Genomic DNA, 66,845 nt, shown 5'->3' with positions numbered 1-66,845 from the left:
AATGCAACCTACAGTTCTACCGCATCTACAAGCTGGATCATCAAAAGAAACAGGTAGTTGCACGGAAAGTAGAAAGAAGAAAATGTTAAATTTGTTTTAAAACATGTGTTACCAAACAAATACTTATAATAGAACTGTGAGTACAGGATAGGGTTTGCCTACTGGAATCGTGGTTTCGACATAGACATTTTAAGAATGGAGACTTTTAAGGCGATAAATATTTCTGTTCGGAGCATATACGCAATTTCAAGATGTAACGGACTTTTTATATATCTTCATCATATCATAACTTTACTTTTTATTGCTTAATCCAATACAACATGTCACATGTCATCTCAATCATTGTCAGTATTACTGGTTCGAATGTTACGTAAAGTTACAATCAATCAAATGTTGTCAATTGTATATGCTTTTCTGAATCTACATTTGTATTTACAAAATCTTGTCATATCCTCTCGTTTAGCAAACTCTACACGATTGTTACAACGTCTCATCGAAAACTAAAACTGTGTTCTTGTTTCTCACTTACTGTGTTACCAAGAATCAACGACGAAGATTTCATCTGAGGAAGATGAAAGTGTATGCGTGGAACACAGGATATGTGCAGAGACAATCATTCACTAGACAAGAGATAATAAAAAAAGGAATTTCGTTGTATAAAACGCAAGTATTTAACAGTATATAGGAAATATTCATATTGACATAAACGTGTTCATGGCTAAATAGCTGTGAAATGTTACAAATGCAAGAAGTCATTTTCATATATGTACGACATTAGACAACACGCATGGTCAATTCATTAAGGTTTGAAAATGTTATGTGAAATTTGTAGCTAGCACTATAACAACAGATTTACTCTGATAAAATATGTATTAACAGAGCATTCAAAACTATAAATTTGAAATGTATCGACAAGTTTTATGGAAAGCTTAGTTATTGAAGGCACAAAGACAAATACCTAGATTCAAGACTTTATGGGTGTTATACATGTAGTAAAAGTTTCGGTTATAAAACGCACATTGAAGCATTGTAAGGAGAAAGAAACAACATTTAAGTATGACACATGCGAAACATATTTACTTTTAAACTGCTATACTAAATGGAAATGTGGTCCAAAGATGTTGCTAAGAAGTTGTGGCAAAGCGTATTGATGTCGACAGTCTTTGCCCCGCCATACCACATCCTTGATGAAGTTTTATTGTGGAAGCGTCTTTAATCGTATCATTCATGCAGTATCTGCATTTAAAATCCTTTATTTCGCATAAATGAGCCCTTTTTGCTTAGTTCAGACTCCGCACGTAAACAGGTCGATTTTGTAATTGTATCGCCTTCAAAGAATATTTAAAGCTTGGAATTGTTATATAACCTGAGCTAGAATCATCTATTTTTCTCCCCTTTGCCCATTCTACCTCGATTATCCGAAGAATAAAGATGCTGTTGTATTTGCCCTGCCGTCGCGTTGGCATCGATGTCGCCGCTTATCAGTTTCACTGTATCTTCTTAACCACTGCCCTTATTAATATAAAACTTCTTATATGGGTCTAGGAAAGGAGTAGATATCTAGTCATAGTCACATATCCTTAAGGTCAAGGTCACTAGGGTCAAATATTTTAATAGTTCCGGCTAAAGTTTTTTGGGAAGTTAAAATTAAAAGTTTGCCGTAAAACTTTAGCCAACATTATTACAATTTTTTACCACAGTGATCAAGACCTTAGCGGTACCTGACCCTAAACAGTCTGCCTCTCTGCCTCTTAACAAGACCATCATTTATTAATGATAGGTACAACACTTAAAAAGATGATAGTGAGAAGCTTTTTGTTCTTTTTTCGGGGGGGGGGGGCGGGGTAACGCCGTTTTTCGACTGAAATACTGTTAAAAACGGAGTTAACCTTCCCCCCCCCCCCGCCCCCACCAAAAAATAAATAAATAAAAGAGAAAAAAGCGGAGATGTTCCTTTCCTCCTATGTAGCCAATCTTTTCTTTCAATGATTTTCTACTTTTTATAGTTGGTAATTCCTTCCGGTAAACTAGGAATTCGTGCACTGTATCGGACGACAGCTCGGTCAAAGTCGTCAATGGTTACTTTGTCTGTTTTTGTTTAGCGTTGCTGTGTCGGCTCTGTCTTTTGTATCCTGTAAAGGGCGCGTTCAGATACACCAATGTACTTTGCCGCCCGTTCCAAAGCATTACCTACTGGTAGCTTCAGCTCTCCGGAAACTTTTTCCTCCTTACATATCTGCAAAATTAAAGAGAACATGAAATAAGACAGGTCATTTTTCAGGTCAGCAATAAACTGTGAAATAAACTATTTCATATTTCAACTTTATATCAATTTTTCAGTCTCAGTTTACCGATAACCTTTATAACATTCCGTATAAATGACTTTGTTTAAATCAGAATAATTTAAGTCATTTCTAGTTTCAGAAGTTTCAGAAGCAGAAGTATTATTTTCTGATGCCATATTTTAGTCAAAGCAACGACTGTCAACTAATACAATTTCATACATTTACATACAGTAGTGCACGTTTTTTTCGCAAGATACACCAAGTTACGTACCAATACAGAAACCGGTTATTGAATATACGTTTCCAAAGAAAAACAATCTGTAATGCACATAAAATGTAGTGCACGGCATTATTGCTGAAAAAAGATGCAATTAAAAATATTCAAGAAAAATATCTATAAAAGTCTCGAACCTACGAACTCTAGACTAGACAAGCGTGCTAGTCTTCTGTGCTGTCGAGTCTATTAATTATAGCAAATGTTAGATATTGTCCAATTTAGTTGACCTGTCAAAAAATGGACCCGGCTTTCATTATATTCTGTTCGAGCCTATATAAGATTAACATGAAAGCCGGGAACATGTTTTGACAGGTCAATTAAATAGTACAATAAATAACCCGATACCTCCTTGTTGATTTACCTGTATTGGAAAATAAACAGTGTCGACTGTATTGAGGTCAACTGCCACATTATCAAAGTTTTTTTTATAGAAGTTATTGTCAATACAACTCGTTTAAATGGGCCAACCGTGTTGTTGTACTTATAAAATAGACTGGTCCGGTTTATAGGTTGGTCAGGGCTACGGATATGTATTGTATAAAAATATGTTCTGTATTGAAACATTTGAATGAAGACTAAATACCCACGGGAAACATGTCGATCCCGCCCTTTGACCCATAACTGTTACCTTGACTTTTGAGATAAGAGTCAGTCTCATTGAGTTTAACATTCACGCAAAATAGAAACAAGATTCCTCAAGGCATGTCAAAGTTATGGGCCGGATAAGATTCTGACATGACATTTGACCTCCAACGGTGACCTTGACCTTTAACACAGGAACCTAGGGTTTGCGCATGACAATCCGTCTCACTAAGGTTAACATTCATGCCAAATATAAACAAGATTGATCTATGCATGTTAAAGTTATGGTCCGGACAATTAAATCCAGACGGACGCACACGCGCTCATATACCGAACAGTCATTTGGACATCCGCAAGCGGGCTCGACAAAAAAAATCATAATTATCAAACATGTTGTCATCTGACTTATCGTGCGGGATTCATATTCTTGCACGATAATTTAAACGAATTAATTCATTGCCTGCATGATAGCTGTGTAAAAAACATTCAGAACAATGTACCCATTAGTTTATAATATCATTTCTGATTCTAAATTTTCCAAATTTCTATAAGTTTAACTACAGTTCATATTTATATTGCTTGTAAAATAAATGTGTCCTGTCTGTCAATATGAGAATATCTTCTTTTAACAGTAAATCTCTATTAAGTTTGCCCATGTTGAACAATCATAAAGTTTGTCTATCTTATTATAGGTAGACCACGACTTTATGCAGGACAGATGATTCGCCAAAAAAGGGTAGGGACATATATGTAACACATGATAAAGTGGTATTATAAGTTCTCCTTTAATGTAAACGAATGCATGGCCCAAAGGATATGGCGTTGGCTTAGCAAACTTTCTTTTCGATGTTCGAGCCTTGGTAAGTTTTTAAAATATTATCGTTTGTTTTTACATTGCACGAGAAAATTTGTCGTTTAAGATGGCGCATGTGAAAGACCATATTACGGAGGGTTTATAAACAGTTTTTTTTTATCTTCAGATTGGTCTAAGTGTATTGACCATGTAATGCCAGTTGAGCAGAAATACTGGGAGTTACTGCTATAGGCGGTCTTTAAGCACCGGTGATCATCGAGCTTTACTCGGATTCCGATACATCATCTGACTCAGAGACTGACACAGCTGAAGGTACCCGCCCGCTTAGCTCAGTAGGTAGAGCGTCGGTCTACGGATCGCGGGGTTGTGAGTTCGATCCTCGGGCTGGGCGTATGTTCTCCGTGACTATTTGATAAACGACTGTGTCTGAAATCATTAGTCCTCCACCGCTGATCCATGTGGGGAAGTTGGCAGTTACTTGCGGAGAACAGGTTTGTACTAGTACAGAATCCAGGAACACTGGTTAGGTTAACTGCCCGCCGTTACTTGACTGAAATACTGTTGAAAAAACGGCGTTAAACCCAAAACAAACAAACAAACAAACAGCTGAAGGTCGTCAACAAACACAGCATGTGCAATTGAATTTATGTTTATGTTCAATTAAATTGAAATATAAGTAGGAAAATATATTAAAAATACAGAAACAATGAAAAAATAATAAGTCAAACATTATTATTAAAATATTTAAAATGGTTTTCAAAAAGAGTCTTCAAAGATTCTTGACTAAAATAGAATAGAAATAACGTATACTAGAGTAAAAACACGGTCGTAATCTGGGCTTGAACTCGCGCCTCACGGTTTGTAATCTACCAATTGTGCCAACGATATAATCAAGTTCGTTGTAAACAAAACATGCATATCAACTTATTCCATAGAGATTTTCAGCCAGGATCGATATAACCCAGTTGAAAAGGTGTATCATTTTGTCACGGCTCAAAACACACGAAGCATAAAGCATATTTGAATAACATATTCGTCCTTTATCGGGTATAGTGGTTTTTGCTTTTTTTTTTTTTAATTGTTACGATTTTTCATTAAAAGTAGGAAATGATTTTCCCAATCTGCGTAAAATTTGAACATTGTAATGCTCCTAGTTTCATAGAGAATCGCGGATGACGCCAGTGTGAGTGAAATCAATAACCACGCCTCTTATACAGCGCTTGTAAATCGTTTCTCTTAAAAGTATGTGACTTACCGGGTTAGTAAACGACTGGAAGTAAATGCTGATTTACCAAAATAAATTTCCCGATAATTTGAAAAATACTGCAATGCCATTGGAAAAAAATAATTTCAAACACTAAATCTTTTTAGCAATTTAACGATTATGTAATTCATAACATTTTTATTTATAGTGTACGCAACTTGACCCCGATGGTTGACCTTTTCATTATAATACATAATGAGGCACAACCTATTATTGAAAAGGTGTGTACGTAAAACACGAGCTGCACGAGAAAATGGAAATATAAATTTGTGCGAATATAAATTAGTGTATTGGAATGTTTAACTGATCAAATATAAGTAGACATACTTTGATACTGCACTGTGTACAAACTAATTCCATATTGATATACACAGCTAACCTACCCCCACCCCCTTATTTCTACAATGGAATAATCGATACGACTAATCAGCCTAAGGTCAACCATCGCGGTCAAGTTGCGATTACTATATATATATATATATATATATATATATATATATATATATATATATATATATATAAATATATTTGTTGATTTTTATCTCATCTTCAAAGTGAGCTATTGTGATCACCCTGTGTCCGTCGTCGTGCGTAGTCGACAGTTTGACGGTTAACACTCTGGAGGTCACAATTTTAGCCCAGTCTTACTGAAAGTTGGTTATAATATTACCCTAAATAAAACCTCGGAAGAATTTGTTACTGGGTCATCTGGGATCAAAAAGCAGGTTGCTATGTCAATTAATAGGGTAACCTTGTAAACACTCTAGAGGCCTCATTTTCTACCTCATCTTTATGAAACTTTGTCAGGATGTTTGTCGATAGGTATGAATCTACAAGTTCTAAACTCGGTTACCCTAGTCAAAAACTAGGCCACTAGGTCAAATCATAGACAAACATTGTTTACATTCTAGAGACCGCATTTTCTGCTTGATCTTCTTCAACGTTAGTCAGAATGTTTGTTGCTATAAAGTCTAATTCAGGTTTAAAACTTGATTACCATAGGTCAAAAACTAGGTTACTAGTTTCATCATATAGACAAAACTTGTAAACACTTAAGAGGCCAAATTTTCTGTTTGATTTCTTAAAGCTTTGTCAGAATTTAGGTCATTATATCAATCATAGAAAAACACTGCTAACATTCTTGAGGCCACATTTTCTTCTTAAAACTTTGTCAGAATTTTTGGCTCTATGAAAACTATGTTAAGTTCAAAAATGGGAAACATGATGCAAGAAACTAGGTCACTACGACAAATCATGGAAATACTTTGTTAACACTCTAGAGTCACATTTTTTACTTTGTCATCTTAAATCTAATTTTTGTCAGAATGCCGGGTTGTGTCTATGAAATCTAGGTCAAGTTTAAAACTTGGTTGCCTGATAACTTAAACTAGGTCACTGGGTGTAATCACAGAAAAACAATGCTCAGAGGCTATATTAATTACTTGATCTTCATATAACTCTGTCAGAATGGTTTTCTCTTCGAAAACTAAGTCAACTTCAATTATACTGGATTACCTGAGAACTAGGCCACTAGGTCAAATCATAGAAAAAACTTGTTAAAACCCTGGACAGATCTACCATATTTTCAACTTGATCACCTTTGTCAAAATGTTTGTCTCTATGAAATTTAGGTCAGGCAAGTTCAAAAATGGTTACCTTGTCAAAATCATTGAAAAACTTGGTTAATGATCTACTTGATTTACAAAACACATGGCCAAAAATGTTTGCCTGTATGAAATCTAGGCCAGATTAGATATTCACTGTAAAGACTTACCAGGAAAAGACATTTATTACACACAAGTGCATATTACTTTTCATAAAGTAAAATTCTGAAATATTCTGCTGAATAATCTATGTCAAAGAAAATAATTATAAGTAAATAAAAACATTATCTGTGTATGAAAATATGTATACATGTAATCTTGTTTTAACTCATGAAATTAAGGTCACACGTACATAATTAAATTGTTTTATTATTCAATTATGAATAAAGGCAGGTGCGCCCGGACTTAAATACAATATTCAATAACCTTCGCAAATTTCACCCAGAGAAATATATCCGATGAATTCTGCAAATAGCTTGCAGTTACATTCCCAATGCATACAATAACATGAATAGTTAAACATGATTATTTTAGGTTATTAGGTAATAATTATTAGGTTATTAGGTATTCATAGCCCAACAGTTGCTTAAAGGTGTTTGAAATGTTGCTGACACATTTTCCATTATGAACATAAAACATATTGATTTCTTAGTAAATCCTATTTCAAATACATTTGTTAATTGTTTCCCCGTATATTTGTCAATGGTTTGAATATTGATTAATGTAGTAGAAAGTTTTAATGAGTCCGCTGTTTTTATCACCTCCCTTTATATTTTTAACTGTAAAAGTTCATGTGCATTATAAAAAGTATTGTCGTTATGCATAACATCTGTTTTGAAAGCTATTCCTTCTGTTATAAACATAAAATTTAAAGCCTCATGGAACTTTAATCTTCATGGTTTGTTTCTCATCATCTAAATCATTACTTGTATTTTGATACTTATAAATACATGAAGGTAAGTTACTGATGAATGTAATATGTTTTACCATAGAAAGTTTTCCAGAATCTTTCCAGGTCCGATTTCTTATATTTTTGCTTTATAAGCAACATTGTATTGAAAAGAAAAGAAAACGTATTTTAAATCTACCGAAAAGTTTTTCTTCTACAAAAGGTAATACGCATCATGGGCTACATCATCAGCATATGTTATGAATATGAGATTGGCACAGAGTTCTAAGTAAACCAGTACGTGAAAAGTTAGCATGTAATTTATATAAAGGTTATCATGATAAACAACCAAAACTTTGTTGAAATAAGATGTGTGTCACTTTTAAATTTACACTACTTTCCATGTATTCCGTTTTCTGCATTAAATTATAGCATGTTTTCTAGCAGAATAATTCAAATGTTCTTGAACTGTTCATGCATTGACACTGAAGGCAATTTTACATTTCAGTGAGAAAAATCCTGTATAAGAATCCTTTCTGGTAATAAACTATTGAAAGTCAACAGGCCATTTTTAAAAGACTCGAGAATAAACAAAGCCAGAATAAAATTTTTATTCAGCATTTTAAAATCATTTTACTAATGTATCACAAAGGCTAAAATAAGACGAAAACTAGAGATGTCACAGGAGTGACGAATTATACCCCCACAATCTGGCCTTGTCACAGAATTAAGCCAATGTCAAAGCCAAACTTGCTTGACCTTTGACCTCAAAATCAATAGAGTTCATCAGCTGGTCATGATCAACCTCCCTATGAAGTTTCATGATCCTCGACCCAAGAGTTCTCAAGTTATTGTCCGGAAAAGGTTTAAATATTCCGGGTCCCTCTGACCTTTGACCTTTGGAACTCAAAATCAATACGGATCATCTACTTATCATGAACATCCTCCCTATTAAGTTTCGTGATCCTAGTGATTATTGTCCGAAAACCGTTTAAATGTTCCGGGTCACTGTAACCTTAACCTGTGATCTAGTGACTTCAAAATCATTAGGGGTCATCTATATGAATATTATATTGTCATATCCAACCTTCTTATTAATTTTCATGATCAAAGGCCCAAGCGTTCTCAAGTAATCATCCAGAAATCGTTTAACTGTTTCGTGTTATTGTGACCTTGCCCTTTGACGTACTAACCTAAATGTCAAACATGACCTGTATTTTATCATGTTTCACCTTTGTACAAAAATTTAGGATCCTAGACCCAAGCGTTTTCAAGTTATCATCCGGTAAATGTTTAACTGTTCCGAGTCACTGTGACCTTGACCTTTGACCTACTGACCTCAAAGTCGAATTTTACCTGTATTTTTTATGTTACACCTGTAAACCAAAATTTATGATCCTAGGCCCAAGCGTCCTCTCAAGTTATCATCCGGAAACCGTTTAATTGTTCAGGGTCACCGTGACCTTGACCTTTGACATACTGACTCCAAAGAGCTGAAACCAAGCCAGACTTGCCTTTCTTATTACTGTACATTTTAATTTTAGTGCGTTTCCCGTGTCTCCTCCAATGATGAAACGTTAGTCATAAAACTGAAATATGGCAACGAATGAGGAACTGTCTAGAACCCTGGCTGGATCTTCGGACGTAGTACATGACTTTATTTGTACACCCTGCTCCGAGGATGATCTAAACAAGGAAGCGATTACATACTGTACGGAATGCAAATCGTTCTTTTGCACAACGTGTATTGACCATCATAACAAATGCCTTAAGTCACACACAGTATTGGGCAAGGTCGCAATGATGTCAGGGCAAGTTAAGCAACAACCGATAGATCAGTGGGCGATGATGCTAGTCGACCGATGCGAAGAGCATCCTGGAAAGGCCATAGAAATGTATTGTCCAGTGCACGATGCTGTATGCTGTACAGTTTGTCTTGCCATGAAAGACAGGTATACATTTTATCAAATTTGTTAGGCCAAGCTGACACTTTACTCTAGGAGCTTCAGCCTCGTGTGAAATTCATATACTGGTATTTGGTTTTAGCGTTGATTAAGAATCTGTGCAATGTCTTCATATTCTAACAGGTGATTTAAAAGTATAATTTCAAGTTGGGTTTCTTTACAGTACATACTAACTGGCACTGTAGCTATAACGTATGTCACATAACTAAACGTAAGTACGTTAATCAACTGCGACTACAATAATGAAATATTATGTTACTGTCACGCGGTTTCTCGATCAATTTGTCAGCTATTTAATTTTGCTGCTCTACAGTCTCCAAGCTGTAATAACATTAATTGCTTCCGTATTTGATTTCATTGCCATATTTTGAAAATTAAATTGCATTTTACATGATTCGCTCCGAAGGATACTCACAATATATAAAAAGGAACCTACGAGGCCACATAGCATTTGAACCATTCGAAAAAAACGTCTCTGCACTCTTGCACTCTTGTATAATGACTTGCTCGAGATATAAATTATAAACGGACAGTTATTTACTAAAACATACATGATACACTCAAATCAAATTAAAACCTCAATATTCAAATTAAAAGCGAACAATCAATACCTTTTTTCCTTATCATCATCACTTATGAAATATCGCATTTAAAAACACTTTCAAATTAGGTGTTTATATTTGTTCAAATTATGTTTTAGATCCTGTACTGGAGTTGACTTTATTCCAAACGTTGCAAAGGGAATCATCAAAAGTCCAGAGAAAGACAAAGTAGTCCAGAGCCTTTATACCATTAAACAGGATCTTCAAAAGCTGAAGTCTAAAAAACAAACTGAGCTGGAAGATTTGGACAAGACACGAGACGAAATCTTCAAATACATTTTGGATTTCAAGAAACGGTTGCTTGAAAGAATCCAACGGATGGAAACAGAGTCCTTGAACAATGTTCAAGATAAATACAACGCGATGGCTGACAAGATAAAAGGGGAAGTAAGTCGTCTTGACGTCTTGCTTAAAGATGTTGAAAATTCTCTTAACGATTTGCAGTTTAAAAGCAAAAACGATGCACAAATGTTTGTCCATATAAAACACGGTTGTAAAATTCTCAGCATTGATGTTTTAAATCAATCTGTAAGTTTTGAAAAAGAAGAAATCAAATTCAATATTGATGATGACATAGAGTCACTTATAAAAGGCACTGGTTCTTTTGGAAATTGTATTGTAGAAAACAGAGTTGAATTTTGCCATAATGCTGTTTTAGAGGACGAAGTTGACGTCAAACTCCCTAATGACAAGCATCCCTGTAGAATATTTGACGCATGCGCAGTTGATAAAGATCAATTCATTATAGTTGATCAAGGCAACCAAAAGCTAAAAAGAATAGATAGGACGTACCACGTGACCGACGCATACAGACTATCTGGACGTCCGTGGGGTGTATGTAGGACTAGCTCTTCTGAAGTTGCAGTGACTTTGTTTGGGGCAAAAATGGTACAAATTATATCTCTCGGGAAACGCATTGCTGTGTCCAAATCAATCCAGGTCGGAGAATATTGTAGAGGGATTTGCTTTCATGAAGGGGACCTCTATGTCTGTTGCGGTGGTGGAGATGGTGGCAGCGCGGACGAAGGTCCTGGACAAATAAGAGTGTTTGATAAGTCCGGCATACAGAAACGTCTATTCCTAAGAAACCATTTTGGCGAAAATTTGTTCACATGTCCATTGCACATCACATTGTCTCCCGATGGCCTCATAATGTATGTATCAGACGATCAGAAGGGTCTTTTGACTCTTAACATACAAGGTGAGGAGGAAAAATTCATCCCTGATGGAAGACTGAAAGAGGTTACAAGCAGCTGTTCTCTAGAACAACAGCTTTTGATCGCATGTGGTTATCAATCCCATAACATTCTCCTGATTGACTATCAAAATAAAGTTGTTCAGGAATTACTGACACAGACAAGTGGAATAAAATATCCAACATCAGCAGTATATCTGCGACACACAAACCACCTGTTAGTTACATGTGACAGTTCAAACAAACTGAAAATTTTTAAACTTACCTGAAAGTTATTGGAGATGATAGTATTAATACATTGATCAAGTCGGACATTCGGGCACTTCAGCGTATCGCGTTGCCTAGCAACAAGCGGGGGTGACAGCAAATGGCAAATTGTAACTGGAAAGCGTTTCATGTTTCACTAGTGCTTAAAGTAACATTGTGTGTAATATTAATAAGTCAGTGATTTTTTTATGTTTCCATTAATCACTTCCGAGAAAGAAACCTTTCTTTTTTAGGTTTAAGACGTGTTATTCAACATTGACTGTCGGTATAAAAATAGATACGTGAATGCGGCAAGGTCACTGCAAAGTATTTTCACATTTGTGGCGAACTTGGAAAATTATCATTCGATAAATCCAAGTTCTTTTAAAAATTAATATTTGGGTTTCACCATTCGTATGTATTATTCACATTTTTCGTTCTATTTTGTAGCCTGTCATTAAAAATATGTAATCTAAGACTTGTGCAAGATTCTTTAATATAGAAATTTTAGAACTTGTAATCTATGCAACCAAAATATTTCATTATATTTTAAGTGTAATCCCTTTACAGTTCAAAGAATAAACTATTTAAAGATTACTGTTATAAAAATCCAAATGCTGTCAAATTTTCATAGCTAATGAACAGTACCAATAAAGTAGTATTGATAAAACTTTCAATCTTTTGTGAACATATATGTCCATATGCAATTTACTGCCGTAAGAAACTGTTATTTTCCGTTTATATTACTAATAAGTAAGTTACTATTATACATGTATATATAAAGTGGATATTTGTTTGTTTCGGTGTAGGACTGGGTTGTCTTTCGCAAGTGAGCACCAGGTGCGGTATTTTCACAAGTGGCATAGATAATACGAGTGGAGAATTGTGGGATGTGGTGTTCGCGAGTGGGGATATTTTGGTCGTGTGTTTGGAGCAAACAAATTTTCTTTCTTTTTATTGCATGTCTTGACTTAATTACCCATTTCATAATTTTGTACCAGTGAAAATATATTTTACATTTTTTTATTGCGAAAATTGCCGGTCATATCTCCTTCCATTATTCCAAAACTTCACTGAAAACATGCAATAACTAGTATTTCATGCTGTCACACTTGAATATCATGCCATCATTGTCGTTTTTGCCATTTTCCTTATTTTGTCACTGTTTATGTTGTTGTTTTCAGATGCCCTTCAAAGGGCATTGCCTTTATCAATGAAACTTGAAAGTTAAAATTATCAAAGTACATGTAGATATAAACTTCAGCTTCAATAGTTGCCTAATGTGTCCTTAATGGAAATTGTTATCATTATTATCTTAACCTTATCATAATTAGCAGCTTCATCAAAAAGTTCCGTGACAATTTGATGAAAAACAGTGTGTCTGAAATCATTCGTTCTCCACCTCTGATAATTCATGTGGGTAAGTTGGCAGTTACTTGCGGAGAACAGGTTTGTACTGATATCGTGAGTTCGATTCCCGGGCGGGGCGTTTGTTCTCCGTGACTATTTATTTGATAAACGACATTGTGTCTGAAATCAGTAGTCCTTCACCATTGATTCATGTGGGGAAGTTGGCAGTTACTTGCGGAGAACATGTTTGTACTGGTACAGAATCCAGGAACACTGGTTAGGTTAACTGCCCGCCGTTACGTGACTGAAATATTGTTGAAAAACGGCGTTAAACCCAAAACCCATAAAAAATCAACACTCATATCCGTGTAAAGAGAAGGCTCTGATCATATGAATCCGTTCCTTCTACAAAATTGCTGTCCTTCAATAATTATACAAAATTTAGTGATCAATAATAAAATGTTGCACAGCAGATATGTGTTTGATAATATTTAAAAACATATTTGTTTTCGCATGGTGTAATGAATACCTTTCAGTACAGCAGATATAAAGTTGAATGTATTTTTTCTCAGTATGTGGTATTATAAGCTCTTGTTGGTTCGTTGCTTTTGATCAAAGACACTTTAGATTTCTTTAATAAAGTTGATGTACATAACCTTTTTTTCTTATCAAAGTGTGTCCATTTAGCAAGTATGTCAAAATCTCAATATCAGGTTTTACTATATTAGATGAAAATGTCATACATACAAATTATTAGAATACATGTGCACAACATTGAAAACATTGTGTGTGATGATACCATTATCTTGCAATCGGATCTTTATTTATAATTTACAATGTATATACAATATCTTGATAGCTGTACTAGTAATCATAATTATGTTGTTGAAATAAAGAAACATTTTTGTGCCCTCACTATGAGCTGCGGGGGGCGGGGGCATATAGATTTGGTCTTGTCCATGTCTCCGTGCGTGCGTCCGTCCTTCCGAAGTTCGTGACGCGCCTACCTCAAAAAGTATTCGATATAAATTGATAAAACCTTGCATGAGTATTTATTATAATATGAACTTGCGCAAATCCTATTTTTTTGGTCTGGCTTTGCCCCACTATTTCCAGAGTTATGGCCCCTGAAATAGTAAAAATGAATATTTTCACCTTGTGACGTGCCTAGCTCCAAAAGTATTTGATATAGATTGATGAAACCTTGCAAGAGTCTTAATCATAATATGAACTTGCGCACCTCCTATTTTTCGTTTGGCTCCACTCCCTTTTTTTAGAGTTATTGCCCCTAAATTGGTAAAAATGCACATTTTTACATTGTTACGCGCCTAGTTCAAAAAGTATTTGATATAGATTGATGAAATCTTGCATGAGTCTTGATCATGATATGACTTGCGCACCTCCTATTTTCCGTCTGGCTCCGCCCCATTTTTCCAGAGTTATGGCCCCTGAAATAGTAAAAAATGCACATTTTACCTTTTGATGCGTCTAGCTCGAAAAGTATGTCATATAAATTGATGAAACTTTACATGATTCTTAATCGATATATGAACTCGCACATATTTCTCAACTGCTTCGACCTCTATTTCCAGTGTTACGAAATAGTCCTTTCACATTGCGGCGGGTCTAGTTCAAAAAGTAGTTAATATAAATGGATGAAAATTTGCATCGGTCTTTATCATGATATAAACTTGCGCATTTCTTATTTTTGGTCTGACTCCATCCCATAATTATAAAGTTATGACCCCTGAAATAGTCAAAAATGCACAATTTAACCTAACGACCGCCAACCTCAAAAAGTATTTGATGTAAATGAGTCTTTATCATGATGTGACCTTGCATGCTTGGCATTCTTCTTGGGAATCTTAGCGCTTATTACAGAGTTAAGGCCATGAAATAGCCAAAACAGTGGATTTTTGATCGTGATGGTTATAGCTAAAAAGTATATAGCCTAAAATAATAAATCTTTTATATAAAATGTTTGTTGTGGCTATACTCCCTTAAGACTACAAACATTTGAATTATTGCCCCTTATTTGTGACAAATGTACCAGTGGGGCACACCCTGTGTCCTACAGACACATTCTAGATGATTTTATTATATTTGTTTCTGATGTACAGAGCACCTGAAAATTTGCAACACTTTCCTTTCAGCAGCACAATCCACACTATGCTTGTAATATTTGGTTTCCTTATAACTCAGCCATATTTAGATTCCATAGACCTGTCAATCTTAAAAAGTGTCCTTAGAACTATGAAACATTTGGCTTACTTAGACGAATAAAATTTTACTGTCCATAAACGTATCTATACAAAGTATCCCTAATAACATTATGTGTTCATAAACATATCAACATTTAATATCCTTTCGCAATGTAATCTTCCCAGTCTGGCGACAAAAGTGTCTACCGACCAACAGACATGAGCAAAAATGATATATACTCGTGTTTTTTTTAAATTAAACATGGTACTGCTATATTATTTTCAAAGTATATACATGTATCTCGGAAATGAACCGACACATTCTTAACCTGCTATGATCATAGTTGGTAACAAGGAATTACGCCAGAGGACTCCCTGTACACGATACCTTAAATAGAAGTTCTTGTTGGTTTTAGCACCGTAAACAGTATTTCAGTTATGTAACAGCAGACAGTAAACCTAACCATTGTTCCTAGATTCTCTACCAGTAATAACCTGTTCTCTGCAAGTCATTGTCAACTTCTCAACATAAATCAGACATTAGACCAAAATTACTTCAGACACAATTTCTTTTATCAAATCGTCACGGACAACATGCACCTCATTTGTGGATCAAGCTCAAAATCTTCTGGTCAATAGATCAGTGCTCTCCATATTGGGCTAAATGGACGGGATGAAAAATTTCAAAAAGTTCAACTGTTGTCTTCATCTACAATTTGATCACAACAGTTCTTGTCTTTTAAGACCAAAACATAAAACAAATTCGTATCTATTTCAAAACTATTTAAATCATATTTATTTTTACTCTTTATATGTCGTGTAATAAAACAAACAAATAAAACTATAATACATTAGAAGTAAGGAATGTACTAGCTCACCAGAGTGTCCTGCAAACGTGTATGTTTTAATGTACAGCAAACAGTTTGCTGTTCTCCGTGTAGTCTCGTATATTAACCTGAACAAGATGCATATCCTATGTCACTGATGCCCCCGTTTCTTGTCACTGTACATGTTTTTTTCACTATTAAATTTAAAGTCAAGGAATATAAATCTGGTCTGGCTGAATGAAATCATAAATAGAACACAAGGTGCAAAACTTCACATGACAAATAACAATCCTGTAGTGTTTTATGACTCTTGGTCAAATATGTTTTGCCATACATGGGACATAAACCTTTATGCCCTTAATGCACATTTTGACTAAGTCAAGGACCATAACTCTGGTCTTGTAGATTGAAATCCAATACAAAATTAAGGTGCACAAATTCGCTTACTGAATAATATTATATTATATAATATCAATACGGTTTCACAAGTATTGGTAAAATATTTCTGAGATAGGGTTATGCAACACAATCTTCATGTGTATTTTGATCTGGCTAAGTAAAATACCATAACAATGTAAAAGAAGTTCAACTTCACGATCTATATAACAATCCTTTAATGTTTTATGACTTTTAAGTCTACTGCTTTTTGAGATATATGCCATACAACTTGTATGTCCTTTATGCATATTTTGACTAAATCAAGGGCTATAACTGATCTGACCAACACAAAGCCCAAAGGAGTTAAAAACACAAAATAATGTGACTGACAGATAGACATTTCAAATAGAATATGCCACTGGAGGCAAAACAAGAGCTGTCAAAGGAGAAAGCGCGCTCGACTATTTCGATGCTGGGTAGTGAAACTGGGCACATCTGAGAAAGCTGGGACTGTCACTAGTGTGTTTAATGACTCCAATGTGAGTGAATATATTGCACAATAGCTTGAATCTGTGTCAAAAATATTAATAAGAAAGATAAAGTGTATCAAAATGCTAAATAAGTATAATTCTAAGCAAAAAAGGGGTATAGTCCATAACATATTGATGCAAGAGATGTGTACCTTGTGTCATATGATGCGAATGATGATGCGGAGTTTGAATCAAATCCATTTAGTAATATATAACTGAGATATAGAGAAAATCCAACAAAAGTAACCTTAAATTCTAAGTAAAAGGGGGCATAATTCATGACACATTGGTGCCAGAGTTATGCACCTTGTGTAATATGATGTGGGTGATAACGTGGAATAATCATTTCAAGTTTGAATCAAATCCATTTAGTAATATCTGAGATAGAGTGAAAGTACATCGAAACTTTAACCTGAAACTCCTAAGTAATAATGGGGGATAATTCATGAAATAATGGTGCAATATTTATGGCCCTTGTGTCATATGATATGAGTGATGATGTTGAATAACTATTGTAAGTTTGAAACAATCCATTTAGTAATAACTGAGATAGAGCGAAAGTGCATCAAAACTTAAACCTGAAGTTCTAAGTAAACGGGGGATAATTCATTAAATGTTGGTACCAGAGTTATGGGCCTTGTGTCATATGATATGGGCGATGATGTGGAACAACTACTTTCAGTTAGAATCAAATCCATTAAGTAATAGCTGAGATAGAGTGAAAGTGCATCAAAACTTTAACCTGAAATTCTAAATAAAAGTGTGTGTGTGTGGGGTGGGGGGGGGGGGGGGGGAATTCATGAAATACTGGTGTGTGTTATAGCTCTTCCGCCATATGATGTGAGTGATGATGATGATAACTATTTTATGTTTGAAACAAAACCTTCCAGTAATTACAGAGATAAAGAGGAAGTGCATCAAAACTTTAACCAAGGTGCGGACGCAGAAGGAGGCCGACGCCGGGTCGAGTAGGACAGCTCTCCATACTTCGTATAGTCCAACTAAAAATGAACTATGCAATCAAAACAAAACTTCTAAAAGGAGAGCACAACTGTGGAGAATATTGTAAAACATGTCGGGACATCTTTGAAGAGGATCATCCCTGTAATAAGGCATCTATATAGATCCAGATGGAAACACATAGATACAATTTAATTGGAACGGAGTGTAACTGAAGTCTTTGAATATAAATGTACACCAAAAGAAGATCAAATAGGATGTGAGTGTGTATATATATATATATATATATATATATATATATATATATATATGATTGCAGATAATATTGTTGCATTATTATAGTTGTTTCATTTTTTATAATTGTATTAACGTATTTTCAGCCATCCTCCAGTATATCTATGGGATTTTTTTTAAAGAAAAGAGGACTGACAGTGGTAGATCAGGATCCTGTAATACTTTGCAAAAGTCTTGACCTTTCAATAAGCCTCCTCGTCTAAGTAAACACCTTAATAAATAATAAATTAGGCATAAAACTGTAACCAAGCAATCAAGGCAAAACTTCAGAAAAGAGAACACATCATACATTATACAAAGTTTGCTTGTATGCATTATTTGAGCCGCGCCAAGAGAAAACCAACATAGTAAACTGAATTTAATGGGAATGTCTAATGGCCTTTGTATCATCTGTAAGCAGAAAAGACAGTCTTTAACGCTTAGCGTGCTAAATTTCTAAAATGAACTGATCTATCATGCAATTTGGGCAGTACCATTTATTATTGGAGGGGGTGGTCACTGAAAATTTACTGACTGAATAGCGAACAGTGCAGACCATGATCAACCTGCATTATTTGCAAAGGCAGAATCACTTGCAACCAGCAGACTAAAGGTTAAAGCATCTGTTTTGGGAATGTTAACATGCTCAATCAATATGGGCAAAAATATTTCCAGTGATAAGCAACATCGTCGACCAATTATTTAAGAAGAAAATACAAAGTAACGAGATAACAGCTTTAATTGGGCTCTACCATTCACCAATGAAGTATAAATACTTAACACTATTATATTAGAAACTAAGTGGCATATCTGGAAAAGCAGAAATGCCACAAAACATGAAAAAATACTCTTGAACGAAAACTATGTATATTTGTCTATAAAAGATTCCGTATTAAGCCAGTTTTTATGGAAAACTGATAAATCATTTCTTTCTGTGTTGAAAAAACAATTTCATTGACTTTAATGCATATACTAGTCACTATATTATCACTTGCTTTTTCGTTTCGAGTAAGAGTTAAACTAATGTGACTAATAAAAGTAATTTACAATATCTTGTTTTTCTCAATTGCTGATGTAATTGTTATAGTATGTTATATTCTCAGAATTTATAAGAAACAAACGAGGTTAGCTCATTTTCTGTGCGTCTCAATGAAAACTAGAGTTGTCACAGGAGTGACGAATTATACCCCCACAATATAGCCTTGTCACAGAACTAATTCAATGTCAAAGCTGAACTTGCTTGACCTTTGACTTACTGACCTCAAAATCAATAAAGGTCATATGCTGGTCATTATCAACCTCCCTATGAAGTTTCATGATCCTCGACCCAAGCGTTCTCAAGTTACTGTCCGGAAAAGGTTTAAATGTTCCGGGTCACTCTGATCTTTGACCTTTGGAACTCAAAATCAATACAGGTCATGACCAACCTCCCTATTAAGTTTCTTGATCATAGTCCCAAGCGTTCTGAAGTTATTGTCTGAAAACCGTTTAAATCTTGTCACTGTGACCTTGACCTTTGACCTACAGACCTCAAAGTCGAACTTGACCTGTACTTCATAATGTTACACCTGTGTACCAAAATTTATGATCCTAGGCCCAAGCGTTCTCAAGTTATCATCCGGAAACCGTTTACCTGTTCTGAGTCACTGGTGACCCTGACCTTTGATCTACAGACCTCACAGTCGAATTTGGCCTGTATTTCATGATGTTACACCTGTGTACCAAAATTTATGATCCTAGGCCCACGTGTTCTCAAGTTATCATCCGGAAACCATTTAATTGTTCCATGTCACTGGTGACCTTGACCTTTGACCTACAGACCTCAAAGTCGAACTTGACCTGTATTTCATGATGTAACATCTGTGTACTAAAATTTATGATCCCAAGCACAAGTGGTCTCAAGTTATCATCCGGAAACCATACAAATACATTTCGTATGTTGGTTTGTTTTCTTTCCAGTCTTGTTATGGATCATGAAGATCGTCATTAACATGTTAATATTTGCCTGTATTTAATATGTTAATAGCTAAATATATATATAAGCTAAACTGGATTTTTATTCCAAAAAAAATGTCATATTTTTCTACATAGCATTAAATTATTTGCATTAAAAGACGAATATACATTTCCAAATAAGATATTTTAATTGCACATCTTATAATGTAACTTCAGTCTTAGAATTTTATATTCACTGATTTGAAACACATTCACACAAATCAATACACGCTGTGTCATTGCAAAAAAGTTAAAAAAAAAGTTCTAAAAGAACAAAAGGAACACTAGTCAGTAACAATCTTTCCTTTTTCAATAGAGTGCATAGAATACATCCATGTCAACAACGAGTCAGAAGAAGGCTCAAGCCACCCAACCACAGCAGTGTCGCCGGCACAATGGGGAGCCGATAACTGTTTTCTCCGACAAGTTTGAAAAATGTATGTGCTTAAAATGTGCTATGGAACAGCATGATCTGTTGAGTGACTTTATGCCAATATCAGAAGGGGTTGAGAGGATGAAGTCCGTTGGAAAGGTTCTTCAAGACGAAATATCACTGATGGTTGAAACTACAAAGACACAGAAGCGAGACAGAACAAAGTTCATGGAAAAGATACACGTCTCTGAAAAGAATATAAGAGGTCAGATAAGAAAAGAAAGGGATAAGTTAAACAGACATTTGGATTTGATAGAGCAAAAACTTACGAACAAACTAAAGCAGATCGTAGAAAAGAGTGAAAGAACTTTTTGGAAGGATCAGCTTAACATACAACATATAGAATCCGATCTTCAAAAGATGAAAGATAATCTCAAGGTCTGTTTAAAGACAGGTGGTGACACAGCTCTTATATCAGGGGTAGTTGCAGAGAAATCTGCATTCCAGAATAAGAAAGCAGAAGTCATAGCCCAACAAGAGAAATTGCCAACAAAGACACTGCAGTTTAGGATCGTAAATTCTTTTTGGATTTTACTGAAAATGTCCAGGACTTCGATGAAGTTTCATTGCAGATGCCTTTTGACGAGCATGACGAGAGTACCGACTCATCACCTCTGCCATTAGCACATAGATCACAAGCTAAATCATATCACGGCGCTATAACACCGTTACTTTCACACAACATGACTCTCCAAGGAGTCTTGTGCAACGGTATCCTGGCAACAGAGTAAAGAACAAATATGGGATACATAATATTATATCAAATCCGTATCATCCATTCAATGCACAGTTCAATAAAAAATCTAACGGAGTCGTTTCATACCGAAATGAATATGGCGATGAATTCACGAATGCTAATGGTGACTTTGAAGGTGTTCGAGATGATCCAATAATTCTCAGCTCTGACCATGAAGGCCCGTGTTATCTTAGTGGCATCGCAGCACTTACTAGTGGAAGAGTAGTTGTCTGCGATTCAAAGCACAAGTGTGTGCAGGTAATAAACAGGCGGAGCGAGATTCTCGACCAGTTGATCTTTCATTACAAGCCATGTGATATATCTTTCAGACTTCGTTGGAGGGAAAGTAAGCTGCATGAATGAGCTGGGGAAAACAAAATGGGAATACAGTCATGATGAGTTAGAGCCTTATAGCTTAGATGTGGACCTAAACCAGTTGTTTACAGCAGACATCAAAGGCAAAATTCTAATAATGTCGAGAACTTCAATGCTACGGGCGTTTACATGCAGTTTGTGTCCCGAATACCGGAACTCTGTTGGTAACGCAAGAAAACAATAAAGACAAAGTCAAATCCAGATCATTCAAAATAGTATCGATCTAACATTAGGGCTCGTTAACGGGACCCTTTTAAAAACACTTAACGAAATTTTTCACGTTCTTTTGATCGTTCATATCACAAAACAATATTTTTATGAAATCTTTTCAATGTTTAGAGCAATGTTTTAAACTATATCTTCAACTTTCATCGAACCAGAGAAAAATGCTATAATATATTTAAATGAATTGTGCAACCTCCAACCAATTTTGAGAAACTCACAAAAATGCACACGAAAGTCTGTCAATTACAAAGGAATGAACTTCGATATAAGACAGAAAACTCAATACAAAAGAAACATGACTTTTTACCCTGCCATATCTTAGAAATAAAATAGATGGCTTGATTTTTTAACTATCATAACAGCAGTTTTTAAGTGCCGTATGGCGGCTGTAAAATGTCTCACCATACTTGAAATCATTCAGTGTTTTTATATTTTTATAGGGCGTCCATGTAATAGATGTATAATAGAAAAAAGCCGGTGCTATGGGGCTAAGGGGTGTTGCACATTTCATTACCTCTCATGGACAGACTCAATCAAACCGAGTCTGCTATTATTCTGCTGGATTGTATTCCATGCTTCCAAAGGATCTTTTAACAGATTTTATTGATATTTGATCATAAATCAGGAAAAATGCAGTATCTACCATTTAGTATCCTAATAAATGATTTTGTACGTCTATTTAAAGCAAAAAACATATCAGGTAAACTTTTGTGACATTTTAAAAAATGAATTAAACTATATCAGCATTAAGCTCAACTTTGTTAAAAGTTCAATACGTTATTACGATAATTTTTTTTTAACAATAAGAAAGGTTAGATGTTTTCATTAGCATTGTAGAAATTTTTAAAAACAAACACATGTGAATATATTCCGTTAAACCGCGTTTATCGTTATTTTTTTGAGTTAATTGATAAAATATCTTCCCTTTAAGCCAATATCGGGTTTCGCCTTTAAAACGACAACGCGTAACATGAAGAAACACGAAACAATGGTGCCTGTCAAGCGGTAGAACGATTTAAAATAAAGAAAAAAAATGTAATCAATTTCAACAAAATCAATAGAAATTTATCATTGTTTATAACACTGTTACTAAAATCTACCACTAAAATGATTCAAATCGGTGTAAAATAATGTGACTTAGCTTTTTCTTCAGATGCAAATCTTTGCTTAGTTGGGAAGTATGTCTAGTATAGCAAAGATTCTATGCACTCCATGTGTAAGAGAAGATAAAAATGTGGACGCTGTTAAATACTGCGTGGAATGCAATGAAAATTTCTGTAGATCATGTTTAAGGCAGCACATTAAACATTTTTCGAGCGTTTCGCAACATCATAAACTTCTGAACAGAGATGAGATGCCAGAGTGGCTTTCAGCGCCGCCAAAGGAAGTGGAAAATAAATGTACAAGGCACCCAGAAAACCAGCTGGACTCGTATTGTGCAGACCACGATTTAGTATGTTGCGGGGCGTGCGTGGTGATCGAACACAGGTAAGAAAAATAAAATGTACTATTTATAAAAGATAGATTCTTAACAGAACACAAGTAAAAAGAAGGCGAAATAAAACGAGTTAAAAAGCGCAATGAAAAAAATCTTCAGGTTTATTTAACGCAAAGTATTTGTGTAGCGGAACTAATGTATTTGTGTAGCGAAACTGCCTATTAGTGGTATACTACCTTTTTTTAAATATAGGGAAACAAAACAAACCTAAACATTTATGAATGTCAATTTTGCATCACCGAATGTTTTCAAATAAAATATTATAATAAATCGCATTATCAACATTTAAGAAAGACTGAGTTACTGTGGTGATGTAGCGGGCCTAAATGATAACTAATAAAACTAAAAATGATAATTTCAGTTCATGTGAACATGTAAAAGACCTATTTTCAATTGGCGATGAAGATGAACCAAAGTCAGAAGTGGATGTTCTCCTGAAAGATCTACAATTCATGATCGACAGATTGAAATCTCTTAAAGAAAGCCGAAGAAAAGACCAGTCCAACTTGAGAAAGTCTACAGCCGAGTCTTTGCAACGTGTTCGTGATTTTCGTCAGAAAGTGAACGAAATATTTGACAAACTAGAAAAAAATGCTGTCGAAGAAATTGATACTGAATGTATTAGAGAAGATGATATCACTGAATCAGATATAAAACAGACTGAAGATTCGATAGTTTTATTAGGAATGGCTAGTAAGCAAATCAGAGATTCGGAAAAACAGGCTGACAAGCCAGAAATAGAATCTAGTTTAAATATCGTAAATGGAAAGAAACTGTTAAAAGATATGAAACATGTGTGTCAAGAGTTACAGGGTAAAAGAAATGTTCAAATGATCAATTTCAATGTCAATCAACAAATCGTGAAGTACATATCTGCTTTGACCAGTATTGGAACATGCAAAAGACAGTCTGGTAGAAAGAATGAACCTCGACCCAAGGTGACCAGTTATCGAGTGGATGCTGAAGCAGACGATGCAATATGCGATATCCAAGACGTTGTTCAGACCGACTCTGGGACATTTCTTATGTTAGATGCTGAAAATAAGAAAATGAAGCTCTTTGATGAAGCTCTCAATGCCATCAAATCGTTTGACTTGATAGGTGACAACAAAAATGGGACGACTAAACAGTACACATATGAACCATTCGCCATATGCTGCATCACTGATAATCAAATCGCCGTGTCAATGGTTCGGGATAAAATTATAAACCTGTACAACATCGGAGATGTGCTAGAAACGGCAAATGAAATTGATGTGGGTGAATACTGTCGTGGACTTGCATACAGCGCAGAGAAAGAAGAAATCTACGTTGCTTGTGGTGGCGGATCATACACCAGAGAAGGTCTTGGACATATACGCATCTATAGTATGAACGGTAACTGTAATCTTTGTGGTTATGAATTTACCACCTGGTAAAAAATACAATGGGCTGTTTAAAAGCTGTGGAAGCCGAATGTAGATCTAGTTTATATTTAGCTGGTAATTCACATAACAACATTTATAATTCTAGTTCCATTTTCTTTTACGCTTACATTGATTTATTTGGATCAATGTTGTATACTTTCAAAGTAATACAAATGTTGAGTCCAAAACCGCAACAAAACGACGGCTGTAGTATTACCAAACGAACTCCTTTTAATGGCAGCTTCTGTAATGTGTACAAATAAATGGTGTTATAGAATAATCAGTGAAGCAGCTCAACATCTACTTGAGTTACTGACTCGGGTGTTAATTTTATGGCATTGTTCTCAGTAGGGTATAAACTTTATAAAAATACTTCTTCTTCGTAATTCTCATAATCACATTAATATTAATCTACTTATAGGGGAGCTGCTGAGAGCAATTAAAAAAGCCCAAGATGGAAAAATACTTTCACCACAACCAATGCATCTTGCTTTCAATATTGACGAATCAAAGATATTCATAGCTGATAATTATAAAGGAGTCATTGCGGTCGATACAGACGGAAAGATGCTGTCAACTTTTACGGCACCGGAACTGGCAGAAGCACGTGGCATTTGCGTTGATGTCAATGATGACGTCATTGTATGTGGATATGTCTCAAACAACGTTCTCAGAGTACACGGCGATATGAAAACATATGACATACTAGTAACAGAATCGGATGGAATAAAAAATCCCCAGGCACTTGAATACATGGTGGTGTCATCAAAATGTTTAATTGCTTCAAACTGTATGAATACGGTTCATGTTTTTGATATTTAAATGCATAACGAAACGTTTAGAGAAGCTATATCTTAGTTTAAATCACTTGCCCCTCATCGGCGTGGGTTCGAAATCCCGCTTCTAGGTCTAGGTCTCCAGCAGGGGTTTGACTATATGGAAGACAGATAGATACGTGTGAGAAAGTCATCCAGCTGGCGAACAGAAGATCGGCGGTCTATCAGGTACTCGCCCATGCCTTAAACAATGTCTGTAGGGGCATCTTGTGTCTTCACTGCATTGTCAGAGATCTGTGACGTATGGCGACTTTATCTCAGTTGACTGCTCGTTTTAATCTAAGTCATGACGTTACGTGAAATCTGTGATAATCCTCTGAACACCGAAATCCTCTGAAAACCGGACTTCAGACTTGGCTCGGATAGGGTCCGGTTTTCAAAGATTCAACTGTACATGTTTCTCGTCTAGCGGACATGATGCTTCTGTATTATTTCTGTAGATTAAGTCTGTGGTATGAAATATCAAAAATTGAAACAAATGCTTAATGATCAAAATACATGTATTTGACATTATTTCATATTTGTTAGTAAAATATTCAAGTCCTTAGATAATGCAAAGGATCCGACAAATGTCCTTTAAACTACAATTCAAGCGCTCTTTCTTGAAACTTAATACCCATTTTAACTGAATAATTATTCACCTCAGTGTCCGGACATGTATTTCATACACTGTTTTGTGGCTATACTAAATTATTTCTAAAACAAAACAGTTTCAGTCCGGGATACAACAGTACGTAAGCATCAAGACATGTTAAAATTTCGTAGAGGGCTGAAAATCCGCCGGAAATTTAATGTGCATTTTAATTGCTCATATATACCAGCAATATATTCACATGATCCAATCCCGAACGCTGTGATTTACTGCATTACCAAGGATACGGGCCCATTTTCGAAAACCTGAAAAATGACCAACATTACGACTTTCAACAGGGTTCATCGTTCTTCGTCGGCGCATAATACATTGTTAATACTGATTTCATGTTGTTTCTCATAAAGACTCCGATGATGACCGTAGGTGACCAGATTTTGGCTCGAATTCATAGTTTCGGTACAGAAGACATACGATACTGAGCACCAAAAAGCAAGCTCAATTTTCGTAATTGGGTCTTTTTTTGGACGTATTCCGCCGACCTCTTAAAAATCCGTCGGCAATGTAATATGTTCTATTTTCTCGACATATTGGTTTTATATCTAGATGGTTTAATGCATCATCAAGCCCTCCTGAACGCTGTGAATGACAGTAGTAACAAAGATTCGAGCCCATATTTGAACACCTGAAAAATGCTCAAAATTACGATTTTCAACACATTTCAACGTTCTTCGCCTGCACATAATGAATAAATAGCTAAAAATATTTTTCATATTGTATCTCATAATGACTCCCACGATAACAGAAGATGACCAGATTTTGATTCGAGTCCATCGTTTCGGTATATAAAATAGCCGTATCTAAGCACCATAACATGTTCAAATTTCGTAATGTGACATTTTAACGCATGACAGAACAGAACAGAACAGAACAGGACAGAACTTTATTCCTACTAATGACTTGAACATAAGAAGTTCCTCGTCATCATAGCTATATACAGCATGCTGTAATAAACTATATACAGTGAGAATGAAATATGTACAGACATCAATGATAAAAGTATTTAAGATATACATGAACTAGGCGATCAAATGTATGCATTCGTAGTGAATATTTCATAGACAAACAGTACAGTGTAATATGCTGAAACATAAACCGTTTTCAATCATACAAATAAACTAAATTATCATGCATCATTTTAAACGATTATTACAAAATATAGCTAACCTATTTAAATTTATCAAACTAGTTGTGTTTAAAAGTTCTATGAAAATCCGTCGGCTGTGTAATATGTACTATATTTTTTAACAAACATACCTGCGAAATACTGACATAGTTCAACACATTCTCGAGCCGTCCAGAATACTGTGAATTACAGCAATAGCAAGGATTCGAGCCAGATAATCCGTCGGCGTTGTGACATCACCTATTCTTATAACAATAATACCAGCAATAAACCGACATATTTCAATACATCCCCAAGCCCACCTGAACGTTATGAATTACAACAGTAACAAGGGTTCGAGCTTATTTCCTGACATATAAAAAAGACCATATTAAATGGATTTAGACATTTTTCGACGGCACATACTGCATTTACTCGTGCAACTTCATTAAAGCAGTAATAAACGAAGTACGATAAATGGAACAAATAGGAAGAGGGTTTACGAAGCGCTTTGCTATTGTTTGCTGAGATAGCTTCTAATCAGGGTCTTTTATGGACCTTATGGTCCAGGAAAACAAAATTTATCACAGAATATTTACATGATCTATGCAAATTTTGGAATGTCGATAAAGATTTCAGCTATGGTTCGAAAAGCTGATGAACATGGCAGGGAAAAGTAACATTTTAACATAACATGGACCAGGAATACGTACAGGAAAACACGCGGCAAAAATGAAATCTGAAAACAGATACGGACCTAGATCAGTTACAGATAAATGTGCAGTGACTTTAAATAATGTCTTTGGTTTATTCGGTCGGAGCCGCTAAATAATGTCTTTTTATTTTGTCGATTGATATCTAGTAACTGACTGTGTGAAACCTATCCGGAAAAAACACTGATTCAAATGTATGGGTTTGTTCGAATAATGCTTTAAAATATTCGCATGCTTTATTGTAGAATGTTTGTGTTCACTTAGTGTTATTAATGCGCTATTATTTCTAAATGTATATGAGCCGCGCCATGAGAAAACCAACATAGTGGGTTTGCGACCAGCATGGATCCAGACCAGCCTGCGCATCCGCGCAGTCTGGTCAGGATCCATGCTGTTCGCTAACGGTTTCTCTAATTGCTATAGGCTTTGAAAGCGAACAGCATGGATCCTGACTAGACTGCGCGGATGCGCAGGCTGGTCTGGATCCATACTGGTCGCAAACCCACTATGTTGGTTTTTTCATGGCGCGGCTTAATATTATTGTAAATTAAATATTTTACAAAACAATCTAATGTTCATAAAACTTGAAGTAGCTCAATGTCTTTGCTGGTAAACTTTAAACAAATTCATTGTCGGCATGATAGCTGTGTAAATAAACCTTCAGAACAATGTATCAATTAGTTTAAAATATCATTTCTGATTCTAAATTATCTTTTTACAAACTAAAATATTTCCAATAATTTTAACTACAGTTCAGATTTATATTGTTTGTAAAATAAATGTGTCCTTGAGCATAATTTAGTCTGTCAATACAGGCATATCTTCTTTTAACGTTAAATTTCTATTAAAAACTTAAATGGCCTTATTCCATTATATTAAGTTTGCCCATGTTGAACAATCTTAAAGTTTGTCTACTTTATTATCTGTCATGCAATAGCATGCACGAAGCATAAAGCAAATTTGAATGACATAAATCGTCCTTTATCTGTATAGTGGTTAAGGACATTTTTTCAAAAACAGACTGGATATAAGTTGGGTAAGTTACATTTATGCGATTTAATAATTTGTAATCCAGGAGTATGTTTTTCACGAAGCCTACTTAGATTATGATGAAGTTAAAGAAAAATCAGGAAAACCACTTGCAGCAGATTTATTTTAACCACGCTCACTATTATGAATCGGCGCAACTTATGTATTTATGTATCGAGGCTGTTATATTTCGATCTTTTCAGATCGTTCAGCACGACTTTTATGTCGTGTTATTGGTACTGATTAGTTTATCAGCTTTCGGCCTGGGTGGTTCCAATACTCCCGCTTTCATAGCTTTGGGTATTGTATAATCACCCCTTGGATATGGTGCCTGCTTTTTAATTTTGTCTTTTAGCAGTTTCTGTGATAGGCAGGCTCTATAACCTCAGAACCCCTTTCTAAATCCCAGTTTGTTTAGTTCTGCTCATTGTTTTCTCGTTTAGGGCAATTGGGGACCATACGCCGCTTTTCGTGGAAATACACGCTAGTGTATCATTGAAGGTTCCATGTGCACCGCCGTATAAACACATCTGCGGATGTTTCTAAATTGATTTTTGTACTTGTAGCATGTGTAAATGTTGAGTTCTGCTCAACCCGGGGCTAGAGGGCGTGAACGGACGATAGCATGCATTTCCACTACCGTCCATGAGCAGGCTCAAACAAACCGAGCCTGCAACATTTTCGTTTTTGACGTGTTGAGCGACCTGTGAAGTTTCCACTTTTTCTATTTTATCAACTTCAAAAGATATAAATTTATATATTTTGATAATTAAATAATTATATGTTAGATCTATCCAGTTAAAACGAATTACTTTTTGCATAAAATGAATTAGATTTTTCTTCTTAATACCTGGTAAAAAATACATTATCTTTTGTGTTAAAATAGCTAACCTTAAACGTTTCTTCTACCTGTTAAATCACGTTATGACACTTCTTACTATTTTACCTGTTTAAACATGTCAGTAAAAAACTATGAGGATAGTCGTCCTTGACTGCTTAAACATATTCCGAAAGATAATGTGTTTTTACATTTTTTTTAGCAATTTAACGAATTTGCAATCAATAACATTTGTATTTATATGTACATGTAGATAAATATATTTCTTGTTTTTTTTTTATCTCACCTGAGCACAAAGAACTCAAGGCGAACTATTGTGATCACCCTGTGTCCGTCGTCGAGGTCACAATTTTAGCCCAATCTTACTGAAACTTGGTCAGAATATTACCCCAATAAAACCTCGGATGAGTTTGTTACTGGGTCATCTGGGATCAAAAAGTAGGTCGCTATGTCAAATAATAGGAAAACATTGTAAACACGCTAGAGGCCACATTTTCTATCTCATCTTTATGAAACTTTTACAGTTTGTTTGTCGGTATGAAATCTGGGTTACCTGAGTCAAAGACCACTAGGTCAAATCATAGAAAAACTTAACACTCTAGAGGCCACAATTTATGTTTGATCTTCTTAAACCTTTGTCAGCCTTTTCTTACCTTATAACGAAATTGGCTCGTTTTTAAATTGTACCCATTTGAATTAAGGCAGGTTCGCCCGGACTTTAAAAAATATATCTGCATAAAACATTCCTTAAATTCACGCAAATAACAATATTCAATAACATTCGGAAATCTCCTAGTCGCCGCGAGACAGTAACCAAAAGGGTTAGTGAAATCACAATGAATTATTTATCTCTAGAGAACTGAGTTTTCTTTCAAATATCACCTAAGCAAAAGCTATTATTTTCTTCGTTTGTCGTACTTTGCGCAATAGATTAATACAGTTTACACTAAAGTGTCAAAGTAGATAGCATAAATTTACAACTTTAAAATTTATTAATTTTTTTTTTCCCATAAAAGGCAAAATCAATATCTGAAACTGTTTACAAGATATAACAAATCAAGAAAGAATTTATCCTTGAGGTCAATATGTAAGTGTACAGTTGTTTACAAATGATGACCTTATACTTTTCATTTCTAGGAAGTTGTTCTCATGCTATATTTAGAGAAAATGAACTTATTGCACAGCGCGTTAAAAGTTAAAGTGCATTATAAAAAGTATTGATTATCTACCCTATTAATTATGCATACCGTCTATTTTGAAAGCTATTCCATCTGTTTTAAGCCTTATGGGACTTTGATCTTCGTGGTTTGTCCCTCAACATCTAAATCATTACTTGTGTTAGGTGTTCTGATACTTAAAATACATGTAGATAAGTTACTGATGAATGTACGTAGTATATTTTACCATTAAGAATTTTCTAGAATCTTTTCAGGTCCGATTTCCTATATTTTTGCTTTATAAGCAATGCTGTATTGAAAAGAATAGATAAAAATAGCCGTGTTTATTAAGGTATAGGTCCATGTTTCGGAGAAAAAAGTTCGAACGTCATCAAATCATAGAAAGAAAGCATTGTTTTATATGAAAATTTAACAGCGTATAAAACATTTATATTATTCTACAAAAACATTGTCAAATACTGAAATATGTATTGAATTCCGGAAAGGGACTGTATGAAGGTGCCACACTTCTGGACAGTTCAGTGCCTTTAAAAACTCACCATTTTTAAAAAGCTGCTACATGTTTTCGTTTTGATGCATTTGCAACATCGTGCGAGTGTTTAAACTTTACATAACTAGGTAAAACATCGTTTTTGACAATTGTTTACATTTATTTCTTTACAAATGGCATTCTTATTTAAAGGGTGCAACTCATTTAGAATATTTTAAGTATCCAACTCTGTGGGACAGAACAGTAAAACATGTATTGGACAGATAAGTTGTGTGTCAAGATGCTGTTCATTTACTAAAAAAATCTGTTGTTTTGTAATATACTGCTAAACCTTAAAGAGAAAACGTATTCTAAATCTACTTAAAAATGTTTTCTTCTTTTACAAAAAGTATTACGCATCATTATCTACGGAATCCTGTTCGTGCCACTTAAATTGTCGCCTCGCCAACACACGACAACGCGATAATTATCGCGTTGTCGCCTTGTCCGAAAACATACTTACATGCGACATTTAACAATCCTCGCGAGGTTAAGAGGGCGAAAAACATGTCTTAATTTTCGCTTGCCCTTTTTTTAAACCTCGCATGGGGGGGGAAAGGGGGGAAACCCAATAAAACATATTTGCGAGAAATAGAAAAAAAAGCTCGAAATTGTCGCATTTCGTTTTGGGTCGCCCGGTGAGGGGGTTTAATTTCTACTACACACCATTTGGGGAAAAAATTTTCTGCTACACCCGTTGAAAAAGGGAAACAAAACGAATCCTTTTTAGTGTCCCCATTGAATGCCACAAAATATTGACAAAAAAACGAGTTTTAAACATCAATTTCTACACCCATCAAAAAATTTGCGGAATTTTGCAATTTTGTTAAAATATTAGCCGTACAATAGGGAAAAAGTGCTTTAAAAATTTTTTATTTGGGGTAAATAACTCAAATAAAACTTTTTTTTATATAAAAAAATGACACTACTAAAAGCCCTTGTCAAAAACAAATTTTATCTTTTCCTTCGTCGAAGGGAATTTTGGGATACCAGCTGTTTTTTTCCGTATTTTTTCCTTGGGGAAAAAAGGTCCGGGGTTTTTCAATCCCCTTTTTAAAAACCTGCTGCCCCAAGATTGTTTTCCCCTTTCGATCAGTGAAATCATGATCAGCCGCAAAACCGTGCAGTTTAAACCCTGTCGAAATGTTCGCCTTTTCATAAGTATTTTTTTGGATACCCCCTTTTTTAAAACAGTTTTTGGGGAACTGTCCAAATTGAAGGTTTGGACAAGTTAAATTATAAAAAATTTAAAGCAGGGTAAGTGTTTAATTTTAAATAATTTAAAAATTTTCCAAACACGAAATTTTTTATGAAATAACTTCTAAAAATTTAAAATTGAAAAAAATTTGTTTTTAAAACGGGACTTTTAAATTTGTTTTTTTTACAAACTCCCCTTTTTGGGTCGGGGGACAGAAAAAAACATGCCCCATTTTTCGTAAAAATTTAATTCATACCCCCATATATTAAATATGGGGCCCTGGCCCCTTTGCCCGGGGAGTCATATTTTCAAAACCTGATGCCCCTTTTTTTTGATAAAAAAAATGATACCTTAATGCAAAGGGCAAGTCAGTACCTGAAAAAAGGGGGGCCAATTTTGGTTCAAATGGGCCCGGCTAGGGGTCAATGTCATGGGTTTAAAGTTCGGTAATATTCTTAAATATGAACTTTTTAAAGAGCATTCAAGCAGGCACAATCTTGATTTAGTCCAACGACCCCCCTTGGGAAAGAAATTCTCACCCCCCCCCCCGGTTTTCCCGCTTAGTTTTTTGCCACACCCAAAACCCCCAAATAACAATTTTGGTTCATTTACTAAAATCCCCTTTTCCCTGAGCCTGAGGGCAAAAAAAAAAAAGGGACTTGAATAGCTTAAATTTAAAGCCTAGATACCACCAACATATTCATAAAATTTTATATTTTAAAACCCCGGGGTTTAAAGGGTCCCGAACAGGGGTTCAAAAACTAACCTAGGGGTCTTTAAAAACCAATACCAAACCTCCATGTACTACCCCCCCTTTACACATAGGCCCCAACCAAGTATTTTAAAAACATGGTCCAATCAATGGTTTAAAAACTTGATTTCCTGAAAAAAATCGGAGAAAATTTTTTTTTATTTTAAGGAAACCTGTTGAAAAATTTTGGCCCAAAAAAAATTTTTTTTTTCCCCGATTTTTGTTTTTTGTTCTTTTTTTTTTGCAAGAAAATTTTTTTTAAACCTATTTCACCCGAGGGAACCCCCTTCAAAAAAAAAAATCAATTTTCCCCTTTTAACCCTAATTTTCCCGGGGGGAAGGGGGAGGGAATTATTTTGGGGTGGGTTTTTAAAAAAAACCTTAAAAAAAAATGCGAAAAAAAAAAATTTTTGGTGTAAAAAAAAAAATTATTACTGTTTGCAGGCAAAAAATTTAAAAAAACCAAAAAGGATGAAAAAATTTTGGACCCCAAAAAGGGGAACCTTTTACCTGATGAAAAAATAAAAAAAACCCAATTGGAAAAATCAAATTCTGGTGGGTTTTTATAATTTTTTAAGTCCATTCGGCAGACATATCTTTAAAATTTAAACAATTTTAATGTAGATAAATGTCGTATCAACAAAATAAAACAAACCAAAATGGGTCACAGAAATAAGTTGGGAAAGCTTAGCACCTTACAGCCTACCCTGCCTAAAAAGCGTGAATTTGGCGGCTAAAACCTATACATTATTTTTTACACTTTTGAAGTCATTGGCATCAGAGTTAAAATAAGCAAAACAAAGCCTTAAATAAACCCCCTGAAAGGGGCTTTTTAAATTCGCACAGCTTTTGCTCAACCTGTCATCAAATTTAACGCCATTTTCCGATGTTTAATGCAGAAATTAAATGTTCAAATGGGTTATAAATGAATAAAATTTTTAAAACCCTTTTCGCTCAAGCAATTTTGAATTCTAAAACCTTAGAAAACCCATACTGTAAAGAATTTCGGTAAAAGTGTATTTAAATTTTTATGTCAAATGATTTTCTTTTTGTTTTTTTTAATGTCAAAAAATGCAAAAAAAAAAGGGGGGAGGGGGGAAAATTTTGACAATACTCAAAAACGAATGGGTCCCCCCTTTTTTTTGTTTCCCTTCATTTTACAGAAAAAATAAATTTGTAAGATTTTAAATTAGTTTCGACTTCTTTTTCGTAAAAAGGGCATTTCCCTTTTTCAATAATAATTGTACATCGGGTGAAGTTTAAACTTTTCCCTTTTTTTTTTTACGTATTTTTATAAACAATGCAACTGTTTTTAAAAATCCCCCCCAAATTAAAACCCCTTCTTAAATCTTATTGAGTTTTTTTGGCAGTATCCAGAATTAAATTTTTCAAAATTTTTAGTACATCTTTAAAGGTACCAAATTTTATTTTTTTTATATTCAGCAAAACAATTTATCCCCCCCTTTTTTTAAATGGCAGGGTATCTGTTTCGCCTGTTCCAGTTTTGGCGTGAAACACAGATTTTTTGAAGGCTTTTTTTAAAACCGGGTTCATTTTGTTTCCCTGCAAACGTTTTTTTAAAGGGCCTTTCCGTTTTGTTTGTTTTTTTGGGACGTTCCCATCTTTGAATTTTTAAAAAATGAAATTTTTTTTTTTTTTGGGTGTTCATCGAAAGAACGCCCAGAAAAAGGATCGGAAAAATTCCATTTTTTTAAATTTGCCGATCTTATTCTGTCTTTCCCTTTCGTATGAACACCAAAAAAAAAATTTTCTTTTCTTATTTACAAATTTTTCATTTCCATTTGTAGACAAGAAAAATTTATAAATTGCACATATTTTGTGGAAATTAAACATTAAAACCCACCCCCCCCCTTGCCATTCTTTTTCACCCGACGGAAACAACCGCGACGTCATCAAAGGGAAAATTTTCCTCCCTGACTATACGCGGACACATAAAAAAAACCCGGGGACAACAGGGAAATGATAACGCGATACTACGAAAACCGGAAAGGGTTGAAAACGCGACAAAACGACGGGGGAAAACGCGATATCACCATCGTAGTATCGTATTATCGCTTTATATCATCGTTTTTGTCGCTTTTTTCCTTTTTACGTATTTTTTGGTGTTTGGGGGGGGGGCTTTTTTCAACACCCGGACTCCCAAAGTACCCGCATTTTCGGGATAAACCACATTCAAAGGCGAGGGCCCTAAGGGAAATTTCCATATTTTTTAAAGAAAACCAAAAACAAAAAAAAAAAAATAGAACCCAAAGGCTGTTTAAATAAAAAAATATTCGTTTCCCCCTTACAGGGGAAACAAAACCCAGTTACAGTTTTCGGCGCGAAAATTAAAAAAACCGTTTTGTCCCGGGCCCCGGGATCGGGGCCCCGACCCCACCCCCCCCCCACCCCCAACCCCCATCCTTTTTGGCTTAGTTGCCCTTTAAAACTCATCAAAAGTTGCACCCGATTTATTTTGGGGAAATAATTTTTTCCCCTCAAAATGAAAGACCCAAACCCCCCCCAGGGGCCGAACTTTTTTATACTTATTTTTAAAAATTTTCCCCGGGGGAAAAACCCCTTTAAAACCCCTTAAAATGAGGGGAGTCCCCCTTTCCCTTCCCTTAAAATTAAACAAAAAATGCACCAGGGGAACCCAAATTTAATACCTTTTTTTCAAACTTTTCCCGGGGAGGGGCCATTTTAGCCCTCGAAAAGGGCGGGATAACCCCCCCCAAAAAACCCGAAATTTTTGAAAAAAAAATTTGCAAAAAAAGGGCCACCCTTCCAAATCTGTATTTAAAAATTTGGGAAAGGGGAAAAAGCCCCCAAAACCCCTAAAATGGGGGGAGTCCCCCCTCTATACGTCCCTCAAAAAATAGCCCAAAAAGGCACCACAGGCCAGTATTGCAAACCTGTATTTTAAAAAAAAATTTTCCCCCCAAAAATACAAATAGGGGAAACCCCCCGTACCATCCGGGCACTCCTGATACGTTTTATTGGGGCCCTTAGTTTTTAAACCGGGGTTTTTTTCCCCCCCGCCCATCCACCCCCCTCCCTTTCCCTCCTTTAAAAACAATTTCGGGCCCCCCGGGGCTTTTTGTGTAACAAATTAAGGTCGCTAAAAACAGCATAAAACCCGCGCGACATACGGAGCGCGAGTTTTAAATCTCATGAAAAAAACGGGACTCCATAAAAAAAATTTACATATTTTCAGACCTGAAATAAATTTGGTACTTTTGGCGAGTACTACGTTAGTGCTAAAAAACCTTTAATATAGAATATAAACGTATGAAAGGTGGGGGGCCCCACTGAAAAGCAACCCGTCCCCAATTTAGGAAAAAGGCCATTTCAGCCCTTCCAAATCAACAAAATTTTTTTTTTTTTTTTTTTTGGCTTTACGATGCGGAAAAGCATGCAAAAACCCTTTTTACTTATCTCTAATTTTAAAGACTGTTTAACTCTTATTTTTTTTCACATTTAGCGTTGGAGTTGCGACATATAACGATGGGAAAAAATTTTTTGCGACTTTTAAACTTTAAAAGGTGCACTTTTTTAGCGGCGGGCGTTTTTGCAAAATTTTAGGGGTGGTTGCGACATTTAACTAAAACCTTGCGACATATAACGGTGGTTGCGACTTTTAGGGGCGTTGCGACATTTAACTTTTCCCAAAAAGCCCAAGGCGGCTTTGATTGCACCAGTTTTTTTAAACCTGATAATTTTTGAGTTTTACCCTTTTTGATTAAAAAATTGTACCATAAATCTTAGCATTTGTTGTTTCCAAATCTGAACTCTAGGGAATTTAACGTTTTTTTGGGTAAAAAATTTGGGAGCATGAAATTGATTTGGTCCTAGAGTTAAAAAAAAATCCCCCAATTTTACTTAAAAGGCTTTTTTTCAGCAAAATAACGAAAAACCCCTTTGACTACCGATTTTAAATTTTGCGGCAAACGAAGTCTCAAAAAAAAAAAATTTTAAAAAGGGTCTCAAAGGGCATAGGAGGGGCTTTTTGGGCGTTGGGGCTTTTTCCCGCTTTTTTCTGACTTTCCCAAACGTCTAATTAACTAAAAGGGCGAATGCTGTTTGAAAATAAAAATTTGGCCATATCGCTTTAAAAAAATCTAATACTTTCTGAAACATACTTTTCTTGTTTTTAAAAATCATTCATTTCATAGTTTTCTTTATCACGTGAATATATTTTGGATATTTTCAATTTATTTAAATTTAGAAAATTTTGGGCCTATTCCGCGGAAAAATTAGAAAGCCAAATTTTTAAATTCCCCCGCATGAAATTTTGGGCCATTTTTTAAAAAGAAGTTAAAATATTAAGTTTAATATAATTTTTTTGCAACGGCCCGGTAACATTTTTTTTTCATAGAGAATGTTACAATATGAAATGATTTTTTTTATTTTCACCCCCCCCCCTTCCCTCCACCCCTTTTTGGTTTTTGGGGTTGGGGCAATTAGTTTTTGCCCTACCCCCACCCCCCGGGTCTGCCGCCCAGTCTAAATTAAAGGTGTGGGGGCAAATCTCAGAAAGTATTGACCAAAAGTTAAAAACCTCCCGGGTTGAATCAGCACTTCCATTTGAGTATTTTAAAATTTTCCCCCCTCGGATGCCCTTTTTCCCCCTGGGGTTAAAAATATCAGCCCCGGTCACATGACCTGACAGCACTTCCGCTTGGTCACGATAAAAAAGGTTGAAAAGTTTTTTGAAAAGTCAAAATATGTTTTTTCTCGGGAAATTTGGGTTTTTTATCTTTGGGGTATACAAAAAAGGGGAAAGGTTGAAAATTTTTTTGATGTAAAAATATGCCCTTTCCCCGGAAAAATGGGATTTTATAAATTGTAACAAAAGAGGGGTATAAAAAACATGTTTTAATTTGATCTCACACAGTCAAAACCATTTTTTAAGGGGCCCTTGCCGTAGTCAAAAATTTAACATAAAACTTTGGTCAAAATGTATCTCATTAAGTGCTTCAAGATTTTTTTTTGCATAAAATTTTAAAAATAGTTTTCCCTGCATGTGAAATTGAAAAACATATTGGGGGTTTGATCAACCGCCAAATACTTGTTTTTGCTATAATTTATCTTTTAAACCCCCTACTGCTTTCTAAACAAACTCAAAACAGATGTATAGAAAGATTCAACCACCCAGACAAAAGTTTTCTTTTTTGAACTTTCGGAAAAACTGGAATACCCCTTTTGTTACTTGTTAAAGATGTTGTCATAACAAATGGGGGCAAGTTAATCCCGGGTGGGGATTTCCCCGAACACAATTGGGAAAAAAAAACAGTTAAATTGTAAAAAAATAAAATTACTACCTAAAATACAAAACGAACACAAAAAAAAAATTTTTTCAAAATTTTTCATGTTTATTTTTACAATGCCCCTTAAATAATTTTCAAAGGAATTAAGTAATCAGCAATGTTAAAAAATACCCGAAGGATAAAAAAAATTTAAAAACATCACAGCTGCTGTCTTCAAAATATATTTTGAATTTTGAAATGCCTTTAAAAAATTTTTAAAATTCCCCTTTTCCCTATAAAAAAGACTTGATAACATACACAGAAATATATATTCTTAACCACCAAGTTTTACCCCAGCCGGAGAATAAAAAAAAAATTTTCCCGGTGTATCCCCCTTTCCTGCATCCCCTTTTTCCAACAGCTTTATGGGAACGTAATGTCGCGTATTTGCGTTTCGTAAATTTTTGGGCTTTTCCCCCAGACGTCGCTAAAATTTCCCCCCTTTTTTAACCCTAACTCTCTAGTTTTTTTTATAAAAAGGGTGATTTTAAATCAAAACATAAATTTGGTCAAAAGGAAAGGGGAGATGAAAAAATTAAAGAAAACCCCTGAAACTTGGGAAAAACTGCCCTAAAATTTAAAAAAGAAGCAAAGCTTTTAGTGCACTAGAAGGGCAAAAAACATTGATAACTTTAAAAATTTAACAAACCCAATTTTTTACAATTTTTTTTGTAAAAGACTTTTAAATTGTTGTTGTATATTCTTTATTTTTTTTTAAAAGCTTGATATTCTTTTTGTAGGGTGCGATTTTCCCGCGAAAATAAAAGCACAGGGGACGCTATACAAATACAATCAAATAACATAAAAAAAAGAAAGACACGTTTTTTAAATAGAAACCAAAAATTGAACAACCCAAGATGACCTTTTTTTCAAAAAAATATCGAACATACAATAAGAATAACGACATATACAATAACAAAGGAATAAATTTTGAATATGAAAGACACGACAAAAAAATAACAAAATCAAGATACAATAAAATAACGAAAAAGAATACGGGGAACAATAATGGCCCTTTACCATAAGAATATCGAACAACAATAAGAATAACGACATATAGAAAAAAAAAGGTAAGACTTTGAAAAGGGAAAGACACGACATTGAATTTAAAAATTCCAAAAAAACAATAAGAATAACCCAAATATAGAAAAACAATAATTTCTTTTAGAATTTTGAAAAGACAAGCATTGAATAACAATAACAAACATACAAAAAATAATAAAAACCCTATTAATTTTAAAAACCCTTTTACATGCCAAAGCGGGGCTTTAAAAAGGGCAAAAGCTCACTGCTTCAACTTGTTGAACCGTAAGGGCAAACGCCATCTAAACATTTGACCGATTAAAAGAACAAATCGGTAGAAACTTCCACCGTTTTTATCAGTATGTTTATCTTTTTTTTTTTCAAATTCGGGAAAAACGTGAAAAATTTTTGCTGGATTTTAGATTCTAAATCTCTGGGCAAATTTTCAATTTTTTTGCTTGAAAAAAAATCCAAAATGAATGAAAAACTGAGGGAAAATATTTAAAGATTTGGTGCCCTTTCCAAACTTTTACGCAAAAATTTTGAATCCGGGTCTCCCGAAACGTGACCGGGTCAGAAATCGTTTTTAAAACAGCACTTTAAAAAAGCAATATAAAAAAGGAAAAATTTAGTAGAAAAAAACGGGGGGTAGTGATAACAATAACCCTTTTACGTTTTTAAAAAAGTTAACCCGCTAACTTAATTTTTTTTTATTTTTTTAATTTTAATCCAAAATCGATTGCCCTTTTTTTCATATTATAAGATTTTTTTCACTGGGATTGGTGCAGAAAAGGGGAAAATCCCGGGTCGAAAGGGGAAATGTTTCTGGCATAACCCCAGGTCTTGGGCCCAGTTTTTCCGCTTTAAAAACAGTTACCTAAGAGCCGGATAAATTTCCCCTCTTCACCTGCCCCCGTGATTGAATCTTTTTCTTGCATGCTAAAAATAACCAAAAAGTAGTAAAAATAAATTCAAACAATAAATTTTTAAAAGCCCCTTTTTTTCTTATAGTACGGATTAAAAAGCGTTGGAACTTTACCCTCAATAAACAAAGGGAAAAACGTCCCTGGGCGTTAAAAAACACAAAACAAAAGTAATATTTTCCCAAATTTTGTTTTTTAACATTTTGCAGTAAGGGCGTTAGCTTTTTTTTTCCCTAAAAAGGGGCATTTTTTTTAAATGGGGGGGGGGGAAATTTTGTTTAAAAAGGAACCCAAAAAAAAATATCAAGGTTTTGATTTTTACGTAAAACATTATTAAATTCTAAAACAAAAACTTCTTACATCCCAAAAAAAGAGTTCTAAAGAAATTTCACCATAAAATTTTTCCTTTCATTTTTTATATCACTTCAGTGTCATGTTTAAAAGCTTTTTTAAAATCATATTTTTCACCCGATAAGACAGAGAACTGCAATAAAACCCCGTAAAACCCACTGCAAGGGCCCTTTTCTTTTCTCTGTTATTCTACTGGACTACTATAAGTTTTTCCCCGGGGAAAAAAAATACAAAGGGCCTACTTTTTGGGGGGTGGGTTTTCAGAGAGGGTGCAATGTGACAGTTTTTTTTTTTGATGGCGGCGGTGACTGGGGTGTTTTTTTTGTTTTTTGTGGGGGGGAGGGGGCCCCAAAAATTTATATGTGGGGAGAGTGGGGGTGGGTTGGCATACTGGGGCAAAACGTCTTATTAATTTCCTATCTATATCCGAAGTTTAAAGTCAACCTTGAATAGTTTTTTAAATTTGATCCCGGAAAAAAAAATACAAAGGGCCTTTGGGGATTTTAACTAAGTTTGGACATTGAACTTTGACCTACCCAAACAAGTTCCTGGGCTTTATACATCTCCTCATCGCCTCCTTTCTTTTGGGCCCATTTTTAAGTCAATATTTTTTTAAAAGGTTTTGAAATTATGCTCTGGGCCGAAATGTAACAGATCTGACCTTTTTGGGGGTAACTCGGTACGCCCCCCGTTTTCTGCCCGATGCTACGTGCCCCGGGGCGGGGTATTTCTATCCATTAAATAAACACATTACCGAAATTATTATTTTGGGGATTATATTCAAACAAACAAATGGTTTAATTTCAAGGGAAAAATTTTTTTTAAAATCAAAAATTATAAACCCCAAAAATAACTTGAAAATAAAGCAAACCCCCGGGATCCTTTAGATATACCCCCTTTATATTAAAATGCAGGGAAAGCCATTTTTAAAATCCCCAATTTTGCAAATTTTGGTCAATTAAAATGATACAAAGCTATTTTTTTTATCCACTACAAATTTAAAGTTTGGCATTTCTAATAATTTGAAAATGTCTTTAAAAAATTTTCTAAAAATTTTAACATAAAGTAAAACTAGTAAATTTGAGGTTTTTTCCGCCCTTTCCCCATCAAAACTCTTTATTTTTAAAATGACCTTTAAATTTAAATTATTGAAATTTAATTTATATTTTGAAAAAATTTTAAATTTGGTTTTTGTATTCTTTAAATTGGGGATATGTTTTAAAAAAGCAAGTTTTTTCCAAATTTGCGTAAATTAAAAATTTTAAAAAAAGATATGCAGTTTTTGGGGGCTTTTAAAGATATTTTTCCAAAAATTTTAAAAAATAGCATAAGAAGATTTTTTAATATGTGTTTTTAACCGAAAACAAATGTGTAACTTTCAATTAATTTACACATTGTTTACTTTTGTTTTATTTTTTTTCTCCATCCTCTTCCCCTTACCAAAAACATGAAACCAGATGTAACTAACTGAGAGTTAAAAGTTAAAAGGACTTGAATTTTGTAAAACGAAAAAAAATAACTAACGCTATAAAAATTCTTTTAGTTTTTTTGGCAAGTCCCCTAAAATAAATTTAAAACAAAGATCAAAAAAGCACAAAATGCATTTGGGTAAAAGGAGGTAAAGGGACATGGTACAGCGGCGTTTTTGGCTGTTACCCCCATGAAGCACCCAAAATAAAAATTTTGTAAATATAGGAAAATTTAACCTGCTATTCATAAATTTATTTTTAGTTTTCCCCAAAAAATATTTCTTAAAAACATAAATTTTTTTACAAAAATCTTTCAAAAATCTATCACAATTTGGGAAATTTGAAAGTAACCCCTAACTGATAACATTATGAAGCCAAAAGTATTATGGCAGCTATTTAAGTTACTTTTTTTTTGGTGCAGTGGTTTTCCAGTTTATATTTGTTTTAAAAAGTTTTTTCAACCCGAACAGTGAAATGGACAAAAAAGCTTTAAAAAAAAGGTACAAGGGGCCCTTTGGTTTTTCAGACAGGGCTCGAGCGAGCGTACATGTCTGAGGAGGGCTTTCCGGATTTAGATTGTTCCCTTTTATAGAAGAATTTGAGAAGTACCAAAATTCTTAAATTTTGAATTCCCCAATTTAATTGGGTCAAGGACAAGGGTTTAATTTTTTTTGAAAAAAAAAGTTAAAGAGGGATATTTTTTAAAACATCATTTAACATTGGGAAAAACTAATTCATTTTGCAGACATACCGTGTAACCAATTTAAAAATTTTTCTAGGAAAGGGGCGGACAAAAGAATTTTTAAATTTTTCTCCTTATTTTTTTTTTGACTTTCTTTTAATGAAAGGGTATCAAAGCTTTTCCCCTTAAAATGTAAAGGTTATATAACGAAAAACCCCCACAAAGCGGCATCGGGAATTATTCAATTCTTTTGGGAATGCAAATTCATGTAATTTGAATTTGGTTTTCGTATATATATGGTTTTGTTACGGAGTAAAAACAGGGCCCAAAAAATGAGTTTCCCTGTTTTAAAAAAAAAGGGTTTTTTGTTAACTAACATATTCATATTTCGCTTGTCTTTTCATATTTTTTTTTATTTTTTAAATTTTGAAGTGTTTTTTTTGTTGTGGAGATTCTTTCTGTACCTACGTTTTTTACATTTTTAAATTTTTTTCTTTTCTCTAACTAATTTTATTTCAAGTGCTTTTTTATATACAAGAAAAGGAAAATTGCAAATACAAACACCTTTTATCAGTTAAAATAAAACAATCCCCCTGGGAAAAACAAAATGGGAAAAAAAAACCTGTCTTTGTGTTATATGGGTTTTGATGTTTCCCATAAATAGGAAAATGCCCAAGGGTCTCCGAGCGAAAGTAAGCCGGGTACTGTGATACGTGAATGGGCCCAAACTAATGAACAGCATAAAGCAACAAAATTTTAAAAACCCCACTGCAAAGATTTTTATAATTTTTTTTCAAAGGGAAATAGATTGACATTTTACGATGGCGGCCCTTTCGGTTTTTTTTAAATAAAAAGCTTTTTCCCCAAAGAGTCATCCGTGGATTCCCCATTTACAGAAGTCAAAAGAACAGGGAAAACCCGCAAAAATACCTTTAAATACCCTATTTTCAAGGTTCAGTTTTAAGTTCCCAAACCCGGGCTATAGGGGGGTTGTGATTATCGAAAATTTAAGCAGTGCCAAAAAAAAATGCACGTAACCCCAAAATAAAAAATTTTAAACCCCCCCACCTGACCAATTACCTTTTATTTCTTTTTCCTTGTCTTCCCTCAACCCCCGGGCCCTACAAAGCACCCCCAACCCCAACCAACCGAGACATAACACACCTTCCCCCCCACCCCCTCCAACCAAACCCCCTTTACAAAACCTCCCAAAAATTTTTTCTTTTTTAAAAATTTTCTTCCCTTCCTCCTTTAATCTAACTAAAAATTGCCCCGCTTTGCGGAGCTACTTTTTAAAAACAAAACATAAAAACCCCAAAAAAAATACTAGTATTATATTTTGCTTATTTTTCCCCTTTTCGTTCTGGGGGACGTTTTGAAAAGCAATAACATTTGTTTGCGGTTTTTCCCAGGGAACTTTTTATCATTTTTTTCCAAATTTTAAAAATTTAAACCCCTTAGCATCAAAGCGGAGCCCGGTTTTTCAGCGACTGAAAAAGTTAAACCCAATGACCTGCTTAAAAAGCCAACTTTACGGTAACGTGAATGTATTTTTTACACCGTGAAATTTTAATTTGAAAATTCGCCCGGGAAATTAGCAAGGGGCATTTTTGCGGCTAGGAAGTATTTTTCCAAAATTAGGGGAGAACGTCATTTCAAAACCGGGTCAAATTGTAAAATCGACGTTTATGGGACAATTTATATGGTAAAAAAAATGGGGGCGCTATGACTTAATTTCCCTAAATGCCTTGTCCCCCCCAATTTTAAAGAAAAAGATATTTCAGGGAAAAATGGTTTTCCCCTAAGATTTGGGAAAATGTGATGGCCCCCTGGGGCCTTTACTGCAAAACAAGTGTGTTTTTGGTAATATCTGTCGAGCGATGAAACTCCGGTTATCGAAACCCAGAGACCCCTCATGACCTAATTTTTTTTCAGAAAAATATATCTCAAACGCCATATGGCATTTACTCTGGCGCTCAAAATTTAAACTTTTAGTGCACAAACCCTTTTTTCGATCGCACACAAATTTATCTCCCAGACCGCTTTTTTTCTCGAGCGCCCCGAAAACTTATCTCGTGCCACGACTATTAAAGCGAATGCTCGAGATAACTTTATTTTAAAAAAGTGTCCTAAACCTACCACCAATAAAAGGGCATGGAAAGTAAATTTTTTAACTTTTACTAAGGGGTTTTGTTTTTTTTTCAGAAACCCCTCTTTAACAAAAACGAAAGGGGGTTTCAAGACACCGAATGTCCCAAATTAAACCCGAACCGAAAAACCCCTAGTAAGGACCTTTTAAAAAAATTCAAGTTTTGTCGCGCATACCCCCGTCGAAAGGGCCCAAACCCTTTTAAATATTCCCAAAAATAACGTATGTATAGTGTAGTAACCCTTGAAAAACAAACATGTAATTTCCCGAACATATGCCATTTTTAAAAGATTTAAAAACCCATTTTAAAGGTGGTGCAAAAAATTAACGGGGCCAAAACTTTTTACATGTCATATTTTTTTATAGAGGTTTTCCCCCAAAATTTGTTTTTCCCAGAATCCCCCAAATTTTGCAGGGGGCCCAAAATAAAAATTATTTTAAACATAAAATAAATTTAATCAAACCCAAATTTTTCTAACAAAATTCCCGGAATGGGAATTTTCTTGCACTATCCTCCCAGCAACATTTTGAACATCTTCTGGGGATTTTCCAGTGGCGACTATAAAAAAACTTGCAAACAAAAAAAAACAGATTTAAACCAAAAAACCCTAATTTTCATTTTTGAAATCACTAGAATTTAAAAAAATTTAAAAAAATTCCCCAAAAAAAACCCCCGTACCGGGAAAACCCCCCCCCCCCCCCACCCCCCAAAAACCCCTCCCCAGAAAAAATTTTCAACAATGCCAAAAAAAAAGGAAAAAACTTCAATTTAATAAACAAAGGACAAGAAAGTAAATGAAAAAAAGAAAAACCTAACCCTTTAAAATCTTTTTTAATTTCATTCTTTCCCCTTGAAATTTTCGAAATAATAGTGTGCGATATAACAGTATATTGAAATTTAAAAAAACAAAAGTAAAAAAAACAACAACAAAAAAAAAAAAACACCCAAGAAATTCTAATGGGCGGGCCCCTTATCAATTGGTTTCACAAAGCTAACCTATACATGGTTTTTAAAAAAATTATTATTTGAAAAAATTTGATAAAAAGTCGTTCAGCCTGACTAAATCCAGAAGATTTTTTTATACAACCCCTGATGCGCCCCGGACTTAATAAGTGGACAAGGGAAAAAGTATAGGCAACTAGGCCCCTAGACGCTAGCGCTAACTTCACGACGCACCCTTTGGGGGACAGGAAATGAAAAAAAAGGGATGTCCGGGAAAGGGAAAAATTCCCTAAAACGGGGCCCATTTTTTATGATATTTCATCTGATGAAAGGGAAAAAACCCCCTTTTACCATAAATGGTACTTAAAAATTGTACCTAAAAAACAAAAATACATTTTAAGGTAGGGTTTAAGGTGCAAGGTTTAAACCCCCGAGGTCCACGGAGAAAAAAAAATTGGAAAACAAAATTTCACAAAAAAATAAACCCCAGTTTTTTGGGCCTAACCTTTAAAAAAGTTTTGGACCCGGTTTTGAGGCCCCCGGTCATCACAAAAACCCTTACTACCTATGATCGACTTTTATGGGCATAGCTACTGGTTTAAAAACCAATTTGGGTATACGGGTACCACTGAGGTTCCCGGGCATATAATAAAATTTTTGGAGGAATGTTTTGGGGTCAAAACAGCTTTTTAAAATTTTTTAATATGGACGGTTTTCAACCCGGGTTTGGGTGCCCCCGTGACCCGGGGGTATATACTATTTTAAAATCAAAATAAAGGGAAAAGGGCCCCTTTTAAACGAATAATATCAATTTTTAGTATTTTCCCTACCCCCAAAAAAAAATTTTCATGGCCCGGGCCCCATAAGGTCCCGGGTTAAATTTTTTGAAAATTTGGAAAAACGTCCCCGATTTGATCATTTCGTACGGCTTTTAGACCCGGTTTTTAACCCCCCGTTACCATGACATATTTCATAAAATTATACATGGGTCGTGTAAGGGAAAGGTTCCCAAACTAAAGATTTTTAACCCAGCCAGGTTTTCATAGTGGTTTCCCGAAGAGGGCAGGGCAGGTTGGGAGAATTCACCAACCGGTTCGAAAAATTTTAAAATCGGGGTTATTTTTTACCCCTTTTGGAAAGGGTTTTTTATAAAGCCCCGGCTATCGATTGATTCCCCTGTTTAACGAGTACCTCGGGTAGCCGTTTGGGGCCCGGGTGAGTTCAGTCTCTACATCCTGGTTACCCCACCAAAACCAAAATATTGGGTATGTTGGTAGTGCTAAGCTACTTACAAGTCAAAATGATGCCTTTAGAGCTTTAGGGACAGGTATCAGAAAATTACCCCAAAACCTGTTATATGCAGTAGGGTGCAGACCAAGACTAAGCTGGCCCGGCCGGGGGAGCCGAGAGAATTGTTCCAATGGTGTTGTTGGACTTAGTGAAGATTGTATTTCGTTTTAAGGACTGCCTTGACTGCTGTGAAAACTTCATATTTTGAGAATATTACCGAACTTTGACCTATGACTTTGACCCCTAGCCGACCGGGTTCGAACCTGACTTGACCTGTTTCCTTGAGGTACTGGCTTGCTCTTTGCATTTATTAAAATCAAACATCAAGTTATGAAGATATAGCTTCTCTGACAAGGCCCAACCCTCTATTTAGTATATGAAGAAATATGCATATTTTCACCAAAAATGGTACACTTTTAGACGGTCCCCCGACGAAACCTTTGGCGGTAAAAAACTATAAATTACATATCTGTTTAGACCATGTTTAGATTTATTTTATAAAAGATATTCATTAAAATATCTTGTGCTTGGAACATTCGTCAATTATTTGAAGTTAATGAAAAACACGAACTTTTTCCGTACAGAAATACAGCTTTTACCCTAAATAACGTACATACGGACGAACAGATGTTGTCTTTTTGTCACAAACGTTCAGATATTATAATAGCGATAAGTCTCTGAAAATCTGATATGCTAGAAAATGTCGAAAACTTTATTTTATGTGAAATAAAGTACAGTCGGATTTAGTGGTGTTCAGCCAGCAGAGACTGTCATTAGAAATTTGTTTCGGTGTATTGATAAATAATACCCAAGAAGAATTATATCGATCAATTTGTCCAGAAATATAATCCCAAGCGACAGTGCGACAATGCGACAATGCGAGGTTTTACTAATTCTCGCAACTATGTCTATTGGATTTCAATTTCACGATGCGAGGTTTAAAAACGACAAGCGACAATTAAGACGATAATTGTCGCCCTCTTAACCTCGCGAGGATTGTTTAATCTCGCATGTAAGTATGTTTTCGGACAAGGCGACAACGCGATAATTATCGCGTTGTCGCGTGTTGGCGAGGCGACAATTTAAGTGGCACGAACAGGATTCCGTAATTATCAGCAAATGTTATGAGTATGAGATGAGTTTCTTCAAATTGGCACTGAGTAACTTACGCTGTAGATAGACTGTCTGCATATTCTTATAAATATAAACGATATATGAAAAAGTTAGTATGTAATTTATACAAAGATTATCATGATAAACAACCAAAACTTTGTTGAAATAAGCTTCCATATATTCCGTTTTCTGCAAATCCGTAAATTACAGCATGATTTCTGGCAAAATAATTGAAATATTCTTGAAATTTTCTTTCATTGACACTTAAATGCGATTTTACATTTTAATATTCCTGTATATGTTTTCTTTCGAGTAATATAAAGCATTAAAAGTCAACAGGTCATTTTCAAAATGACTCGACTGTGAACACATCCAGAATAAAATACATGTTCATATTCAGTCTTTCAAAATCATTCTACTAATGTATAACACAAACTAAGATGTGATGTTAGTTGCGCCGGAAATTAATTTAAAAAAAAAAGCAACTCGACTTATAATGAAGCTTAATAGCACGGAATACTAGAGCTTTCTTTCTGTGAGGAAAAAAGAGAGAGAGAAAAATGGTTATTGTAACCAGGTCAGACTTGACTGAATTCCCTTTCTTATGACTGTACATTTTTATTTTAGTATGTTTACCTTGTCTCCTCCAATGATGAAACGTTAGTCATAAAACTGAAACATGGCAACGAACGAGGAACTCTCTAGAACCCTGGCTGGATCATCGGACGTGGCTCATGATTTTATTTGTACACCCTGCTCAGATGATGATCTAAACAAGGAAGCGATTACTTACTGTACGGAATGCAGATCGTACTTTTGTACAACGTGTATTGACCATCATAATAAATGTCTTAAGTCACACACAGTTTTGGACAAGGTCGCAATGATGTCAGGGCAAGTTAAGCATCAACCAGTAGATCAGTCGGCGATGATGCTAGTTGGCAGATGTGAAGAACATCCTGGAAGGGCCATAGAAATGTATTGTCCAAAGCACGATATTGTGTGCTGTACAATTTGTCTTGCCATGAAACACAGGTATATTTTTTTATATCAAATTTATTAGGCCATACTAAAACTTTACTCTCTCATCTGCTACGTGAGATCGTGTGCATTTCCTTTATTGGTATTTGGTTTTATAGCGTTGATGCAGAATCTGTGCGATGTCTTCATATCCTAATAAATGCTTTCAAAGTATAATTTCTAAATCTCATTTGTCAGCTATTTGATTTTCCTGCTCTATAGTCTCCAAACTGCACTTCATCTCGACAATAACGTTAACTGCTTCCGTATTTCATTTCTTTGTCAACTTACATGTGTAACTGAAGGATACACATATTATAAAAAGGAACCTACGAGGCCACATAGCATTTGAACCGTCTGCTTTTTTTTTCTGGCATATAACCATGAGTATCTTCTTGCTGCATTTTGCTATCAAAGGAAATCTCTTCACTCATGTATAATGACTTGTTCTGGATATAAATTATAAACAGACAGTTATTTGCAAAAAAAAAAAAGAGAAAAAAAAAACATGCATGATACACTCAGATTAAAACCTCAAAATTCAACTTTAAAGTGAACAATCAATATCTTGTATTGTTTCTTACCTAACCTTCTCGTATTATCAACAGTTATATAAAATCGCATTCAAACACACTGAAATTAGAAGGAGTTTATATTATATTTCTTCAAATTCTGTTTTAGATCCTGTACTGGAGTTGACTTCATTCCAAACGTTGCAACGGGAAGTATCAAAAGTCCAGAGAAAGACAAAGTAGTCCAGAGCCTTAATACCATCAAACAGGATCTTCAGAAGCTGAAGTCTAAAAAACAAACTGAGCTGGAAGATTTGGACAAAGCACGAGACGAAATCTTCAAATACATTTTGGATTTCAAGAAACGGTTGCTTGAAAGAATTCAACAGATGGAAACAGAGTCCATGAACGATGTTCTAGATAAATACAACACGATTGCTGACAAGATAAAAGGAGAAGTAAGTCGTCTTGACGTCTTGCTTAAAGATGTTGAAAAATCTCTTAACGATTTGCAATTTAAAAGCAAAAACGATGCACAAATGTTTGTCTCCATAAAGCACGGCCAAACGTATAAAATTCGCAGCATTGATGTTTTAAAACAAGCTGTAAGTTTTGAAAAACAAGAAATCAAATTCAATACTGATGATGACATAGAGTCACTTATAAAAGGCACTGGTTCCTTTGGAAATTGTATTGTAGAAAAAAGAGTTGAATTTTGCCATAATGCTGTTTTAGAAGACAAAGTTGACGTCAAACTCCCTAATGACAAGCATCCCTGTAGAATATTTGACGCATGCGCAGTTGACAAAGATCAATTAATCATAGTTGATCAAGGCAACCAAAAGCTAAAAAGAATAGATAGGACGTACCACGTGACCGACGCATACAGACTATCTGGACGTCCGTGGGGTGTATGTAGGACTAGCTCTTCTGAAGTTGCAGTGACTTTGTTTGGGACAAAAATGATACAAATTATATCTCTCGGGAAACGCATTGCTGTGTCTAAGTCAATCCAGGTTGGAGAATATTGTAGAGGGGTTTGCTTTCATGAAGGGGACCTCTTTGTCTGTTGCGGTGGTGGTGATGGTGGCAGCGCGGACGAAGGTCCTGGACATATAAGAGTGTTTGATACGTCCGGCATACAAACACGTCTATTCCAAAGAAACCAGTTTGGTGAAAATTTGTTCACATGTCCATTGTACATCACATTGTCTCCGGATGGCCTTACACTGTATGTATCTGATGATAAAAAGGGTCTTTTGACTCTCAACATACAAGGTGAGGAGGAAGAACCCATCCCTGATGGAAGACTGAAAGAGGTTACAAGCAGCTGTTCTCTAGAACAACATCTCTTAATCGCATGTGGTTATCAATCCCATTACATTCTCCTGATTGATTATCAAAATAAAGTTGTTCAAGAATTACTGACACAGACATGTGGAATAAAATTTCCAACATCTGCAGTTTATCTGCGACACACGAATCACCTGTTAGTTACTTGTGACAGCTCAACCAAACTGAACATCTTTAAACTTACCTGAAAGTTAGTGCAGATCAAATAAAAACAGTATTAAAACATTAAATTGATTTGGAATCAGTCCTTTTATGTGCTCTATGTTGCATTCTACATATAAACGTAACGCCAAGATACGTAAATACTTAAATTTATATGAAATCATCTAAGACGAAAGTCAGAAACAAGTTTGCTTATATGTACTTACAACCATATGTTAATAGTTACTATTGAATATTGCAATTTATACTAAGGACCACTTAGAGTTATACAGTTTTCAAAAGGTGTTGTCATAATTTCGTATCTGCCCTTTTATCTAACTGTAATTTCAACCATGACAAAACCAACAGAGTGCAATTGCGGCCAGCATGGATCCAGATCAGCCTGCGTGTCCGCGCAGTCTGGTCAGGATCCATGTTGATCGCTAACGGTTTCTCTATTTGCAGTAGGTTTTGAAATCGAACAGTATGTATCCTGACCAGACTGTGCGGATGCGCAGGCTGGTCTGGATCGATGCTGGTCGCAAACGCACTATGTTGGTTTTTCATGGTGCGGCTCAAATGTTATATCCGTGTTTTATATTATGAGCAGTTTGACCCTTTGTCTTTACACTAAGCTGTCTAGTTGTACATAGCTTTAATGGCGTTTTTGTTTTTGAAAAATATTTCAACATTTTATCATTGCATAGATCTGGCCAATACTTTTTGTAAATTTAGGTGCATGAATCACAAATTACCTATTGAAAAGAGAAGCTTCTTTAATATTGATGGAAATCTTACAAACTTGTAATATATGCAACCGAAATACTTTAGGTAAAGAATTTCATTATCAAGAAGAAAATATTTAAAAGAGTACTATTATAAAAATCCAAATGCTGTAAAATTTTTACAGCTAATGAACAGTACCGACAAAGTAGTATTAATAAAACTTTCAATTTTTTTGTAAACATATCATGTCCATATAAAATTAACTGCCGTAAATACTCTCATTCTCCGTTTATATTACGATATATACAGATGATATTTGTTTGTTTCGGTGTGGGACTGGGTGAGCACAAAGTATTGGCATAGATACAAGTGGGGATGGGGGATTTGGTGTTGGGGATACTTTGGTAGTGTGTGTGGAGCAAACAAATTTTCTTTCTTTTTATGCCCCCGAAGGTGGGCATATTAAAATCGCACTGTCCGTCCGTGGATCCGTGCATGCATCCGTGTAAATTCTTGTCCGGGCTGTAACTATTCCATCCATAATTTTGATTTTGAAATAACTTTGCCTAAATGTTTACCATAATAAGACGACGTGTCAAGCGCAAGACCCAGACCCCTAGCTCCAAGGTCAAGGTCACACTTAGAGGTCAAAGGTTAACAGGGTCTGTTTCGTACCCGGTCCATAACTCTGTCATCCATGAAGGGATTTTGAAATAAATTGGCATAAATATTTACCATAATAAGACGATGTGTCATGAGCAAGTTCCCGACCCCTAGCTCTAAGGTCAATACATCACTTAGAAGTCAAAGGTTAACAGGGTCTGTTTCATGTCTGGTCCATTACTCTGCCATTGATGAAGGGATTTTGAAATTACTTGACATAAATTTCACCATACTCAGACGACGTGTCATGCACAAGATCCGAACCCCTAGCGCTCATGTCAAGGTCACACTTAGAGGTTAAAGGTTAACATGTTCTATTTCTTGTCTTGTTCTTTTAGAAGTCAAATGTATTTCTTGTCTGGTCCATAACTCTGCCATTTATCAAGGGATTTGAAAATAATTTGACACAAATGTTAACCATATTGATAAGGGTGTCACGCTTATGACTCGTGACTCTCGGGTCAAGGTCAAGGTCACGAAATGATATGTGATTTTTTTGCGCAGACAACTGTAGCATTCTTGGGCACGCTTCGGGGGCATTTGTCACCAAAAATGACAGCTCTTGGTATTGCATGTTTTGACTAATTTACCCATTTCATAGTTTTGTACCAGTGAAAATATATTTGACATTTTTCCGACTGCGAAAATTGCCGGTTATATCTCACTTTATTGTTCCAAAACTTCACTGAAAACAAAACAACATGCAATAACTAATATTTCATGCTGTCACACTTGAATATCATGCCATCATTATCGTTTTTGCCATTTTCATTATTTTATTACAGTTTATGTTGTTGCCTTCAGATGCCATTGGCCTTGACTTTATCAATAAAACTTGAAACTTGTTAAAATTATCACAGTACATGTAGATATCAACTTCAACTTAATAGCTGGCTTATGTGTCCTAAATGGAAATTGTTATCATTATTATCTTCTTATGATAATAATCAGCACCATTAAAAAGTTGTTTTTGAGTTCATAACAAACGACAGTATTTTAAAAAAATCAACATACGTATCATGTAAAGAGAAAGACTCTGATCATACGAATTCGTTCCTTCTACAAAGCTGCTGTCCTTCAATAATAATACAAAATTTTAGTGACCAATAATAAAATGTGGCACCTGCGATATGTATTTGATAATATTTAAAAACATAAATGTTGTCGTACGGTTTAATGAATACCTTTCAGTACTGCAGATATAAAGGTGAATATATTTTTTCAGTATGTTGTATCATAAACTGTTGTTGATTTGTTGCTTTTTGATCAAAGACACTTTAGTTTTCTTAAATAAACATTGATGTACATAATCTTTTTCTTACCCAAGTGTGTCCATTTAGCACGTGTGTCAAAATCATAATATCAGGTTTTACTATACTAAATGAAAATGTCATAGACGACATACAAATTATTAGAATACATGTGCACAATATTGAAAACCTAATGTGTGATAATACCATTATCTTGTAATCGGATCTTTATTTATCATTTACAATGTATGTATGATGTCTTGATAATAGTAATCATAACTATATTGTTGAAATAAAGAGACAATTTTTCATTTTACTATATTTGTGTCTGATGTACAGAATATCCGAAGGTTTGCAACAGCGCAATCCCTACTATGCTTGTGATGTTTGGTGTCCTTATACCTACGCCATATTTTGGTTCCCTAGACCTGTCGATCTTAAAGTGTCCTCAAAACTAAGAAACATAAGCTTCCATAGACGTATAAAATTTTACTGTCCTCACTATACAAAGCATCCCTAATAACATTATGCGTTCATAAACATATCACATTTAACATCCTTATACCTAAGAACTTTTTAGTTTCCTTAGATTTCAAACATTTGCAGACCTATGACCTATCAACCTTTTAGTGGCCTTAGACCAAACCTTTAGTGTTCTCAAACAGACTTACCGGAACATTTGTTATTTTTAAAAAACTAAACAACTTTTAGTGTCCTTATACCTACAGTGCATTTAGTGCTCTAATACCAAAGAAACATTTAGAGACCTTAAAACTATCGTACATTTTGATCGGTGTAGATTTGTGAAATAAAAACTATAGGATGATCCTTTGGAAGCATAAAATGCAACCTAGCAAAATAATCGCAGACTCGGTTTGATTGACTCTGTTCATGAGAACTGATAGAATAGACAACCCTCTCAAGCTCTCTCGCCTACAAGCTTTCTTATTTTCTGCTCTGTCGACAAAAGTTTGTTTCTGACATTGTATAAATAGTTAATCATATCGCATTAGGACTATGGATATCTTGTTTACTTCCCAACCACGAAAAATAACCCAAACAAATACCGGTACTAGAAAATGCACAGAGAAGGGCAACCCGTATGATTCCAGAATTGAAGGGATTGACCTACGAACAGAGATTACGAGAGCTGAAGTTAACAAAGCTAGAATGCAGGAGGCGACGGTATGATCTAATTCAAACATTCAAAATTGTAAAAACAATTGGTAATATAGACATGGGTACTTTTTTTTCTTCTTCTTCTTCTTCGTACGCATTACTACACGGTCAGACCAGCAGTCTCGATGAAACTTTTGGTTTGCCGCAGATCCTCAATACCTCCATACAGTTTCTGGTGCATTTAGGTATCTATCGGCCAAGTCGCAGCTCGCTCCTGGTCACGCCTTTTACATCTCTGGAGTATATGCTCCGTAGTCTTATCTTCTTCACCACATGGACAGGCTGGTGATGGTGCCAGTCTGTATTTCTTGTACATTTGAGCATTGAGCTTGTTGTGCCCTGAGCGAAGCCTGACCAGCATCACTTGTTCAGACCGATCAAGGAGATGAAAAGCATCTTCTTCTATCCTTGGTCTCGTTAATGCCTTGATGATGGTGACTTTCTCCTTGTAGCTCACAGGTGTTGTTGGTTGTTCTGACTGAGCTCCTAGCTTAGCCAGTTGGTCTGCCTCTTCATCGCCTGCAAGTCCACAATGGGATGGAATCCACTGAAGTGCTACTTTGCACGTTATACTCAGGCTCTGCATTCTCCTGGCTAGCTGCGGAGCTTTATTGTTGATCACAGCTTCCATGACAGACAGTGCATCTGTGAGAAAGACGACTAACGAGCTTTCTTCTGCTGAGTCTTCAATCATTGAGACGGCCTTCATAAGTGCTTCAGTCTCCGCTTTGTAATTGCTGCAGTGTTTTCCTGTGGCTGCATGTAGTGTTTCTCTCTTGCCAGATGGGTATTGAATGAAAACTCCTGCTCCTCCATCTTTGATGGCGCATGTGGCTGATCCATCTTTTAGACATGAGTCCACGTTTCCGGAGGATAGTCTTCATTGATCATAGCCAGTATGAGGCTCTTCCGAATACCTTCATCCTCTTGCTTCCCGCGGTCAAGATGAGGCACAGCAAGTCTCACAGTCACTGAGGACAGATCATTCGCTAGAGGGTTTATAATGTCTTCTCTACCTAGGGGAGTCGTTGGTATGTTCAGTTCAGTTTTGAACTCTCGGTTGAGTTTCTTTGCCTCGTGAACGAAGCTGCTAAGTTTGAGCCGATTTTTTGGTGTAGCTATCCAACTTGGCTTTCATGGATGGTCTTGAAAAGACCTGAACTTCTCTGCTTGAAGCAGGACCTTTGCACGTCTCCTGTCATGTAATGGCTGTGTACCTGTTAGCTTCTCCATTAAGGGGATTGGTGTAGACTTTGTAGCACATGTCATGATAAGCAAAGTTTGGTTTTGAACCTTGTCTAGAGCCTGTTGGTTAATTTTGGCAGTAGTGGACCAGGCAGTTGAGGTATACTCTAAATGGGGTCTCACTGTTCCCTGATATATTGCCTTGAGTATGTGCTCATTTGCTCCCAACGTTGTTCCAGCAAGTTTACCCATCATGGCCAGAGTCTCAATGATTGAAGACTCGGCAGAGGAAAGCTCATCAGTCGTCTTTTCTCACAGATGCAGAAATCAGCCACCGTAAAAATATCCAATAAACACACTAAAGAACAGTTTAAGCACACCAGTTATCAACTGTATAAATAGAGAATCGTCACAGACCGGAACCGTCCACGCGAGAAACAGAAATCGAATGGGGAATATTCGCCATACCAGGGAGTCGAAAATTCCCCTAACGGTAGATTCGAGGGCTTAGAGTGAAACTGGTCTATCTATCTATATATGGAAACAGAAGCAAATAGACCAGTTTCGTTCTAAGCCCTCGAATAATGACAACACTGAATCCAATCAATCTTTCGCAATGTAACTTTCCCAGTGTGGTCATCTCGATATTATCATGATAGATATGTGTATTAAGTTTCATTTAGATCAGTTGTGATGTATGGTTACCGAGATAATAACTCGTTGATAATCATGTACAAAATTTTGTTGAAGAAAGGCTAATTAAAAACTTGGACACAATTTCATCAAAATGAAAGAAATGGTTCAGAAACCTATGTCATTCTGTTGGTTTACCATGCGGGAATCATGTATGATGTTCATTTTGTTGTAATAAGTGATAGATGAGATATGAGCTTGCTGACAATCATAAACAAGGTATACATACGACGCATGGGGTATCGCAACAGCTCTGGTGAGAATTAATAATTGAGCGAAGTTGTTTTCAGTTATGAATCTATGTGGTTTGGACGATAGTTATTCTGACACCTCAAAAATAACAGTGATCATCTTTTGACCATATGCAATCATCTGGTGAAGTTTGTACACTGCGTAAAAAGGTTTCTCCAGTTATTAAGCAGGAATTGTTTTTAGTTTGAGGGTCAGAGTGACCCTGACATTTGACCTCACAGAAGTAATCTACTGACCACAGGCAGTCATCTTATTTTGATTAATCACTGAAGATTAACCACTGTATATATAGGTTCAAGCCGTCTGCAGTTATTTAGGGAATCTGGTCAGTCACTGTGAATTTGGTCTTTTCCCTTCTGACCCCGAAGGCGACTCTTCTACTGACACTCATCCCATAATAATTATACTGTTCAAATGTCTCGAAACAACTTGCAGTCTTAAGGTCACTATGACAACCTAGCTATTGATCAACAGACAATTAGCGCATTTTACTGAACAAAGGGAACAAGAGCTCGTAGAACACGAAATGACTCCCTTGATGCATTCAGTAACTGCACAAAGAACAGAAATTATTTTGTCACTGTGCACTGGACGTTTGATGTACTGACCTCAAATCAATAACTAGAAGATGCTTTTGTAGAAAAGCGCATGTCTCCCCCAATGCATAGTCATATAGGCAGGAAGTCAATAGGGGACAGGAGCAAAAGTTTAAGAACACTGGTGGCTGGATGCAATAGGAATCATCTATTTGGCATGTCCAATCATTCCACAAAGTTTCAACATTCTGGGCTACGTGGTTCTTAAGTTATGAATTGGAAACTGTTTTCCATGTTCAAGCCCCTGTGACCTTGACCTTTGATCGGGTGACCCCAAAATCAGTACGGGTCATATACTCTGCATGTCCAATCATCCTATGAAGTTTCAAAATTCTGGGTCAAGTAGTTCTCAAGTTACTGACCGGAAATGTTTTTCCATGTTCAGGCCCCTGTGACCTTGACCTTTTATAGAGTGACCCAAAAATCAATAGGTGTCATCTACTATGCATATCCAATCATCCTATGAAGTTTAAACATTCTGAATCAAGTGGTTCTCAAGTTATTGATCGGAAATGGTTTTCCATGACCAGGCCCCTGTGACCTTGACCTTTAACGGAGTGATTCCAAAATCAATAGGGATCATCTACTCTGCATGACCAATCACCCTATGAAGTTTCAATACTCTGGGTCAAGTGGTTCTCAAGTTATTGATCAGAAATAGTCTTCCATGTTCAGGCCCCTGTGACCTTGACCTTTAACGGAGTAACCCCAAAATCAATAGGGGTCATCTACTCTGCATGATCAATCATCCTATGAAGTTTAAATATTCTGAATCAAGTGGTTCTCAAGTTATTGATCGGAAATGGTTTCCATGTTCAGGCCCCTGTGACCTTGACCTTGAACGGAGTGACTCCAAAATCAATAGGGATCATCTACTCTGCATGACCAATCATCCTATGAAGTTTCAATGTTCTGGGTCAAGTGGTTCTCAAGTTATTGATCAGAAATAGTCTTTTCAGGCCCCTGTGACCTTGACCTTTGACGGAATGACCCCAAAAACAATAGGGGTCGTTTCCACCATAAGCCCTGCCATCCTATGAAGTTTGAAGGTTCTAGGTCAAATGGTTCTCCAGTTATTGATTGGAAATGAAGTGTGACGTACGGACGGTCGGACGGACAGGGGAAAGGGCAAAAACAATATGTCTCCCCCACTGAGTGGGGGGAGAGGGGGGGGAGACATAATTATGGGTCATTTACCAGTCATAAGTGACCTCTGTGTCAAATGTGATCTTACACCAAAGCATTCTCTAATTATTTGGCAAAAACGTTCTACTGTTCTGGGTCAATGTGACCTTGACCTTTGACCTACTGACCTCAAAATCATTAGGGGTCATCTGCTGGTCATGATCAACCATCCTATTAAGTTTCGTGATCCTAGGCCTAAGGGTCCTCAAGTTATCGTCCGGAAACGGATTAACTGTTCCGGGTCACTGTGACCTTGACTTTTGACCTACTGATATCAAAATCAGTAGTGGTCATCTGCTGGTCATGACCAACCTCCCTATCAACTTTCATAATTCTAGGCCCAAGCGTTCTCAGGTTATAATCCGGAAACCATTTAAACCGTTCCAGGTCACCGTGACTATCGCCGTTTGGCATGCTCAGTGTTTTGGGTATTTATGGGTTTTAATATGGGCTTGTCGGCATGACCTTTGGACTACTGACCTTAAAATTAAAGGGTGTCATCTGCTGTTATCCTAGGCCCAAGCATTCTTGAGTTATCATCCGGAAACCGATTGCTCTATGGGCCAACAGACCGACCAACCGATCGGCCGACATCTGAAAACAATATACCCCTCCTTCTTTGAAGTGAGTTGGGTTGGGTTTTACGGCGAATCGACACAAAATGGTCATATATAGCCTTCTTTGAAGGGAGGGGGGCATAATAATTATGGGTAATTTACAACTAGTTATTTGGCAAAAAACGTTCTACTGTTCTGGATCAATGTGACCTTTGACCTACTGGCCTCAAAATCAATAGGGGCCATCTGCTTGTCATGGTCAACCTTCATATTATGTTTCGTGATCCTACGACCAAGAGTTCTGAAGTTATCTTCCGGAAACGGTTTAACTGTTCCGGTCACTGTGACCTTTCCCTTTGACCTACTGACCTTAATATCAATTACGTTTCGTGATCCTACGCCCAAGAGTTCTGAAGTTATCCTCCGGAAACGGTTTAACTGTTCCGGTCACTGTGACCTTTACCTTTGACCTACTGATCTTAATATCAATAGGGGTCATCTGCTGCTCATGACCAACCTCCCTATCAACTTCTATGATCCTTGAGCCAAGTGTTCTTGAGTTATCATCAAGGAACCATTTAACTGTTCTGGGTCACTGTGACCTTGACCTTTGACCAACTGACCTCAAAATCATTAGTGTTCATCTGCTGGTCATGACCAACCAACCTATCAATTTTCGTGATCCTAGACCCAAGGGTTCTTGAGTTACCGTCAGGGAACGGTTAAACTGTTCCAGGTCACTGTGACCATGACCTTTGACCTCAAAATCAATAGGGTGGCCGCAATAGAGGTCATCCACTGGTCTTGATCAACATCCCTATCAACTTTCATGATCCTAGGCCCAAGCGTTTTTCAGCTATCATCCGGAAATCGTTTAAATGTTCCGAGTTACTTTGACCTTGATCTATTAACCTCAAAATCATTAGAGGTCATCTGCTTGTCATGACCAGCCTATCAACTTTCATGATCCTAGGCCCAAGTGTTCTTGAGTTATCATCTAGAAACTGATTGGTCTATGGACCAACATCTGCAAAACAATATACCCCTCCTTCTTCGAAGGGTGGCATAACTATTGTAGGCCAAAGCATTCTCCGGTTATTGAACTGGCAACAAAAGTGTCTACCGACCAACAGACATCACGAGTAAAAATGATATATACCCATGTTTTTTTAATTAAACATGGTACTGCTACATATGATTTTCAAAGTACATGACGTGCAATTCGGAAATGAACAGACACATTCATCATAACGGATAACAAGGAATCACGCCTGAGGACTCTATGCCTGATACCTTAAACAGGAGTGTGTTGGTTTTAGCACCGTTTTTCAACAGTATTCCAGTTATGTAACAGCGGGCAGTAAACCTAACCAGTGTTCCTACATTCTGTACTGGTACAAACTTGTTCTCTGCTAGTCAGTGACTACCGACTTCCAAACATAAATTTGAGATTAGGACAAAATGATTTCAAACACAATGTCTTTTATCAAATCCTAACGAAGAACATATGCCTCACTTGGGGATTGAGCTCAAAATTCCCTGATTAATAGATCAACGCTCTCTATAATGGGCTAAATGGACATGGATTTATGGCGTGGTCACACTACACGTAGTTAATCGTAGTAAGGAATGATCGTAGTTGATCGTACTAAGCCTAGTTACACGTAGATAATCGTAGTCAAACGTAGTAATGATCGTAGTTCGAACTTATGATTTGTCCGTAGTAAGCAAATAATTTTTCGACATGTTCAAAATCTGACTACGATTAACTACGATGTTTTGACCCTACTGTGACCGTAGTTTGAACGTAGTTAATCTTAGTTAAACGTACTTGATCGTACTTAACAGTAGTGTGTATCGTTTTTGATCGTAGTACAAGTACAAACATGATATGAAACGAAAGCCGATTACACAAAAACTTTACTGTTATGATAAATTAATTTCAATTCTAGTATGATATTATCGCTAATTATAGAAATAGAAATTTAAAAATAAATAGAATTTTTTCGGTATTCATGCAAAATGAACAACAGATTTGGATCGGCAAATACATGTACATGAATTGCGCTAGCAATCAACTGTTCATTTACATGTACCATGAAGACCGGGAAAAATCCATTTTATATATTGCATTTGAATTATATTTTCTTTGCATTAGTTAGCAAACTGTGGTATAAATTGCGCATTTTTATGCATTTTACTTTTAAATTCAGTTTTTCGGCCATTCTGTTTTATAACATCGTTTTCTCCTAGGCGGCATACTGAAGCTCAAATGATGCTGTCTCGTCCTGCGCAGGCGCAACCACAACGCTTTTCCGTAGCTCAACGTAATTGATCGTAATTTGTCGTATTTGTTCGTACTTCGATCGTAGTATATACGTAGTGAAACGTAGTAACTCATGGTAAGACGTAGTGATACCCTAGTTAACCCTACCCGATTTACTCGTAGTTGAACGTACTTAGACTTTCCATATTTCATCTTTTAAACCTAGTTCGAGCGTACTTCAACCTAGTTGACCGTAGTATTACTACGACAAACGACGTTTAAAATGAACTACGACCAACTACGTGCGTGAATGTAAATGTGACCATTGCTTTAGACAGAACAAGAGCTGTCTCCATAGGATGACACATGCCCCCGATGGCACTTTGAATGAATAATTATGGCCGATGTTAGAGTTTAGGACCTTTGACCTACGGACCTGGGTCTTGCGCGCGACACGTCGTCTTACTGTGGTACACATTCATGCCCAATAATTTTAAAATCCATGCATGAATGACAAAGATATGGACTGGACAGGCCCATCAATGCACTATCATGAAATATGACCTTTAACGTCTAAGTGTGACCTTGACCTTTGAGCTACGGACCTGGGTCTTGCGAGCGACACGTCATCTTACTGTGGTACACATTCATGCTAAGTTACTTGAAAATCCATCCATCGATGACAAAGATATGGACCGGACACGAATGCACTATCATGAAAAATGACCTTTAACGTCTAAGTGTGACCTTGTCCTTTGAGCTACGGACCTGGGTCTTGCGCGCGACACATCGTCTTACTGTGGTACACATTCATGCCAAGTTATTTGAAAATCCATCCATCGATGACAAAGATATGGACCGGACACGAAAATTGCGGACAGACTGACAGACCGACAGACGGTTCAAAAACTATATGCCTCCCTTTGGGGGCATAAAAATTAACACATGCACACCATTACAGAATGAAGGATGCCTAAAATATCATAAGGATCACTGTTGTCTTCTTCCATAATTTGATCACAACCGTTCTTGTCTTTTAAAACCAAAACATGTGAACAACCCAAACAAATAAAACAATGCATATCCATTTCAAAACTATTTTAGTCATGTTCATTTTTACTTTTTACGTGTAAAATAACAAACAAATGAAGTTATTATAAAAAATTAAAGGTAAAGGTACAAGCTCACGAGAGTGTCCTACAAATGTGTAAATCTATATATTCTATTAATGTACAACAAACAGTTTGCCGTTTTCAGTGTAGTCGTCTATATTAACCTGAACTAGCTGTATGTCCTAGGTCACTGGTGCCCCCACTTCGTGTTACTGTACATGGTTTCGTGACTCTAGGTGAAATTTTTTTAAGATATATGCAACCCAAACTTTTGAGACCTTGGCCACCTGCGCATCGGCAGTAACTTGGCATTGCCAAGCCTCATTACCTCCCAATCCGCAGGTGCCCTCGGAACGGATATTAAATTTCTACATAATTTATAAATACATATATTATTCATCGTTTTATATGAAATACTGCACAATGATTCTCCGTTCTGCATAAACAGTGATTAAATCTCATCAAGAAAGCATTACTGTTTCTTTTGTGGCCTGTTAAAATATCATTCCTTTCTATTTGCCGTCTGAGGATAAAAGCAGGCTTCTAAATCATTAGGTATGAAAATCTTAAGTTACGATTTTGTGTATGGTGCTTCCAAATATGTGAGACAGTGTGATGTTGCATAGGTAAAACTAGTACAATTTGGTTTACATTAAAAACAACAACAAAAAATCCCCACTGAAACAAGAGTGTCATGATGACCTTGACGATGTATCAATCACCAAAGTTCAGTGTCTATATTTAGGACAAAGAGGCAAGGCTCAAATCACCCACTTGTCCAATATTGCTGTTCACTTTCAAAGCCTGTTGCGAATTAGAGAAACCGTAGGTGAACAGCATGGATCCTGACCAGACTGCGCGAACGTGCAGGCTGGTCTGGATCCATGCTGGTTGCAAATGCACTATCATGTTGGTTTTCTCATGGTGTGGCACAATTATGGATACTGGTAATGGAACAAAGTTTGAATGAACACAAGATAATCAAATGGAATGCAAGTGTGTATAATGTATATATGATTTCAGATAATATTTTTGTATTATTATTGTTCTTTTTATTTGTTTTTATAAACAAATATAATAATTAAATATAACTGCTTTGGGGGCACACAAGAAGATCAAAAGTAATGGGAGTATAAGTATATAACTGCATATAATTTTGTGGCATTATTATAGTTCTTTTCATTTATACTAAGTCTTGTATTTTCAGGCACCATGCATTATGTTTTTCTTTTTCAAGACATTTACAAAGGAATGACAGTGGTAGATCAGGATCTTTTAGAGATCACAAAATCCTGACCTTTCAGCTTGATGTGGACAGTCAAGACATGTGAGACATGATGACCCTGGATCGCTCACTTGAGTAATATGAGCTACACATTTCAAATGTCAAACCGATGATAAAATATTAAGAAAGTAGGTCAGTAGGTCACATTTATGGTCACTGAAAGTCAGTTTTAAGATGGGAGTGCATAACTGTACATGTCATCCAAATTTCAAGGCTGTATCGTAAAAAACAAGAAAGTAGGTCAAGTAGGTCAAGGTCAGTCAGGTGACCCCTAATTACTTGGGGTCATCAAGTAATTAAAATTAAACAGTCTAGGAAAATATGATTTTATAAGTTTTGAAGTCTTTTTCCTATATAACTCATATAACAAGTGACCCCCAGGGCAGGGCCAGGGAAACAATCCCAGGGACACAATTTGAACAATCTCGTTAGAGATCCACTAGGCAATGCTATATACCAAATATCAAAGGCCAAGGTCTTGAACTTTCAGACAAGAAGATTTTTTAAAAAAATCCTATATAAGTCTATGTAAAACTTGGCACCCCCAGAGCAGGGCAACTTTTCACCCAAGGGACATAATTTGAACACTCTTGATAGAGGACCAAAAGGCAATGCCAAATATCAGACGCCTTAGGTTCTTGTGATTTTAGACAAGAAGATTTTTTATTCATAAGCTTGGACCCAGGGTGGGGCCTCTTTTCACTCCAGGGTAATAATTTGAATGATCTTGGTAGAGGACCACAAGACAATACTACATACCAAATACCAAAGGACTAGGTCTTGTGGGTTCAGACAAGAAGATTTTTTCCTATATAAGTCTATGTAAAACTTGGGACACCCAAAGCGGGGCCTCTTTTTAATCCAGGGACATAATCTGAACAATCTTCATAGAGGATCATTAAATGATATCACATGCCAAATACTGAGGCTCTACGCCTTGCAGTTTTAGACAAGAAGATTTTTTAAGTTTTTCCTTTCAGCTGTCAGAGTTCTGTGTGGAATTCAATTTTTTGAACAACTTTGGAAGGGGAGCACCCAAGGAACATCCAGGCCTAGTTTCATCACTTTCCACCAAACGGTTTGAGAGGATACCCTGCTAAGGAAAGTGTGGATGGCTGGACGGTGAGCGATCACAATAGCTCACCCCGAGCACTTAGTGCTCAGGTGAGCTAACAATGCAGGACTGCATTAAATCTAAACACTACTTCTTAAAGAGCAGGGTTATGGCTTCCATGCCAACAGTTATGAAATATGATGTGGCAGTGACATTATCCGTACATTCTGGTTTTGCTTAAGATGCATCTTGCACTTGCATTGCATCTGCTACGGGACATTGTAGTCATGCGACTAGACAGTTGTATTCCTTGGAAAGTTTCTTGGAATTATCAGGCAAAGACTCTGCCTGCTGCACTTCTTTACCATGTACAATGGAGACCTCAAAAACAGAAGAATCGCAAGCGTGTACAAGAGCGATCATATAGCTCAAACAAGAGGCCCAAGTCCTGAGACCAACTTTGACCTAATTAGATCTTGCTTGTGACTAAGTATTAAATTTAAAATAGATTTTTTTTTTTTTAAATTTAAATTAAAAAAAGACTTTAAAAAGTATTTCTTTTTTTAGCTCAAGGGGCCAATTGCACCCATTTGAACAAATTTGGGAGAGGACCATATAATGATGCTTCAGACCAAGTTTGATGAAGATCCATCAAGCTGTTCATAAGAAAAAGTTGTTTCAAGGTATTTCTATTTTCAGCCCGAACAGCCCCCAAAAGGGGCCAAGTGCTCCCATTTCAACAAACTTGAGAAAAGGCTTTATAATGATGCTACAGACCAAGTTTGATGAAGATCCATCAAGCAGTTCATGAGAAAAAGTTGTTTAAAGG

General features: G+C 35.8%; 3 protein-coding genes across 3 annotated transcripts; all 3 read left to right on the top strand.

Moving 5' to 3' along the window:
- Positions 1 to 9,290: 9,290 nt before the first annotated feature.
- Positions 9,291 to 11,745, top strand: LOC123531329 (uncharacterized). The gene is made up of 2 exons (XM_045312182.2): positions 9,291 to 9,667; positions 10,380 to 11,745. Exons 1-2 carry the CDS (start codon positions 9,312 to 9,314, stop codon positions 11,743 to 11,745), a joined length of 1,722 nt encoding a protein of 573 aa, XP_045168117.2. The 5' UTR covers positions 9,291 to 9,311.
- An 11,362-nt stretch (positions 11,746 to 23,107) lies between these two features.
- LOC128546885 (uncharacterized) lies at positions 23,108 to 26,273 on the top strand. The gene is made up of 3 exons (XM_053518285.1): positions 23,108 to 23,493; positions 23,865 to 24,880; positions 25,331 to 26,273. Exons 1-3 carry the CDS (start codon positions 23,186 to 23,188, stop codon positions 25,729 to 25,731), a joined length of 1,725 nt encoding a protein of 574 aa, XP_053374260.1. The 5' UTR covers positions 23,108 to 23,185; the 3' UTR covers positions 25,732 to 26,273.
- Positions 26,274 to 29,114: 2,841 nt separating this feature from the next.
- Positions 29,115 to 54,971, top strand: LOC123532090 (uncharacterized). Its single transcript, XM_053517280.1, has 3 exons — positions 29,115 to 29,248; positions 49,615 to 50,022; positions 50,689 to 54,971. Exons 2-3 carry the CDS (start codon positions 49,667 to 49,669, stop codon positions 52,058 to 52,060), a joined length of 1,728 nt encoding a protein of 575 aa, XP_053373255.1. The 5' UTR covers positions 29,115 to 29,248; positions 49,615 to 49,666; the 3' UTR covers positions 52,061 to 54,971.
- Positions 54,972 to 66,845: the final 11,874 nt, after the last annotated feature.

This window comes from Mercenaria mercenaria, chromosome 11 (genome assembly GCF_021730395.1).
Source record: "Mercenaria mercenaria strain notata chromosome 11, MADL_Memer_1, whole genome shotgun sequence".
Classification (NCBI taxonomy): domain Eukaryota; kingdom Metazoa; phylum Mollusca; class Bivalvia; order Venerida; family Veneridae; genus Mercenaria; species Mercenaria mercenaria.
Note: the sequence above shows the minus strand (reverse complement) of the source record. Positions and strands in the feature narration are given on the sequence as shown.

Bases quoted from the DNA above. Each gene is read 5' to 3' on its own strand.
- LOC128546885 (XM_053518285.1), top strand. From the start codon at position 23,186: ATGTCTAGTATAGCAAAGATTCTATGCACTCCATGTGTAAGAGAAGAT. The intron at 23,494-23,864 runs GTAAGAAAAATA...TGATAATTTCAG, and splicing joins TGCGTGGTGATCGAACACAG to TTCATGTGAACATGTAAAAG. The intron at 24,881-25,330 runs GTAACTGTAATC...ATCTACTTATAG, and splicing joins ACGCATCTATAGTATGAACG to GGGAGCTGCTGAGAGCAATT.
- LOC123531329 (XM_045312182.2), top strand. From the start codon at position 9,312: ATGGCAACGAATGAGGAACTGTCTAGAACCCTGGCTGGATCTTCGGAC. The intron at 9,668-10,379 runs GTATACATTTTA...ATTATGTTTTAG, and splicing joins TGTCTTGCCATGAAAGACAG to ATCCTGTACTGGAGTTGACT.
- LOC123532090 (XM_053517280.1), top strand. From the start codon at position 49,667: ATGGCAACGAACGAGGAACTCTCTAGAACCCTGGCTGGATCATCGGAC. The intron at 50,023-50,688 runs GTATATTTTTTT...ATTCTGTTTTAG, and splicing joins TGTCTTGCCATGAAACACAG to ATCCTGTACTGGAGTTGACT.